Consider the following 65,048-nt stretch of genomic DNA (forward strand, 5'->3'; position numbering starts at 1 on the left):
TTCCAGGTAAATGACATTCCAGAAAGCGCAAAACATAGCACGCTACTTTTAAGTCTCAGCTCTTGGGCACAGTGTGGTAGTACATTCCTGGAATCTTAGCACTTTGAAGGCTGAGGCAAGCAGATTACAAGTTTGAGGATAGCCTTGGGTCCAGAAAGATTAGGTCTTAAAAAAAATCTCAAATATTTACTCATTCGCTCATTGGCTTCTCCACATGCGGCAGACAGGGCTGTGTGGGCATCACAAGCCCACTCTGCAGAGAGGAAAAACTAAGGCTGAGGGATGCTACGAAGCGTGCATTTTGCTTCCTTGATCAATGCACAGAAAAACAGTAGGGGTCAGAACCTTCAACCTCTTCTCAAGGGCAAATAAAACACAAGGAGAATAGACAGCTTGCTTCGCATATTTAAAATGGCAAGTCCAGAATTAAAAGCCATAGCTTAGCACGAGTCCATCAAAGGGTCCTCGTAGTTCCTCCTGCTGTCCTGAGTCTCCATGCAGCCCAGTCCTTGGTTTGGGATGCAAAAGTTTCACAGCCTTTGGCAGTGGGGTGGAAGAATCCTAGATAGTGGGCAGATGTCACCCTGTGTATATTGGGTAACATTCTTCATTTTGACCCCCACTTCCCTCCTGGGTGTCTCCTGCTCCCCCTTCTGCCCTCTTCATTTTTCAGACAGCAGAAATACTCTCCGCCATGGCTTAGGGTGGAATTGCTAGAGCAGAAATGCATGACAAAAGAATACTGACCCTGCTCTTTAGGGGAATCTTAAGCCCCTGAAACGCAAAGGGGATCACTGGAAAGCTTCTGAGACAGCTGAGCATGAACAGTAACAGGGCAGGCCTTGGTGGACTTGAGCATCTGCCTTGGGCAACCATAAAGCCTATATCACTTGATGGTGCCCCATACCAGTGATGCACTGTAGCCTGCTACCTTTGGAGGCAGCAGAGCCCCTCTGGACCCAGAGAAGAAGGCAGTAACTCTGACAGACAGCACAGGTAAGTGTGAACTTTCACCCTTTAGGACACACATGCTAACCATGTCCCCTGCTCCACTGGCCCTGGCTGTCATGAGGGGGAGCAACATGGAAGAACACAACTCCCCGGTCAGTTTGGTAAACCATTCTTAGTTGTGAAAAGTAGGAATGATTCAACAGCAAGCCGGGAGCGGTGTTCAAATAGTGCCTTCCACCTGATGTGGAAGGACTTAAGACAAATCCTTTCACCTCCTCTAAGACAAACGAAACCTCTATGGGTTTCACCAAGATCCATACATCAGGGGCCACAGCCTCTCTTAGAACTTTACACTGCAACAAAGGGACAGCTGGACCCCTCTTTACTTTCAGCCCCATTTCCCCTCTGAAAAAGGTGGAACTGAAGGACTTTTTACTTGATATGCCCCAGGCTGGCAGGTTTTCTGCCTCCACCTCCCAAGTGCAGGAGACTAAAGGCCAATGTCACCGAGCCCAGCAGTAAACAACCTTTATCCTTATAAACCAGTTTCTGGTGACTCTGAAAGCAATATTAAATGTTCACACTTCACAACTAACAGCCAGAAATCTGAGACAGAGAACGAAGACATCACTGGGAAAATGGGGGAGGGGAGGTGGCGAGAGCCCAGCACATTGGAAGCAAAGAAGGCAACTTGAAGAAGACTTTTGAAGGTGCAGCCATGTTGGAGTCATCTAATATCCCATTGCTTTCGATGTCAATCCACTTTCCATCACTGCGACAAAATGTCTGAGGAAATCAACTTAAAGGTTTAGTTTGGCTTATGAATTAGTACACAGTTTCTTGGCCTGTAATTTTCGAGCCTACAGTAAGATGGTACATCTAGCAGGAACTCGTGGTAGAGGGAGACTGGGGAGCAGAGGAGGAAAGAAAAGACCAGTCGCTCACGGTGACCTCACTTGCTGCCATCAATCCCTGCCTCTGTATAGGAGCCCAGACTGAGGACAAGCCATTGACCGAAGCTTTCTGTGTGATCCATACGCAAACCAATGCTTTCCCTCAAGATTTCCCACGAGGTCCACATTGTCCACAGAAATGGGGAGGAGGCTTTTGCTTTCAGGGTTTATGAAGAAACAGCAAGTAGTGGTATAGCTGATCAAAATATGGAAGAAAAAAAAACGGAGTAAAGCAAGTTAATACGAATGTTACAGAAAACTCTATGGAGAGACCTCAAAAATGACAATAGAAGTGACATAATCTCAAAGTCCCCCCACTACATCCTCACCCAAGGAAATGAGAGGACCAGGACAAAGAGCCCGCATTGCCTGTATTTATTGCAGGAGCACTGCTCACAGTAGCCACAATAGGGACCTAAGTGCCTGTGAACACATGGATGTTAAATACAATAGACAGTTGTAGGAACATGGTGGGTGAAGAGACTAACTTTTCTGGAAAATTTGACAGGCTTTTCACAAGGTGAAATGGTCATTTGGAAAGGAGAGAAGAGAAGACATACTCTCCCCCTGTGGCTAACAGAAACCATTCCCAAAGAGTCATGGATGCTATGAGCCACAGAGCAGATGAGGGCACAGTGAGTTCTAGAGAAACACGTTAGCTGAAGCAAGAAAACACAAGCAATACACAAAAGAAGTGTGTGTGTTTGTATGTGTGTGTGTATGTGTGTATCAAAAAATACAGCACAAGCTTGTTATTGTGGGGTGAGTTATCAAAGGAAGAAATGCTTGGGGCATAGCTTAATGGCAAAGTGCTTATCTGGCATGACTGAGGCTCAAGGTTTGATACCTAGCGCAGAAAAAAGTAAAGAGGAAGAGGAAATACACTAAGAAAAGAGGTACTCTCTGGTCATGATGTCATGAAGATCTGACCACCACAAACATGCACGTGCCAAACAGCATATTCTCAAAATACTGACAAAGTAAAAAGAAACGTTAGACTGGATGCAAGGGCAGAAACAGATTCATTTTCTCAGGCATGAAAGATTATGTTGATAAACCTAAGGAAGCAAAGTGCATAAATAACACAGCTAACAGAGTTAGGCTTATGAAGACGAGACCAGTCCAAAGGCATGTGTGGAGCCCATCCTTGTTCTCAAGATGCTGAATGGCTGTTCAGATCACTGTCTCACAGTGTGAGAAAAACATACATCCCTGTATTTGCACAACTCAGAGCACAAAAAGGCAGAGGCGTGGTTGCAGGCTGACATGATGCCGGCTGGCTTCCCACTGTAAAGCTTCTGTGTTTCCTCCTAGGAGATGCTCTGAGACCATGTAAATGTTCTGTTTGTTATATATTTACTTACTGACTTTAACATCCATTTAAGATTCTTGCCTGAAACAATTGTTACTATGGTGACTACCAAGTGTTGATTTTCTAATTCCTTGGTGGCTTCTGGATTTACTAATCGAGATTCTACTGTTAGCAAAGTGTTTCCTTTCTCCCATTTGTTTATTTTATCCGTGTATTTACTTAAATCTATATGAATTTGTGGGTTACGTTAGTCTCTAGACTATAATCCAATGCTAACATTTATTTTAGTACTATATAGTCCTAGATTTGGCTGTGGGTGTTGAAATGACTTCTGGATCATTTTGATATAGCCCATCACTTGAGAACTTTCCCTTCTTCCAAGGACAGGGCACTTCAGGCTCAAACTGCCTTTCCCCACCCTTCTTTGAGAGTCAGGCATTCCCCTCCCCCAGAAGCCCTGGCTCCCTTTGTTAGGAGATAAGTAGGCGCCAAGAGGTACAAGGTGTGCTCAGGGTTATGGGAATGCTCCATGATTTTTTACATTGATGTAGCAGAACATGGTTTTACAGGCTGTCCTTCACAGCACACAGTGGAAAAGTTCACATCATGGGAGGTCAGAGAGCAGAGGAAGGAAAGGTCAGCACTCTGTCGGCTTTATCCTTTTACTCCATTCAAGCTCTTGGGTCATGAAATGTTACGGTCCAAATTCGGGACATACCCCACCCCCACTTCAACTGGTCTTTTCTGGAAATACTCCCACAGACCCATCGGGGAAGCCAGTGGTTCTTCTTATACCAGGCTATAAAATATGCTATGAATACTCTTCAGGATTATTTGCATTTTCAGTGTTGGGGGTGCAAGCCAGTCCTAGTGCACGTCAATCAAGTGTTCTCTTACCAAGTGATAACCACAACTCTCCAGTTATTCCTAAGAGAAAAGTCATGCTTACTTTAAAACATTTTTCTATATTTCCTATTTTCTTATGGTGTGGGTTTACTCTGTTATCTACATCTTAATAATGTCATTTCCCAAATATCTAGTGATGCCTATTAGGAAAAAAAATCTTGGAGACTGGGGAGATGACTCGACTGGTTATGAGCACTGACTGCTCTTCCAGAGGACCTGAGCTCGATCCCCAGCACCCACGTGGCAGTTAACAACTATCTGTAACTCCAAGATCTGACACCTTCACACACACATACACGCAGGCAAAATACCAATACACATAAAATAAAAATAAATAAATTATAAAAAATAAAAGTAAAAATCCTACAAAAGGAAAACCTAAGGCTGGGAAGGTAAGTAAATGGTAAAGCACTTGACCTGCAAGTGCAAGAACCTGAGTTTGATCCCCAGAATCAACACAGAAAAAGAAGAAAGGTCATATGAAATTCCAGAACCAAACAGAAAAAAATTAAAAAACTCTACAGGAAATCCAGGCTCCAAACAAGCACATAACCAGTCACAGAATGGATGGTTTTGAACAACTAATGGATTCTGAGGCAAGAAATCCTCTTCAAACTGATTCTCTGAAACATTTACCATCAGGCATGAGGGTTATCAACATAGATTTAATTTTCTACAGACATAACCATATTACTTAACTATGCAATGAAAGACATTTGTATTAACATAATATTTTATGTAATATATGTTCATATTCCATTTCTATTTTAAGCCTATTAACAAAATGTAAATGTTATAAACCTTCAATGTCTGTACATCAAGAGCCAAGATGAAACAGGAAAATGAAGGGGAAAAAATAGGAATAGTAATTTCCAAATTTCCACATTTGAAAATATTGTTCCAAGAGATTTCTGCCTATAGGTCACAGAATAAGAAATACGTATTTAAAGGCCTACTTAATATGAGAGACTCGTGATGGAGAACTACAAATGGCAGGCTGGCCAGCTCAGTCTGGGGACAGGATGTCAAGTAAGACGATTTGTTGACTGATGTTCTGTCCCACCAGGTCCCACATTTGTTGACTGAGGTTTCTGTCCCACCCAATCCTGCAGTCATTCAGTCCCAGAGAAACACACAGAGGCCTACATTAATCATAAACTGGTTGGCCTAGTAGCTCAGGCTTCTTATTAATTAATTCTTACATCTTTCATTAACCCATTATTCTTGTCTGTGTTAGCCATGTGGCTTGGTACCTTTTTCCGTGAGGCAGTCACATCTTGCTTGCTCTGTGTCTGACTTCCTCTGTGTCTGGGCGACAACTGCAGACTGAAACTTCCCTCTTCCCAGATTCTCATTGCCCCACCTCTACTTTCTGCCCGGTCAACCCGCCTATACTTCCTGCCTGGCTACTGGCCAATCAGCGTTTATTTAAATTACAAGTGACAGGGTCCAGACCATTGTCCCACAGCAACTATTCTGGAACTTCAAAATCCAACATCTGCAAAGATAAGTGTAGATGAGAAATTACTAAGCTGGGGTTTAGAAATGCTGTTTACTTAAGTTGTGGAAGTAACCAGTCACAAGAGAAATGGTTAAGACGTGGTTGTTCTGGAGAACGAAGAAGGAAAAGGAGGATCCAGCCTTTCTATACTACTTAGCTTTTGCATATTTGTGTTCTAATTTCGTAATGATTTTTTAATGTGTTAAAATATTAGAGCAGCCACTGAAGAATAGAATAGGATCTATAACTTCCAAAACCCAATACAGGAAAAAATGAACCAAAGAAATGCAATCAGTGCAACAATGTGCGGGAGGATGAGAAAGAGGCAGGCTGAAGCAAGGGAGTGTGGGAAGTAAGAGAAAACAGATGCTATAATGGCATATATATATTCCTGACTGGGAAGTCAGCTAATATACTGAGGACAAGAAACAGATTAAGAAACATTTACAAAGGATTTGGTAAAGGGCTTAGATATACTGTGTGTGTTCATGGTAACAGGAATAAAATTAAATTGTGAAATTAGGGAGGACTTTAGAATAAAGAGATGTCGGAAGAAAGAGTGGTGAATATTCTAGGGTATCAGGGTGTGCTGAGCCAAAACCATAGCAGACCATAGCCTGCTACCATAGGGAGTCTAGCTGTGATCATTCCATTAGAGGATCCTGCAGGCTTAACTGTCCCCTTAAAATTCTCATGTTAATGTTCTAAGCCCTGGCAATTCAGAATGTGCCTGTGTTTGCAGATAAGGTCTTTGAAGGGGAAAATTAAAACGGGGTCATTAGGGTTGACCCCCCCCCCACGAGCATGACTGGTTTCCTAAGAATACAAAATCTGGACAGAGGTGTTTATTGAAAGAAGACATGTTAGAGAACTTTCTATCGTTGTGACGGGATGCCTGAGACATTCACCTTAGATGAAGCGTGTTTGCTGACAGTTTCACGATCACTTGGCATCTTTGCTGCAGAACTGTAGTGAGGGAGGCAGAAATCATGGAGGGGAGCCTGCTTCAGAGCTGCTCATCTCTAATGCTCCATAGGGAAGCAGAGAGGGGGCGGGAGAGCAGCCAGGATAACAGTATCTCCTTCATGGGCATGCCACTAATGACCAAACTTCCGATCACTAGGCAATACTTTGCTGAGGCTTCACCCTCTCCTAATACCATTGCAGTTTGTCATCCAAAGTTTCAGCCTATGGCCCTTTGGGAAATACTAAAAGCCTAACCTATGATTAGGCCATACAAGGAGCTTACATACACCTGCAAGTCAACAAGAGCAGCCTCGGTGGAAGCCAAGCCCACAAACACCCTGATCTTGGGCTTTTAACATCCAACAACTTCATCTTGGACTTGAGCCTTGTGCTGTGTAAGCCTGCCATCTCTTACAGCAGCCCCAGCAGACTAATACAGAAGTTCTTGGTAAAGGAAGTGTGTGCTCTCACCAGATCTACCCTGGCAGTGTGTGCTCTCACCAGATCTACCCTGGCAGTGTGTGGTCTCACCAGATCTACCCTGGCAGTGTGTGGTCTCACCAGATCTACCCTGGCAGTGTGTGGTCTCACCAGATCTTCTCCAGAAGTGTTTGCTCTCACCAGATCTACCCTGGGAGAGGGTGTTCTCACCAGATCTTCCCCGAAGTGGGTGCTCTCAACAGATCTTTCTTGGCAAGGTTGGAGCAGGAGCTTTTAAACCATGGATGGTGAGAGTAGGCAATGGGTTTGGGAATAAATTCAAGGCACTGGGCTAAATAGAAGCTTAGGGAACACTTTACCTCTATGGCCCTATTTTACCTTTTACTGGCACAGCCATAACTTGGGTAGAAGTAGTGATTAAATGTCTGTTGCTTTATTATCTAGCTGTGGCCACTGATCAGTGCAAGGGAAGCACACATGAGCAGGGTGGATTCTTCTGATGCCTTGGGAATTGTCTTCTTAGCAGTCAGACAGCTCGCTGCCTTGTTTGCTTTCCTCCTCCCTTGCTGCTGCTGAAAAAGAATGCTCCTGTTTAAGGAAATTGGGATATATAGAAAGAGTCAACAAAAGATATTGATAATCTCCAGCTGAATGACAGACTCCAAGGATGGGCAAATAGATCAAGAGAACAGACTGGGGATAAGGATTCAATCCTGTACACTTTGCTATTCGTCTGTTTTCAACAAAGGTGTCAAGTCAGTGCTGTGCAGAAAGAGAAGACATTTTAACAAATGATGTGGAAACCATTCAATATCTACAGAAAAAATCTAAAAGAATCTCTACCTCACGAAGCATAGCTACATATACCACAGAGCTAGTACTTGGAAAACTAAAGCAGGAAATTCATGACTTCAAGGTCAGCCTGAGCTACAAAACAAGACTAAAAGATAAAAGAAAAAAAATCCCACCTCTATCTTAACATACCCAGAAAACAACTTAAAATTAGCCATAGACCAAAAATAAATAAATAAAAGGCACTAAGCCACACTTTTTGAATTTATATGTTTTAGAATTTTATACATAAGTACTGTGTTTACATAATTTCTACCCTTTCTCTCCCCACACCAGCTCTTCCTCTGCCCTTCACTCCTTCTCAAACTCAAGACCTCTTCATTATTGTTATATGCCGATGCACATATGTGTGCATATATAAATATACCTGCTGGATCTGCTTAGTGTTGCTTGTAAGTATACATGTTTAAGGCTGACCACTTGTACCTGGATAACCCATCAGGAGACTCATCTCTGGAGAAGACTGATTCTCTCATGCACTCCCATAAGTCATTAATTGCAATTGCCTATAGCTAGGTGTAGGACCTTGTGACACTTTCCCCGTTGATAGTGACATATCAATTGGTGTTGGCACGGTACAGATCTTTTTAGGTTACCATATGCTTGAGGTTTTATGGGTGGCGTTTCCCTGCCATATATTGCCCTAGTTAGAGTTGCTATTGCTATGATAAAACACTTGTGGACAAAAGCAAGTTGGGAAGAAAAGAGTTTACCCAACTTACACTTTCCATCACAATCCATAATTGAAGAAAGTCAGGGCAGGAACTCAAGCAGGGCAGAAATCTGGAGGCAGGAGCTGATGCAGAGGCCATGAAGGATGTTGCTTACTGGCTTGCTCATCATGGCTTGCTCAGCCTACTTTCTTATAGAACCCAGGACCACCAGCCCACAATGGATTGGGCCCTCTCACATCAATCACTAATTATGAAAATGCTGTACAGGTTTGCCCACACCTGATCTTATAAGACCTTTTCTCAACTAAGTCCCTCCTCACAGATGACTGTAGCTTGTATCAAGTTAATATAAAACTAGCCAGCACATATATAAGACACTATCTCACAGAAGATGCCTCAGTCCAGTGTTGCTTCCAACTTTTCTGCCCTGTCTTCCATGTCCTCTGAGTATCAGGTGTAGGGGCTATCAATATCTTCAGTTGAATGATAAATGTATCAATTGTTGTACATATACCAAATGGGGTTGGGCATCCGTGGCCAGCTGTTCTCTGAATTTTGACTAGTTGTGGATTTCTTTAATGGACTCTGTCTATGCCCAAAAAAGGGAGAAAGGGCTTCTTTGAGGAGAGGTAAGAGCTACAGTTACTTACTTGTGGGTAAAAGAGTAATATCTGGAATATAGAGATTATACTGGTTTAGTACAGTGGCATAGCAAGTTCTCTAGGTTTTATGACCTCACCAACCATGAGTTTCCAGTACTGGGGCTTAAGTCCAATTAGACATTTGCTGGTTGCCACTAAGATATGAACACCACGATTGCACCATTGGAGATATCTTGCCATGCTGGGCATTGCTGTGATTTGTGAGAACTTTATAGACAGGACTATTACTTGCTCTTCTCTCTTAGCAGTGTGCATAGAACCTTTAGACCCTATGCCCTCAGGAAGGAGATTTCAAACTCAACAGTAGCCCAATTGCTCCACAACTTTTTAAAAGGACAGAAAACTTGAAAAAAAAACTTTATTTACTTATTGCAATGTTGTAAGTAATTGAGTAAATGCAAGCAGCAGATTTGTTCTTTGCATGTTTCTATGTGTGCATTTATGTGTGATGTGTGCACATTTGTGAGGGAGTGCATATGTGGGAGACAGAGGTCAGAATCATGTGTCTTCCTCTAGTACTCTCCACTTTGTCTGAGGGCACTAATATCTTTCCCACTTTTATTATAAGTTATAAGAGCTAATACAAAGCCTGAGCTAATGGGCCAATCAGTTTATCATTAATATAGACTTCTGTGTAATTTCTTTGGGACCTAATGATTTTGGGAACCGGGCAGGACAGAAACTTTAACTAGCAGGCCCACATGCTATGCACTTTATTTTAATATACTATTTGTCTTAATTCTCTGAGAATTTCATACAATGTATTTGATCATATTCATCCCCATTCTTCCTCCCAGCTCCTCCCAGATCCACTTCCCACTCCCTAACTCCCCCAACTTTGTGTCCTCTTTTTTGTTGTTGTTGTTTTGCTTTTTAATAACCCACTGAGATCAATTCATGATTCGAATATACTCAATACTGTTGGGCCATACATTGATGGGTGATAGACCTAACAGGAGTCATACTTTTAAAGGAAACTGGCTCTTCTCCTAAAAGCTGTCAACTGTCGGTAGCCACCCAGACAGGAAGAAAGGCTCATAAGCTCTTGCCCCCTCCATGCTGGAATGTTAACTGCTTACATCTCGTGCAAGTCTTATCATAACTTCCAGGAGTTTATAAGTAAGACAGATACTGTTTCTCTCCAATCCTTACTGACTTCTGCCTCTTATAATCTTTCCATACCCTCTTCTTCAGCAGTCCCCAAGCCTTTGGGGATTGGGTACGATACACATGTCCCGTTTGTGACTAAGCACGCCATTTATTCTCTGTGCCTTGGTCAGCTGTTGGTTGCTCTTTAACAAACACCCACTGCACAAGGAAGCTTTTTCTGAAGTCTGAAAGCTGCACCAATCTATGGGATATGAATCTAGAGGGCAGTTTGATACTTTGTTTAGCAAAATAATCGTAGGCTCATCCCTGGAGTCTATGAGCTCCCAACCATAAGTTTTTGGCAGATATAATTGTGCCAGTCACCATAGCAGGCCTTCAGTCCACTCAGAAAGCAGCTGGTTGTCCCCATAGCCTTCGTGCCACTATTGCACCTCTCAGCGTATTTGCCACCCCAGCCTTCAGCGTAGCTCACAGCATTCACAGCTGTATAAGACTGCTAAAGTCTCTTCTCCCCCAATAGCCTACATAGCACTTTTCAGTACTATGAAAGCTAGACTGTAAGAAAGATACTTCCTAGCTGGTATCAACTTGATCTCCTCATGTCCTGTTACTAAAGTGTCTTTCCACTTTGTTTTTGAAAGAGGGTCTCTCTTGAAACTGCACTTAGTTGATGTGTTTACCTAAGTTATTCTAATAGCAATAAAAACCCAGGAGTCAGATATTGGGGGGGGGGAGAAACTGGTAGATCCAAAGAACAGGTGGAGAAGTGATTAGTTGACCGATCCTTACTCTCCACACTTCCTAGATCAAAAAGATCACAAATCTCTCTAAGGCCATACCTATCTCTTCCTGAGCCCCCTATTGGGTCCTCCAAAAATCTCTCTGACTAATTCCAGTCAGCCAATTACTGACTCCACCCTCTGATTTAAAGTAAACTTTATTAGCAGTCTCGGATTTCACAACACTTAGCTTCAGCAAGAGTGGCTGTCTAGGACACCCCCAGAATCTGCCTGTCTCCACCCACACTACAGCTGATATGACAGACATGTCCTGTCATGCTTAATTTTTACATAGGTGCCGAAAATCAGAACTCAGCCACTGAGCCCTCTCCCCAACTTCCTCATTTGGATGGGCTATAAATACATACCCAAAACAAAAACTATTCCCAGAAAGCATAAGAAAAATTTTTAAGCTGAAAAAACAAGCGGTTTCATTCACTATTGTTTAAACGTGAAAATGAGCACAGATTTTTTTTTCTGAAGGTCAATGTTGTTAGAATTTATTCTTTTACATGTAATAATGTCTGGTCCAGAGATAGAAATCATAGGAATAACCTAAAGAAAAACTTATCCATGTCCATAGGGGTGGACATACAAAAGCATTCCTTGTAGGTTTGCTCGGAAGACTGAAAACTTGGGACCTTTCTAAATGCTGGCTGGTAAATGGAGTGGTTAGTGCTGAGGTCTCCACATTGTTTGTGAAACAGATGCAGTTATTCAGACCACAAGGTAGATGTGTACTTACTGACATGAAGAGCTACTGTTAGGCCAAATGGGAGGAGATCACAGAACAGTGTAAATTACCCTACTCATATGATTAGACACTTACAATGTAAAAGGAGACAAGGTACATCTCTGGAGGGACTCACAAAGAAGCTTAGCAGTGTTTCTCCGAGTCCAAGAGCTGGACATGTTTGCTATTGCTTTTTACTTGATTTCTGTGCTGCTTGAATTGTTGGTCACAAGGATGAATTCACTTGTTACCTCTGTAATCAAGAGAAAGTCAAAATGTGTAAAAGGCCACACCCACAGTCTGAGATAGGCACCCAAAAACTGGGAACTGAAGCTTAGAAAATAAGTTATGCTAAAAATAAAATCTGATGATCGGGCCTCCCCCAAAACCTCTGGGATCAGAACCTCTGAGGGTGTTTTCCAACTACATGTATTTGTAAAATATTCCGTGTGTGTGCAATATGTAGCCATGGCTGAGTTTTCAGCAGATCTTCCTATGAGGTCACTCTGATAGCAAATAGTAGATCAGGGGCTGGAATTCAGATCCATGTTGCCACTTCAGGCATAGAAGAGAAGAGGAAATAGATTCATATTTGACTTTTATATGTGGCTCCTTGGTTGCTATAATAAAGTATTTGGTCATTTATGAAGTACAGGAGTTTACTTAGTGCAGTTCCGGAGACTTGGAAGGTGTGGGGCACAGCACTAGCAGCTGCTCAACAACTGGCCAGGGCCTTGCGCTACATCACAGCGTTGAAGTGAGATTTCATGGTGAAACCATATTAGTTACTTTTCTATTGATGTGTTAAGACACATGACCGAGACATATAGAAGAAGGAGTTTATTTGGGCTTGCTGCTCCAGAGGGTTAGTGTATGCAATGGTGAGCAGAGGTGACAAGCAGCAGGTAAGGTGGTTGGAGCAGCCATTGGGAACACACATGTTAAATAGCAAGCACAAAGCAAGTAAGTGACCTAGAAATAGCACTGTTATGGGGGTAATGGCAGTTGTTGAGGGGATTGCCAAATTCATTCTCTGGCATTAATAAGGAATTAAAGGACCACGAAAGACTGAGACAAAGCCTCAGAGAAAAGAAAAGTAACAACTTTATACATTCAGGACATGAGAAGCCTAAGACTTAAAATCTGTTAAGAGATGCTAGCTTGGGTATTTTATAGGGCCCCTAGTTCCTTCTCTTTCCTCTATTGATCCTGTCTAGACACCCATCCCTGTGCCTTCCTGCCATTTCTCCTCACAGAGTCTTCTGGGAACATGAAGTCACCATCTCAGCGAGCCTGCCTTGGCTTTCCCTACCCATGTTCCTCTAAGAAGATGTAAGCACAAGTCTAAATTCTCAAAGCCTGACTCTAGAGCACATTTCTTGCAATAAGGCCGTACCTCTATGCTTCCCAGAGCTGTCGATTGCAAACCAAGAGTTCAGATGCCACAAAGACAGAGTGAGACAGCTCTGGTTTTTCTTTTGTATAAAACCACTTGATGCCATCAGGAGGGCTCAGTCTCATGAGCCCAGGAAATACTAATAGCTTCTCAAAGTCTCCTCCTCCAAACACATTAGCAGATTTAGGATTTAAGCTTCAAACACAAAACATTTGAGATGTACATTCAAACCATACCAATATAGACTTAAATAAATGGATGCAAATTTAAACACATACATACCTACTATGTGTTGACAAGTCTTTCAAATATTGATGAAGAACACATCAAATATAAAATAAGCCATGCACAGAGCTTCTTCCTGCTTGGGTTGTGCCCATCTTTGTGTCCCTGCCTTCTACAGAGACTGCTCCAAGGATGCTACTGAAGATATTTAACATACGGACTAATCAGACAGCAAAAGCATTTGGCCAATCAGCATAGATCCTGAAATTAGCATAAGAGCAAAGCTGAGGCTGTGACAGTTGAGCCACTGGGTCCTGAAAAGGAAAGGTTGCCAGTCAGGATGGCTATAGGGTGACCCTCAGGATGCTCAAAGTAACAGCTGTTTAGCAGCTGGTATGAAAATCATTCAGAAGCTTAAGGACTGGTACACTGGTCCCACTGCTTACCTGTGTCCAGAGAAAAGTCTGAGTGCTTTTAAAGGCTGCTCTAACAAAGTCAAGCAACAATCTCACATTTCCATCATAGACTGCTTCCTGAGTGTTGTGAGGAAAGGGAGACCCACAAGTCATCTGTGATGCACACCAAGCAGAACCCACCAACTGCTGTGCGCTCAGCAGCCCCCGGTCACATTCATCTCTATGAGAGCTTGTCACTTTGCTGCTTCTTAACATATTCCTACCCTAAGTGGCAGCTCCAGTTGTTCCCCAGAAAATCTCCAAGGCGATAATTGCCACCTGTGGGTTTCCTGTGAACATGATGCTTTACACATGTGATTAATCAGAGAAGCAGAGGACTGTGAGCTGTTTTGAGGAGCGTGTGTGTGTGTGTGTGTGTGTGTGTGTGTGTGTGTGTAAGATTTAGACTATAGGCAGTGTTTGCTTACAAAATCGCATTAGCAAAATGGCAAGGAAAACAAAACTATGAAATCCCACAAACTGCAAGCTCACACACTATAAACAGCTCTAGTCTACCTGACAGTTCACTAATTCTGACACCCAACAGCATCTCCAAGAGGCCTTGAACCACAAGCGCTGGTGTTTCTTGGTAATCAAGCTGCAGCTATTTCTATAATTGTTAGGAAGGAATGTTCATCTTTTGCTTTCTAGTGAAACTTCATGTCTGGTCCTAGCTTCTTCCTTGCCTACCTATGAAGATCATAGACTAACCTATGCTACCAACCCCTGATCTATGAAGCAAGGTGTTTTTAAGCCACAAGAGACAATCTGAAACATTTGCTAAGCATATTTGTCAGAACTAGTTGGGTGACAAGTGACAGAAATTCTCTAAAGTGACTTAAGCAAAACAAGGGGACTTGCTGACTCAACAAAACAAATCTAAAAGACTGGGTATGGTGCATGTCTTTAATCCCAGCACTTGGGCGGCAGAGGCAAGTGGATCTCTGTGAGTTCAAGTCCAGCCTGGTCTATGGAGTAAGTTCCAGGACAGCCAGGACTGTTATATAGAGAAACCTTGCCTTGGGAAAACAAAACAAAACAAAAAGACCAGTGTCTGAGTCTCAGCTAGATGGATCAAGGGGCTCAAGTGACTCTATGCCTCTTCTGTCCTCTATTTGGTCTCATTCTCAGGCAGACTCTCCTAATGGCAAGCCAGGAGGCCACCCAACAGTGTAAAAAGTAAGTTTACAATCTCAGCAACCACAATGCACTGTGTGAACCCCACTTTGAGTAACACCCCTAGCTCCTTCTCATGGAGACCTACTCAGACTCCAGCATATGCTTGTAAACATCCACATACACAGCTGGACCTCTGACCCCCAAGGTAAACAAGGCAGGGTGACTCTGCCTAACTTCCCGAAAAATAGAAGCTTGGGCATTCCAACAGTGGGATCTGAATTCTAGATTTGATCATCAGTCTCTCATATGAATCAATGTGCCAAGTGGACTAAAGAAAAAGAGGGCTACTGGTTAGCCCTACACATGGTTATGTCAATCCTGGGCCAGTGGTGGACAGTGGGGAATCCCACAGCCTCAAACTCAAGAATATCTTGCCAAGATAATCTGTTTCTGAAAGTCAGGTGTGGTAATACATGCCTGTAATCTTAGCACTGAAAAGCTGAAGCAAGAGTTTCCAGTCTAAACTGGGATACACAATAAGATCCAGGCCATCCTGTGCTACACAGTGAGCTACTGTGTCAGTAAGCAAGAGGGGGTGGAGGGGGATGAACACTGTGTAGCTACTTTCTTGGACTCAAAACATTCCCTCCCAGTGGACGGAAAGAAGCTCATGAGACTCAGGAAGTTTATAAAATAATTAGACTCTGGAAACTGAGAAAACTGCAAGACTCATAAGATATACCACCTCCTGAGGTTATATAAGCAGTAAGCATTTGCTGGGGAGGGGACTCTACAGCGGAGCTGCTTACAAGTTGGACAGGGAGATCCAGAGATGCAACTTTCAAGAGTCCTCTTCCATGCTGATGCGGGCTTTCTGGTGATGCTGCTGTCCTAGAGTCACCCACTGAACACAGTTTGTCATACCAGAATCATTTCTTTGATGTCTTACCTGGAGTGAACAGCTGCTTGTCCACATCTTCCCCAGGAAAAAAGGGTGGTGTGCATTCAGGGAGACGATGAATTAGAACAAAAATAATACGTGTGAATATGTAAAATGAAACTTACTCATAGTATCAACTACACACCCATTAGCCTGGCTTGCAGGATCTCCCTTGCAGCCTGTCTATTGCCTGTCTCATAATATACTCTGGTTCCACTTATCTTCTTGCTCTTTATTCTCCAGCCATAATGTTCTTTATTTTGCACAAGGGTTCACAATGTTTCCCATATCAAGGATTTTATGTACACTTGTTTTATTTCCAAGAATGTTCTTCCACAAAGTCTGCATACATCATGGTCTCCTGGCTAAATTGGGGGGGGAGGTTGCCTGCATAATGCCCTTCAGTGAACTAAGCCATATTGCTGAGGGGTGAGGGTAGGGAGGAACATCTTGCCAGTGGCATTCCTTGGCAGACAGATGCATTCCTCCCAGGGGTGTAAACAAAACTCTATGGGTGTTATAGGAAGCTGCGGGCTGTGTTCCTGCTGCCCCAGCTCCTGGTCGCCTGGCTAGCTTATACCCCGAAATAACAACACACAAACTATATTCATTTAAACACTGCTTGGCCCATTAGTTCCAGCCTCTTATTGGCTAGCTCTTACATATTGATCTAACCCATTTCTAATATTCTGTGTAGCACCACTAGGTGCGCTTACCGGGAAAGATTCAGCATGTCTGACCTGGCGGCTTGCTTCATTGTGTCTGGCTCAGAGAGGGGAAGCATAGCGTCTGAGCTCACTTCCTCTTCCTCCCAGCATTCTGTTCTGTTTACTCCTCCCACCTATGTTTTAACCTATGAGGGCCAAGCAGTTTCCTTATTATAATTAACCAATGACCTTCCTCCATCATATGGAGGCAGGGGTTACTCGGGAAAATAGTGTTGGAAAGTCTATTATATGCAGGCTACAGTTCCCCTCCAGACTTGACAGTCAGACTGTACTGCTAAAGATATAAGATATTTGAGTTATAAGACATGGAGAAATCAAGCTGGTACCAAATTAGAAACCTTGTCCTTGCAGCTTTCACGGTATTAGAAGTTTGTATGCACACTTTCTCTGCATTCTACAATAACAACTGGCCTGACAAGGTATGCCCACCACTGCAATGGTGGCATGAATGTTATAGAAGTAACTGAATTGTTTCTGGTTCAATTTAAAACCTGCTCCATAAGATGGAATTTGTGCCTACTACTGTTAACTGTTTAGGTTTCCCCCATGGGGGACATAGTAACAAACTTCCCCCTAAGTTCTTCTTTCCATATCCACAAATTAGTGCATCTCTCAACCCTCATCAGAGAAGCTTATTTTTTGCAATAGATGGCAGTTAATACAGAGATCTACAATGGGTCAATGTGTAGAGAAGAAGGGAATGTGTAATACTCAACTCTTAATTTGACATCTTTATCGTACCCCCTCCCTCCAAGACTCAGATATTTCATGGAAGATGGGTCAGACAAATTTCTGAATGAAAAAAAAAAAAGAAAGAAAAAGAAAAGAACATGGCTGGTCCCAGGTTTTAGCAACAGATGAATGAAAAAAAAGAAATAAAAAAGGAATATATATGACTGCTCCTAGATATTGCGGAAGAGAAGGTTTATTATAGATAAGATGGAGAGTATAGACAGAGGCAGGAACATCTGGTAGAGTCCAGAGTAGACATGATTGTGAACCATGTGAGGAAAGTGGGCGGGAATGGGGGGAGGGGAACCAGGTGCATCAGCCAGGAGGTCCAAAGAGAATAGATGGAAAAGACCAGGTAACCAAAATGGTTGGATTATATAGGAAAGGGCTTCTGGGGAAAGAGCAGCCCAGACCCTGGGATGGAGAAGTTTAGGATAGGGAATAGGGTATGCAAGCCAAAAGGGTCCTGAAACAGGTAGAGAATGAAGGATGCAGGGAGAACATGGAGGCCAGTGTCTGCTTTGGTATGTTAAATAGGCACCTCAGTCATTTGTCCCAGGGTTTGAAATCTAACAATCTTAAGAGTCAGAAATAGTGGGTGTCTACAGTAAAATATTTGTTGAACATGGCAGGGTCACTGCACACATGGACAAGATCCACACAAGATCAGGTCAGCCCAACTCCTAACGTGAATAGCTAGCTCCTCCCTAGCTGAGGAGCTATCGGCACCTAAGGGTTCCTGGGGGAGGAAGAGCCAGTTCTCTTTAGGAACAGAGCTCCTGAGAAGCTGTCCATTCTCCAGTAGATGAACCTACCATTTGCACAGAAGGCAGCACTCAATGGGGTCTTTTTATTAAGTAGAGCAGGGGCTGGAGAGTTGCCTCAGCAGTAAAGAACACTTATTTCTTTCAAAGGACTCAGGTTCAGTTCCCAGTACCCATGTGGCAGCTCAAAACTCTCCATAATTCCAGTTACAGGGAATCTGACCTCCTCAGGTACCAGGCACACTGTGTCTCACATACATACATTCAGACAAAACACTCATATACATAAAATTTTAAAACCTAAAAATTAAAAGAACACATGAGATTGAGAAAGAAGAGGACTGGTGACGCAGAATTGGAAGGAGAAGTGGGGTGGATTTGATCAAAACACATTACATACATGTATGGAATTCTCAAACAATGAGTTTTTTAACTAAAGAAAAAAACTGAAATGGCACATGCTTGCAATATCAGCACTAAAAAGACAGAAACAGAAAGACGCCTGGGGGCTCCTGTCTAGTCAGGCAAGCCTCATCAGTGAGCTCTGGACCCCCAAAACCAAGATGACCATCTCTTAAGGAAAAATATCTAAGGTTGACCTCCAGGCTCCATACACACAAACACACATGCACACATATACATGGGGAGGCACAGCTGAGACACCTACACGGGCTGTTGCTCTGTAATATGGCCACTCTACATACCTCAATCGCATTTATTCTAATAAATACTAATTCTGACTTTCTCCATTTTAGTATTAATTGTTAATGCTTTGAGTAAAAGACTTAAGTCATGTTGTCTATCTGTCCTAATAGTGTCTAGCATGGTGCCCCATAAAAAACATATGCATTAAATTTTGTTAAATGTATTTTATTCATGCGCATGAGTGCTTTGTCTGCATGTATGCCTGTGTACCGCATGCAATGCCTAGTGTTCAAGAAGGTCAAAAAAGGGAGATGGATCCCCTGGAACTGGAATTAAAGGTGGCTATAAGACACTGGGTGGTGTTGGGAACTGAACTTGGGTCTTCTGGAAGAGAAACCAGTGCTCTTGACCACAGAGCCATTGTTCCAGCCCACATCAAAAAAAAAAATGAGAACTACATGAATATATCAAGAAATAGCTGAGAGCTCAGAGTATGACACAGTGGTAGAAAAGGTGACTGGCACACAAAATTTTAATCCTCTGGCTGTCTCTGCCTGTCTGTCTGCAGTGAAGGGGAAAATGGCTGAACATTCCTTGCTATTGTCTTGCTCAACAGTCTAAGAACTGGGGTATTTTACATTATTCTGACAATTACTATTATTAGCCAGTAAGAAGGCAATTTTTAATTTATAAAATGAACAATTAATTACCTTTGATTAAAAAATAATACTTGAAATACATTTCTGAGATAGACACACAAGTACACATGCTGTATTTGTCTAAGTCTGGCTATTTCTCTTATGAGGGCATAAAAGAAATGAAAGTTAGCCAGTATTACCGGGATGCTTTCCAGCTTGGAATGTGGGGTTAGTTTTTACTTGGCACATGTATAAACAGCACTTCTTGCAGCTGTTTAATGCATATTTAATGATCACTTTTACAGTAATCCTACATTAAATCATATTAACCAAACTAAGTTTCAGTTCTTCAGATGGCTGGCCAAAGGGCTACTGGGTCAGCACCATGGACAGGGGAGCCGTGCCAAAACAGCTAGGAAGGCTTATGAAATGACAGCCCATGGTGAGATGGTCTACCAAAGAAGCAGTTGGGTTAACTGCTTTTTGGGGGATCGCAGAGGAAGAAGTCTCTAATATACTCAGAGGACTGAGGTCTTAGGGAAATAACTACTCTTCAGTGTCTCAAGCTTGCATTTATTGACCTGTGTGTGGATGCACTTCTCTGTTGACAAATGTGCTCTTCTGCTCTCAAGACACAAACACTCATGCTGAAGTCAGAATAATGGTTAATTAGCAAACATGGGGACAATGGTTGTCCTTTAAAAGCCTCTATTCAAAAGAACTGTTGATATGCCTGGGGTGGGCTTATGAGGTTACTGAACTTGCTTCAAATCAGAGCCCTTGGCTTTCAGCAATACATTCTGATGCCTACACAGAATACACAGAATGCTCAGAATTTGCTTCAAAAACACTTCTGAATCAGGAGACTGGATGGAGGTACAGAGTAGAGAGATTAGCCATGAGCTGCTAACAGTTACAGCTGAATGGCAAGAACATGAGCTAATTCTACTTTTGTATACCTCTAAAATTTTCCTCTGAGATATGGGTATGTACTTCTGAAAGACCAGAAAGTATAATAATCTCCACACCTAAGAGATAATGAAGGTGAGTCCAAATGTCTTCTACTCAAGGTAGAACTTTTACAGAAGACAGGTTGCAACTTCAAAAGACAGGCTTGAAATGTTGCCTAACTTAAGCCAAGGTAACAGAGAAACAAAATTATCTTTTTTTTCTGAAGCAAGACCTAAGGAAAGCAATTTCTTAACCAAAAACAAATGAAAAATTTCCATGCACCTCCCTTGACAAGCACCTGCACAAATCCAGAGGCCGAGGGAGGCACACTTCCATTCAGGCATGGTGGTGAGTGCCTGGAATCCCAGCGCTCCAGAAGTAGAAGCAGAAAGACGACACACAAGACAAAGCCACCTGGGCAACACAGCAAGATTTTCTCAAAAAAAAAAAATATTTTACATCCTATTTCATAAAACTATCATCCTAATAGAAACAATGGGTATGCTTCTCAGTCATTCAAAAGTGTGATTATTCCATTGCTAACCAACTGCTTTTAATTAACCTGGCCTGGCAAGTCTTGACCCCTTTTCCAGTCTAGTAGCAAAGGTTAGATCTAATAGCTACTCCTAAAAAAGAAAATGTAACCTATTCAGTCCCCACCATTCCCTAATGTCCCCCACCTAATTCATAAGACAGGGCTTCATGTGGCCCAGGCTAGCCTCAATCTTGCTTTAAGGCCATGAACTCTTGATCCTGCTGCCTCCACCACCTCCCAAGTTCTGGGATTCCAAGCAAGCACCACTTCAGCTAGCTCCCTCGTGTCTTATACTCTGCTCCATTCAGCTCAAGCTAACATCTCCCTGAGTGCGGCAAACCTTCGTGGTTTTGAGATGCTCAGATACACACCTGGCTTAATACCATAAATGAGCCACAAAAATGAAGGGCCCTCTTCTTGTCCGAGTCTGAACCTCGGCTTCCACATGCATCCATCACCTTCGGCACTTGCATCGCTCTACTGAGGTCTGAGCGCCCTAAACTATAAACGGAGGCACCCCCATCCTCTGGACGGGATTTTTGTCAAGACAAGGCTTGCTCGATCCGTAATTAGTCTGTCCTTTGGATCTCATCCCGAGAAAGGCTTCTTCCAAGAAATTTACCCAGGCCTCTTACCTAGACCAAATCTCAAATGTGTTTCTTTTCTTGGAAGAAATCACCACAACTACAGAGAACATTATTTGTGACTTGTTGATGTTTTCCATGTCCAGCAGATTGAAAATTCAAAAATGGTAAGAGGATCCTGATTTTTTTTCACCCCCTTCACCATGTCTGCTAGGAAGCCAGTACACAATATATATTATTTTTTAAATGCAGTTAAGACAAGCTGTGTGCTGGCTCTGATCTATGCCCTGGCAGACACTAGGTGAACCCACGGACTGACTATCTCTGGCCTTCCTTCAAGTTATGCCTTGTATACATATGATGTTTTATGCCTCTGGGATGCCAGAATTGGTCAAATTATGAAAAAACCTCTGATTAATAAGTCATTGGCCTGTTTTCTAATGAGCTACCGGCTCTGAGAATAAGATTTGTGTTGCCCACTAATGAATGTCAAGAGCCTAAAGTACTGTCACATATAGGCAGGCACTCCATAAATACTGGATACGTATTCATGAACTGGTAGGTTCTGGGACATCGAGCTATGGAGTTTCACAGCAGTAGAGAAATCCAGGTCTGGTTTATTAGGTACCAGGTAGCCCTTTTAAACATGCTTGGCCACTCAGACCCGGAGCCTTGCACAATTAAGAGATTCCCAAAAAGAAAAATGAGGCTTCTCCTGACCATACATTTGAACAGAGTCTATCACAGGGCCTTCCTCAGAAGGAGTGCTGGCTCTAAGGACCCCAGACAGCAAGCACTCTAAATATGTATGGCCAAACCGTGGCTGTAACCCTTCCGCCAAACAAAGGAGTCCCTCCCCCCTCCCACTCCCCACGCCGACACACACACACACACACACACACACACACACACACACACACACACACTCGCATCCCCTTTCACTAAGAAAACCACTCCACGGGGCCGTCTCCAGGGCCTGCGGCAGGACGCTCACTGCCGCTTCGCGCCGTGCTTCACAGCCTCTGGAGAAACGGGATCCGACCTCAACGTGTCCCTCCGCCCCGACCTCATCCCTCGCACCCTCACCCCTAAAGTCTCTCGGCGGCCAGTCACGGTACCGCGCGCTCTCGCGAGACTCCTCCACGCAGCCCCCCTCGCCTGCAAGGAAGCCTCACGCGGACCCCCGCCCCCCCTGTCGCGAGCGGCGCATGCGTGGCCCCGCGCCTCCCAGTGCCCCCCGCGCTCCCCGCTGGGCGAGCTGACGAGGCTGCGCGCCAGCTCCTCGCCCCGCGAGGCCTTACCTCGTCCCGCTGCTTCTTCTCCTCCCCACCCCCAACCCTGGCCTAGGCCCTCGGCAGCCTCGTGTGGAGGAGTCCGGAGTGCCGCGGGCGCTGCTGGGAGCCGCCAAGAGCCCGGTCCCGGCTTCGGACACTCCTGCCCCGGCTGGACACCTGCAGCGGCCTGGACCCGAACCGAGAGCCCTGGGCCGGCCGCGCCTCCGGTGCCTCGCGGACACACCCCCTCCCGCTCCCCGCCTTAGCCCAGCCCGACCTCAGTCCCTGTGTTCCCTCCTAGCCCAGAGTCCGGTTCTCTTCCCGACCTTGGCCCCTAGAGAACGAACCTCAAGGGAGGGGGCACAGCTTGATTGGAGAAGAGGGCGGGTTTGCAGACTTTTGGGGTGGATGCACATTCACCTTGTCAAGATTCTAATAAAAATTTGATTAATCAGCCCTGGAGTTCCTTGTTCCGGCTGACGCGCTATCTTTTATCTCCCTCCCGAACCGTATTTCCAAGGGCATTTAAGTAGGGGGCACTCGGAAGCTCCTCTGGGCCCTTCCTTGGAGCTAGACCTGTTGGCCCTGGTTGGGTCATGGCTACAGTCCTGGACTCTCAGGTCGACGTGGAAGTTGAGGAGTGCATCATCATGAAAGTGGAAAAGGACTCGGAGTGGGCATCAGAGCCCATTCGGGCGAGATCAGGAAGCACCGAATGTGAGTCCTTTCGTAAATGCTTCCGGCAGTTCTCCTACGAGGACGTGACGGGACCCCACGAAGCTTTCAGTAAACTCTGGGAACTCTGCTGCCGGTGGTTGAAGCCAGAAATGCGGTCCAAGGAGCAGATCCTCGAGCAGCTAGTAATAGAACAGTTTCTCACCATTCTCCCGGAGAAGATTCAGGCTTGGGCACAGAAGCAGTGCCCAGAAAGTGGAGAGGAGGCCGTGGCCCTGGTAGCGCATTTGGAGAAAGAGACCAGAAGACTGAGAAAGAAGGTGAGAGAGGATTTTGAATGAAGGGGATGGGAAAGGCAGGCGGGCAGGGCTACCGTGCTGGAAGCAGAGCTCATTATAGAAATAAATGGTACCAAAAAAAAAATCCATACGCTGAATCCTCCCCAAAAGCAGTTTTTCATATTAAATGGAGGAGAGAATATGGCCTGTTTGTTCTAATCCTTGGTATAATGTTTCCACCAAAACTATCTAGACAGTATTAAATAGTTAATGCATCACAGGGTTTGTGTTTGGTGGGAGGGGGAGATGTCATGGGTACCTGAGCATCCTCTCTAATCCTTTACTCTTCCAGACATTGTCTTGTGAAGTGCACTTAGTGCCATGGTCCTTGGCATTCATCCAGTTTAACTGCTAGACCGTCATTTTTCAGCATCCTTGCATGCTGGTATAGTCATTTTCAACACCCTTTTGTCAACTCATGAAATCCTGCAGTGTTTGCCAGGTTTGTGGTTTCACCTTGCACAGGAGGTGTTTAGGAGTTGGTTTTATAAGTTTTCAGTTAACTAGTGTTCAGATTAGTTTGTGTGCACTTGATAGATACAGGGTCTTTGTAGTAATGACCACCACCCCACCCCACCCCACGTGCACAAAAAAAAAATGCAATTAAAAAGTGCTCTCCTGTCCCTGAACTCCTATGAGTCCATTTCAGTCCGGAGAGACATGATTCCTTCTCAGTTCTGCTGCCCTTTAGTGCCCTGGTTTGCAGGTCTTTTCCTCTACTTTCCATTATGATATTGACTTTGCTTTGCAGGTCAGTGGACCCCTACACTCAGAGAAGCAAGCCCCACCTGGAACTGTGTGGGAAGTAGCTGACTTTGAGCCAGAGCAACTGGAGACCCAGCACAGGGTTGTTCCTCAGGAAGAAGCTGGAAGCCTCCACTCAGGATACCAGGAACAGCTGAGCCAACAAAGAGAGTATAGGCCTTTACCCAAAAATGGTAAGAAGAATTCAGAGTACACCCAGATCAGAGACCATGTAGCCCTACATAGTATCCCAAAGACTATGGCTTGCTCAGTATAAGTACCTTTGATATCCATTTGAAAAATAAATTGAATACTTGTAAAGAAATTTTTCATCTGTTTAAAGAGTCAGGAATATGTGCTTACCAAAGTAAATTAGGATCATAAAGATGGAAATTAGGGAAACTTAGATTGCCCAGGGCAGCTCTGAATCTGGTCAGTTGTTTTAAAAATCTCCGCTCAACATTCACTTTATTCATGTGTGCTCTCAGCTGACCACAAGCAACTTGAAAAACTGTTGAGAAATGGAAACAAAATATTTTTATTCCAAAACTTGACTCACAAGATAAAGCATCCCAGAATGCTGTATGAAAGGGAGAAATGGTAAGATTTCCTAAACAAGGGATACCACACCTAACTGGTGTTCAAACAAGGGCAGCATCTAGCTGCCCTCCATGTGGATACAAGAAGTCAGATAGAAGGGAGAGAGCTGTCTCCCCAGCCCAGTTACCTTTCCATCTCCCAAAATGTGTCTTCACTTCACTTCACTTCACTTCACTTCATAGGCTAGCAGAGAGATCTGGAAAGAGCCTGTCTAAAGACTTCATTTAGTTCTTGTTTCCCCCCACACTGTGATCTTGGGCTGAAAGAGGCAAGCAGACCTGAGTTCATAACCCAGCTCTCCTATGTTTTATTTTTGTGGACTTAGGTTCTTTCTCAAACTTTCTATCCTCTCATCTGTAAAAGAAAAATAGCAAGGTCCTTAATGGGCCATGAAAAATAGCCAGTGCATGCATAATAGTGTTCAATAAATACTAATTTATTTTCTCTCATAATGGAAAAAAATATTTTTAAACTTCAGCTATGAGTCGAAACAGCTTTCACTGAAAGAAAAGATTCACAGTGGCTCTCTGCCGTAGCCAACCCTATATAAAAGAATGTTGTTGCAAATATTAGTGGACTCTGAATTGCCCCGTATTTCTTTGTATCAGAGCTCCCTTTATCATATGAGTTAGGTGGCTCCAGTAACTTTAAGTGAGAAACTTGGTGTGATAACAAATACCTATTCATAATGTTTCTGGACATTGCCATCTATGGTGATAATTTCAAAAGGATAAAAAAAAAAAGTCTGTTGAAGACTGAGGAAGGAGGACAGAAATTTGAGGGCTGGATAGCTCAGAAAGATAATTAACTATGAAGGAATGTGATAAACTTTTCAAAGACCATGATGTTTCCAAGAAAATTATTTGGGGACTGGTAAGATGACTTAGTGGATAAAAACACTTCCTGCCAAGCCTGATGACCTGAATTCAATCCCTATGGTGGAAAGAGAGAACCAATTCCTGAAAGTTTTTGTCCCCAACCTCCACATACAGACCATGGCACCCACATGCAGACAGACAGAAACACACACAAATACACATAATTTTAAGTGATTTTTTTTTACTTCTATAGAAAGGCGTAGCAAGGTTCTGAGCTCTGCTCACATGTAAATTACTCTTGAAGGTGAGCTCAAAGAAGGAGATAGACCATTGAGATTGCTGTATAAAAAGTTCTCTTTTCTCCTGCACTGAGAAGGTTATTTAAGAGCTCGTTATACCCATTGCTGTACAGTTTGCTGTGTTGGCAGGACTTAGCTGAGAACTAAATTCTCAGTTCTTAAACTATTAGTTTATGCTAGGAATGACAAACCGGTAACTTGTACATTAAGTAGGACTTGTATATTTTACCTACAAAGCATTTTTGTTTAGGATTTGGAGTTTTTGTTTTTGCTCTTTGTTCTAAAAATTTGATATCTCACAAAAGTCCCAGGTTTCTGGTGTCATATTTAGGGTTTCTGTTGCTGTGATGAAAACACCATGACAGAAGCAACTCAGGGAGGAAAGGGTTTATTTCACTTCCACTCCCACATCAAAGGAAGTCAGGACAGGAACTCAAACAGGACAGGAACCTGGAGGCAGGAGCTGATGCAAAGGCTATGGAAGGTGCTGCTTACAGGCTTGCTCAGCCTACTTTCTTATACCATCTATACCCACCTGTCCAGGGGTAACACTATCCACAGTGGGCTGGACCCTCCAGATCAGTAATCAATCAAGAAAACACCCCATGGGCTTGTCACAGGCCAGTGGGGGCAGACAGAATTTTCTCAATATACAGGTTCCCTCTTCCCAAATGACTCTAGCTTGTCAGGTTTAGATAAAAATGAGCCAGCACATCTGGCTTCTCTTGGAAACATCAGAAATGCTGAGTCTTCAAGTGTTACAGTCTCATGCTGAAGCACCATCTAGAGCCAAGCATAGGCTGTGCTCTTCAGTGGAGCATGCTCTCTCCCAGTCTTCTCCTCGTGCACTGGATTACCTGCTTGCTCCGGAAGCATTGAAGTTGTGAGCCCAGCATTAGGATAAGGTAGATTTGGGCATTGCTCTAAACTCATTGAAAAAATCATCCATTCCTATCTGTAGATTTTGATATGCTCTCACTTCTTTCTTTCTTTCTTTCTTTCTTTTTTTCTTTCTTTCTTTTCTCCCTTCCTTTCTTCCTTTCTTTTTTTCTTTCTTTTTTTGTTTGGAAACAGTGTTTCTCTGTTAGTGTTTTTTTGTGTAACAGACTGTCCTGGAACTCATTTTGTAAACCAGGCTGATCTCAAACTCATGGAGATCCACCTGCCTCTGCCTCCCAAGTGCTGGAATGAAAGGTGTGTACCACCACTGCCCAGCTGTGCTCTTGTTTATTAAAAGGAGAAGCAGCATGAATTAAAGCACCACAATTCAGACTACTGTATACCATAATTGTTTCTTCTCTTTTTCTAGCTCACTCTTCTCTCTGGGTTCCTGTCCCTCGTGATGAATGGAACACTGTAGATCAGGAGGTGACAACCCAGGTAATTTACTCCCAGGTTAATTGTAATTGTCCTCCTCCCTGGCCTTCCTTCTAGGGAATTCAGTCACATTTATTTCCCATGCTTTTACTAGCCTGCATTGTTTACACTTCTTCCAAAGAGATTTCTCTCTTCATTTCTTTTCCAGAAGAGGTTAGACTCAGTCTTCTCAGTAATGAACTCCTTGCTGGACCAGCTCTCTTACATTATCGCATCCTCATTATTTACCGTATCTTGCACTTACCTCGACACATGACACACATATTTCCTCTACTCAGTTCTTTAGGGCCCTCCTCTGCTTCATCCGTGGCTGTTCCTGATTTAAAGCCTTTGCAGTTGTCTTGGTAGTCACTGGTGTCAGTGTTGTTACAGGAACCAGTGAAAGATGTCCACACAATGAGAAGCTTGTCCTACAGAAAGAGTGTACATCAGAGTCCCACTCACAGGGATCTCCACCACGAAATCAGGAAGGAAAGTGCAGGGAGCATGGTTTCCCTGGGTAAGCATTCTTATATTTTAATTCCTACTGGTGATAAACAGTTGTAAATGTTAGTGCTTAAAGCAGTAGGTCTCAACCTGTGGGTCATGGCCCCTTTGGCAAACTTTTGTCTCTAGGTATTTGCACTATGACTCATAACAGTAGCAAAATTACAGTTATAAAATAGCCACAAAAATAATTTTATGGTTGGGGGTCACCACAACATGAGAAACTATATTAAAGGGTCACAACACCAGGAAAGTTGAAAACACTGGCTTAAAGAATCTCCACGGATCGTCTGCTGTAGTTACTTATCTCTTCCCTTTCCTTATTCATGTACTCTTTCCAAAAAGAACATTATAATAGTAGTTACAACACTGAACAGGAGTTGTATATGAATACCATATTTATAGTACAGGAAATACAAACTTACATCCACCAGCCTAAAGGTCTGTGAAGTCACCAGGTATTACTACAGTTTGTTTTTATTTAACAATAATGACCTCAACAGCTAACGTAGAGCTGCCTAACGGGTGGATCGAAATCTTAAATATTGAATAAAAAGTGATTTAAATCTAGTAACCTTGGTGAATTATTTAAGTAGACAAGTGTGAAGGCTTACATGACCACTATAGTGTCACTCTCCAGGCAAGTTTCCAGAGGACTGTCTCCATCTACTTCACAGGGGAGAGAAATAGTATTCATTCATGTGTGAGTTTTAATTCAAATGGCAAAGACTAATGAGTAATATCACAACCAGAACGGGGCGGGGGGGCAGCTCAGTCAGGAAAGTGCTTGGAAGCATGAAGACACAAATTTGACCCTTAAAGTCCACATTTGAAAAAGTGAGCGGTGGTAGAATGTACTTGTAAACCCATGATGGGGAGGCAGAGACAAGCAGATCCCAAGAGCTCACTAACCAGTCAGCGTAGCCTACCCAGCCTGACAGTGGTATACTTGATCCCCTAAAATATGAAAAAGGTGAACAAGGTAGGGGGATTGCTCAGTTGGTAAAGTGCTTGCTTAAGAACCTGAATTCAATCCTCAGTACCCGTGTGAGAGAGAGAGGGACGGAGAGAGAACTAAATGTAGTAGTACATTCATATAATCCTGGTCCTGGGAGTGAGGCAGACACAAGTGGATTCCTAGAATTTGTTGGCAAGCTAACCTAGCCTACTAGGTTAGTTACAAGTCAGTGAGAGAACTTCTCTAAAAATATAAAATAGAAAGCCAGGTGAAATGGCATAGTTTCTAAAACCCAGCTCTCAGAGGCAAAAGCAGCCAGATCTCTGAGTTAAGTTACAGGCCAGCCAGAGCTGCACAGTGAGACCCTGTCTCAAAAAAAGAAAAGAAAATGACAGTACTTAAGGAATGCCACCTGAGGTTTGCCTCTGACCTCTACACATATATACACACAGGTGCTCCTGCACACACATATACAAGGTTGGACTGTACCTGAAGAACAACACCTGGGGTTATGCTCAGACACACACACACATATACACACAGGTTGTTGATGCAAATGTGTACTGATACCAATTTTATAACCAATGGATATAGAGCATACATTATAAACACTATAATTCTGTACCGCCTGGTGAGTAACTGCTAGCCATACATATGTTTCAATTTTCAGTTTGTGGCTGGAGAGATGGCCTACCAGTTAAAGGCGCTTGCTGCTCTTCAGATGTGTTTGTTACCTAGCACCTACATGGTAGCTCACAGCCATATGTAACTCCAGTTCTAAGAAGGGACTACACATACATACATCTAGGTGTGCATGTGCACACACACATAAGATTTAAAAAATGAGTCTTTTAAAAAATTTTAAACAAGTGTTAAGTTTATTGCGTTAATTAAAATTTGGTGCAACTAAATTCCTTTGTAGCCATATTTAAGATATTCAGTTGCCATATAGAATGGCACAATTAATACTACACTCATCATCACAGAAAGTTCTACTAGACAATACTAAATATAATCGTTGAAGTTCAGAAATTAGGACCAGTGAGAAAACTCAGTGAGCAAAGGTATTTGTTGCTGAGATAAGCAATGGGAGTTCCATCCCAAAACCCACATGGTAGAAAAAGAGAACCAACTTCCAGAAGGTGTCCTCTGACTTCCATATCCATACTATCGTTCACAGACACTCACATACACACATACATTAATTAATTGAGTCATAAAATAATAAAAAATATAAGTACTGAGATTATAAAATAAACAATATAATAAATGGATAAAGGCAAATCAATAATTATCTTTTATTAAAAAAACAAATTTTTAAAAAATTACCAGTATAAAATATCACAGCATTGCCAGGCAGTGATGGAACACACCTTTAACCCCAGCACTCAGGAGGCAGAGGCAGGCAGATCTCTATGAGTTCAGGGCCATCCTGGTCTAAAGAGTGAGTTCCAGGACAGCCAGGGCTACACAGAGAAACCCTTTCTAAAAAAAACGCTATGTATCACAAAATTAACAAGGTGGTCCTCAAAAATTATCAGGCACCCTATTGTCTGCTTTGAGTCACTCATGAAATATGCCATTAGTGAAGAGGGACTATACTTTGAGAATTCCAGTTCAGCCTGTCTCCTTTATTATACAATTTCATATGAAACAACCCAGGCCCAGAGACACCTGCCCCAATCTTTTGTTGTAGATTGTAGATTAATTCGTTATGGACTAAATATGGCCTGTAGATATTTTGGTCTACATGATATTTTAGTTAAAGTTAGTGTAGAAAAATTTACATTTTTTTCTTAGAAATGAGACTTTAGAAACAGTCAACCCATCCTCCTGCATGGCAGTACTTGACCAAAACTATGCCAAAGGCTCAACTGCCATGGTTCCTGCTCTGGCCGCTCATTCCCTGCTTTGCCTTCCTAGAACTTCTGAGTACTTGAGCCTATGTGCCTCCTCTTTTACTTCTCTCACATAAGAAGTAAAGAACAAGTCTCCATCCCCAGTGCTTCTCAGAAAGGGTGTGATTTGATGGGCTTCTCTAGGAAAATCCTGCAAACTTTCTGTGTGTGCTATGTGGAGAAGAAAGCTAAAGTCCATTGCATACATACTGGATACTGTGTGGAAAACTGCACTAGTCTTTGAACAGATGGTGTTATTCCTCAGGATACAGTGAGGTTAAAAAACTTGCCCTCCAGCCTGGTGGTGGTGGTGCACACCTTTAATCCCAATACTCAGAAGGCAGACGCAAGCAGATCTCTGTGAGTTGGAGGCCAGCCTGGTCTACAGAGCTAGTTCTGGGACAGCCAGGGCTACACAAAGAAATCCTGTCTCAAAAAAAAAAAAAAAAAAAAGAAAGGAAACTTCCCCCCCACACACACCAAAAAGTGAAACAAGCTTTGAGTCAGCAGTGTGACTGAGATTCCCATTGGAGACACTTGCTCTTCTCAGGACTTAGAGCAGCAGGTACAATTTGTTTCATGTTCTTACTGTTTTTATTACATTGATAGGATGGGCTTGTTTGGAGTTTTGGTGTAGGAGGTCCTTCTGTTTATGTGTTGCTTTCACTGGTAAATCAATAAAGAAACTGCTTGGCCTGATAGAGCAGAACTTAGGTAGGCGGAGAAGACAGAACTGAATTCTGGGAGGAAGAAAGCAGAGTCAGAGAGCCGCCATGGAGCTGCCAGGTCAGACATGCTGAATCTTTCCCAGTAAGCCATGACCTCGTGGTGACATACAGATTAATAGAAATGGGTTAAATCAAGATGTGAGAGTTAGCCAATAAGAGGCTAGAGATAATGGGCCAGGCAGTAATTTAATTAATATAATTTCTGTGTGATTATTGTGGATGTAAGCTAGCCGGGCAACCAGGACAAAAAGCAGGCCCTCTTTCCATCAACAGAGTTTTTTAGTTAATGAAATGATTTATTTATTTTCAGTATTCACTAAACATATATCTGTACCAATTAAAAGTGAACTCTCAGTCATGTGATGGTGGCACACACCTTTAATCATAGCACTTGAGAGGCAGAGGCAGGTAGATCTCTGTGAGTTCGATGTCAGCCTGGTCTACAGAACAAACTCCAGGACAGTCGGGGCTTTGGGGGGGGGGGTGAACTCATTGATTATTTTTCCACTTCATGAAAAAGAAAGTAGATTGTAGTTTCTTTTGGATAGAGAAAGGCGTTTGATATGACTCAGACCCTGAAGCTAAATTATAAGGTTTATCTTCCCTCCTCTTAATCTCTTTAAGCAAAACGGTTTCACATTGTTTATTTGATATATCTACACCAAAGTTTTTGTTTGAATATTTGTTTCTTCTGCCAAATTTTTCCAAACTTTTATTGTATAATTGGCAAATAAAACTTTATAAAATTAAGATGTGAAATTTTATTATTTTATATACATTATGCAGTGATGACCTCAATTAACACACCATACCTTACATAGTTAACAGGAAGGATACTTAAAATCTACTCTCAGCTAGTGACAAATCTGAAGTACACTATTGTAAGCTATGGGCATCACTAGATCCCAGAATGTATCCTGTATATAGCTACAATTCGTTCTTTATATGTACCTGTATTGCCTACCTCAAACCGTGCAGAAACCAGTAGAAACCACTATTGTATTCCTGTATATATTGGGTTTTTTTTTTAAGATTCTACTTAAAGCTCAGATAGTATGATAATTGTCTTTCACTATCTGGCTTATTTCACATGATGTAATACACTCTGAGTCCAGGATATCTAAAAATTTTAGATATAGAACTCATTCTTTCTATAGTTCTCTTTTCTTTTTTCCATTTTACAGATTTTCACATATACTTTATTATTACTTTTGTGTGTATGAGTATTTTGCCTACGTGTATGCCTATGCATCACCTGTGTGTCTAGTGCTCACTCAGGGAGGATAGAAGAGAGCATCAGATACCCTGGAACTGTAATTATAGGCAGTTGTGAGCTACCTTGTAGGTGCTAAGAATCAAATCCAGGTCCTCTGGAAGAGTAGCCAATGCTCTTAACCACTGAGCCATTTTCAAATACTCTTTATTCATCCATTGATAAAAAATTTTTGTTTATGCCATAATTTTCCTTAGGTTTGTAAATTATGTTCCAGTGAATTCCAGAGTGCTGGTGCCTCAGATGTAATTTGGTTTCCTTTACAAATATATACAGAAGTGAGAGAGCTGGGGTGCATGACAGTTGTCCCAAGTAATTTTTCAAGTTCATTTTTCAAGTTACATCCATACTGTTTTCCACAATGGCTGGATGAGTATACATTCCCACCAACAGTACATAGGGTTCATTTTCTATACATCCTTACCAGCACTTACTATCTTATCTTCTTGATGCTAACCATTCTAACAGATGTGAGGTCATACTCATTATGATTTTGTTCTTTTCTGTTAATGATGTTGAGTGCCTTCTCGTGCACTTGTTGGTCATTTGCACATCAGATTCTTTGCCCATTTTTATCAGCTGTTTTTCTATGAATTATATGGTTCCTTGTACATTTTAAATTTCAACCTTTTACAACATATATGGTTATAAGTATTTTCCCTAGACTGAAGGCTGTTTCTTTACTTTGTTGATTATTTTTCTTGCTATGCTAAAGCTTTTATTGCCTCTTTCGTTGTTATAGCCAAAAAAAAATTTTTCCAAGACTAGGGTCAATTACCTTTTTCCCTATGCTTTCTTTCTTCTAGGACTTTATGGTTGCAGGTCCTATGTTTAGGTCTCATGTATATACATGCATGTGGGGGAGTACAGGGTGTTTGTGTACATATAAAGGCCAGTGGCCAGTGTCTGGTATCTTCTTCTGTTGTCTTCCTCCATACTTTTTGAGGCATGGTCTCTCACTTGCCTGTTGCCGTGTTCCTTGCAATGGTGGTCATGGACTCTAACCCTCTGGGTTGGTGTCCATGGTGCTGGAGCAGTAGCTGAGAGTTTATATCCTGGAGATCCTTCTGCTGGGATTGCAAGCACATATCACCAAGCCTGCCTTTTTCATGGATGCTGGGGATCAAACTCAGGTCCTTATGATTATATAGCAAACACTTTACCAACTGAGCATCCTCTCCAGCCCCACATGCATTTAATGCATTTCAAGTTAACTCTTGAAAGTAGTATAAGATAGTAGTCCAATTTCACTCTTGTACATGTAGATACTCAGTTTTCTTAGCACCATTCATTGAACATACTTTCCTCTTCCCTTATCAAAGATTAGTTGACCATATGTGGATGGATTTATTTTAGGGCTGTCTATTCAAGTTTACTTTCTTTGTTTTATGGAAATACCAGACTTTGTGATTAATATAGCTTAATACAAATTCTTTACTTCACTAATAGCCCCAGTTGTGTATTGTGTGCATGCATGCATGGGTGTGTGCATGTGTGTATGTGTTGGGGCACATATATAAGTAAAATGAACAAATACTAAGTTAGCTGTGGTGACTCTGGGACTACACCCTAGCACTCGGGAGACTGAGGCAGAAGGATTGTTATGAATTTGAAGCCATCAGTGAGTTTCAGGCTAGCCTAATCTACAGTGTGATATAGTGTCATCCAAAAGAAAGAGTCAAACCTAGAGAAATATGTCTTACTGTTGAGAGTATTCCTGAAAGAATTAACTAGATAAAAGCAGTATATACATGAGAGTAAGATAGCATTTCTAAATTTCTGTGCTTAAAGACATCATGTAAATAACTACTGTGTGCACGGTCCTGGCTGAGGAATGCTGAGCTGTAAGCAAAGAGTCCAGGAGAGCTTGCTTCAACAGGAGATTGGGGTGTGTAGTAATGACAACTGTGCCTACTGTGAAACATGTTTCTCTTACTGTAGGAGGCACTGTGTCTACATCTAACAAGATAGCCCAGTTGGAACAGAGAAAGGAACCGTGGGCTGTAGGTCTCCATTCCTCAAATAAGAAAAATAGTGTTCTGACAAGCAACTACATCAAAGAGAAATCAGTGCATGCTGTTCAAGTCCCGGCAAGGAATTCAGGGAAAGTGTGGCGAGAACAGCAACAGTGGGGTTTAGAAGATGAAAAAATTGCAGGTGTACACTGGAGCTATGAGGAAACCAAGACTTTTCTTGCAATTCTCAAGGAATCTCGCTTTTATGAAACACTCCAGGCTTGTCCCCGAAATAGCCAGGTATATGGTGCTGTGGCTGAATGGTTGCGAGAATGTGGCTTCCTTCGAACACCAGAGCAGTGCCGGACCAAGTTCAAAAGTCTTCAGAAAAGTTATCGAAAAGTGAGAAATGGCCACATGCTAGAACCCTGTGCCTTCTTTGAGGACATGGATGCCTTGTTAAACCCTGCAGCCCATACTTCATCTACTGATAAGACAAAGGCCGTGATCTCTCTCCCCAGACTAAAGAGCATTGGCATTGGTGCTAAAGAACAGGTCAGTTTGGTGGAGGAGGAGGAAGAAGGCGCTGAAGACTCCGATGGTGATGAAGTGGGTATTGAGTTTACACGCAAGTCTGAAATTCGTTCTGCCCCTGTCTTATTTCAAAACCTAAGTGGTAAGAATTATGCTGGTTTTTTTTTTCTTGGTGTGAAGATAGAAGTGTTTCCTGTGGAGAGTGTCGTAGATTAGACTAATCCTGGGGAGGGTTATCGCACTCGATGCTGCTTTCACTATGATATTGCCCCACAACTAAAAGGGCACGTAGGTGTTTGTTGCTGTCCCTAGCACAGCCTGAGTAACAACTCTGAGAAGCCTGCAAGCTCTTATTCAAGTTAGAGCTAAACATGCATTTAAATATTCAGTGGTCAGGGTATAGAGATGACTCAGTGGATAAGAGCACAGGCTTCTCTTACAGAGGATCCACGTCCAGCTTCCAGCATTCACATGGTAACTCATAACCATTTGTAACTCCAGTTCCAGTGAACCCAACACCCTCTTCTGGCCTTTGGGCACCAGACACACAGATGCAGACTTTCATATATATACATGTCATAAATCATATTTATTATATACCTTCCTATGGAAGGGATATCATAAATCATATTTATTATACCTTCCTGTGGAAGGAAGGTAAGTGGAGCTAAAGAGTTCAAGTGTCTAATATTATTTGAGGATTAGTATAACCAGTTGTATTAGTTTGTAATAGATGAAGGATATCTTATTAGTCCATACAGTATGGCCAGTTACAAAACAGTGTAAAGGAGAAGAGGAAATGAAATACAAACTTTATTCTGTCCAATTTAAAAGGCAAGAAAGAAGAATAAACAGAACACAAAACAGTGAGTCACATAAAAGTAATAGGAAGAGCCAGGCCTGGTGGCACACCAGCTATAACCCCAGAACATGGGAAACAGAAACAGCAAGAGTTTGAGGCCAGCCTGAACCATATAGCAAAGCCCCTTCTCTAAATAAATAAATACAGAAACATATGTCTTGGTTACTTTTCTGTTAATCTAAAGAGTTTGTTGGGGCTCACAGTTCCAGAGGATTAGAGTCCATGACCAGCATGGCAGGGAACATGGCAGCAGGCAAGCAGTCTCGGTGCTGGAGTAGTAGCTGTGATCTTACATTTTTATCAGCAAGTAGAAAGGGGGGGAGAGACAGAGACAGAGAGAGAACTCTAAACGGGAAAGGTGTGAACTTCTGGAATCTCAAAGCTTTCCCCCAATGATATGCCTTCTCTAACAAAGCCATACCTCCTAACCTTCCCAAACAGTTCCACTAACCATGGGGGCATTCTTATTCAAACTGCCATATCCTGGCCCCCATAGGCTTGTTGCCATATAATAAAATGCATTTAGTCCCCATAATCTTTCAGTCTCAAAAGTATTTAAAAGTCCAGAGTCTCTTCTGAGAGTCAAGGCAGTCTCTTAATTGGAACCAACTGCAAAAAAAAAAAAGCATGTTACATACTTCCAACATAGAATACCACAGAATATATATTACCATTCTTAAAGGACGAATGGGAGCGTAGTGAGGAAATACTGGACCAACACAAGACCAAAACCCAGCAGAGCAAACCCCTAGTCTTGTAGTTCTGTGTCCAATGCTAAAAGCCTTTCATGACTTTTCCCTTCCAGCTTTGCTAACTGGAAACATTTCTCTTTTTTTGAGCTGGTATCATTCCCCATATGCAGCTCTCCCTGGCAGACATCCCATGACATTGGTACCTCCAACATCCTGGGGTCTCTAACACAATCCAGTCTTCACTTTCACAGCTTCACAAAGTGACTTTTCTGCACCTACGTGCAAGGACTCCCCTGCCATATGCCTGTCCCTAATGGCTTTCCTTAACTGGGGAGGAAGATTCACAGCCCCTTTACTACTATATCTTTCATGACTCAAAAGATAGAATCCTGTGGCTGAAGTTGCCAAATACTACTGCAAACTTGGGGTGGAATCTGGACCTCCTTAAATTACATTTGCATAAGTTTTGATTTATTGCTTTCATTTGTTCATAAGCTTTCCTTTGTTTCAGAAGCAGAAAAATCCTTGGCATTTCCTTTTTACAAGCTGGAAGCTTAGCTGAATGGGGTGTTGTCCTGTGGACACTATTCTTTATTCCATTTCACATCAGGCCTGTCTTTAAAGTTCTCATCTCTTAGAATGCAAGATTTGGCTCCAGCATTAAATTTCCTGTTGCTTTTCTTCTCCTCAGATTGTACAGTTTGTATTTCTTTTTGCTCTGCTTGCTCCTTTTCATCATAGACCCTCATAAAAGTGATTACTAGTAATCACATGATACAGTAAGTATTAGGCTACCCTGAAATCTCTGCCAATACATACTCCAAAACTCTTCAGTTAGCCTTACACAGATTCTTAAGACAAGGGCAAAAAGCAGCCACATTCTTTGCAAAAATATCATAATTATGGTTTCTAGCTCAATGGTCTCTAGCTAATAATTGTTCCCCTCTAAAACCTCCTGAGTATACAAGCCTCCATGGTATACATAGCTGTCAACACACAACTCTTCCATATTCTTACTAGGATAGCCCATTAAACCTCACTTACAGCATTCAACCACTTCTCTAGTCCAAAGTTTTCCACATTTCTTCAAAAAACTACACAGTCAGACCTGTCACATCAATACCCTGTTCCGAGACTAATCTGGCTTAGTTCCATCAACTGGGATCCAGGCATTCTCTGTGGGAGTCTATGGGAGCCATTCTCATTCTGATAGAAATAAATGTAAATATATCACTAATTACAAATTCACTGAACCAAGATTAACACATTACCAAAAAAAAAAAAAAAACTACACACCCCTCATCATAGGAGATGAACCGTCTATAGAAGACAGGTATTAAAGTAAAAGAAGATTAGGCCTGCTGCTGCTAACCTATAATCCCAGCACTCAGGACCTGGCAGGATTGTAAGTTTGATACCAACTTGAACTACACAGTGAGATCTTGTTCAGAAATAAAGAAAGAAAGAAAGGAAAGAAAGAAAGAAAGAAAGAAAGAAAGAAAGAAAGAAAGAAAGAAAGAAAGGAAAAGAAAAGATGCACCATACGAACCTACTGTTGAATATTTGGAGACCAAAACACACAGAATTAAACAACCAGTTAATAACTCTTTGACAGTAGCTGCATCATGTAACAATACTGGGTTTCAATTTTCCCCGGTGGAATATATGAGTAGGAACTCACAGGGCTGTTACTGGTGTTCAGCAAGACATAACAGGTAAAGGTACTCTTAAAAGGCTAAAATGCATCACTCTTATTACTGATGTCTTTCCTAGTTCATTGTAATCAAGGTGATAAGTTCATCAATAAAATGGAAAACTAAATCAGGCTAGGAAAACCGGAAGTGTGTTCATGAGGATGTGTGCCTAAAATAAGCAGATCTGCTGACAAATGGGAGGATCGTCATGCCTACACAGGTGTTTACAAATCTGAAAACAGGAGGATAAGGCTCTTGGGTATGGTCTCAAGTGTAGGAGTTCATTGATGGAACTGGAAGTATCCAGTAAATATTGAGGCTAGCAACTACTTTTTCCAAAACAGAAAGCATGTTTAACAAACTACTAAGAAAAGTTGTATTCTGCTGTCTGTGCCATACAGACTATACTCTGTCTCGAATTAGAAGATTAGATGAGTTATCAGACTTAGAACTACTTGGACATGACTCTGATTTTCAAGGAAAACTAGTAAAAGAATTAGTAGGAGATTTCAGGCTGTTCTTTGGGGGTTGTAATCCAGTGTTCTGAATGAACTACATGGAAAAGACACTCTAGGTGGCTAAGTGCTTCAGTTAGTCTCCATAGCAGTGGCAGTGTGGAAGACCACTTCCTCTTCCAATTAAACTGCTGCTTTTGGGATTTGCCTATTCATTTGAAATCAATATCTGTGCAACTTGAGTCTTTGTAACTAGAAACATGGCATCTCACTTTTTCTAGTTAATCTTTGAATAAAGAATTACAGATTTTTTTAAACATAGACTTTACTGTGTTTTACAAAGTTTGTTTCTGTATATTCCATATTTCCTGTTGCTATCGTGAGTAAGACTTTAATTATAATTTTCTTTGTCCTTGAGAAGTTCATACATATATGCAATGAAATATAATCATATCCACCTCCATTTCCTTCCAACCCCCCCCCAACTCACCATCCAAACTTCATGTATTTCTTAACTACCCATCATTTATTTATGAACACACTAAATCCAGTAGGTGTTCCCCATGCGTATGTGGGTATGGGGCCATCCCATGAAGCATGGGTAACATACCAGTGGGAACACTCAAAAAAGAATAGTTCTTCCTCCAGAAGTTGTCAAGTGCTACATACATACACACACACACACACACACACACACACACACAAATGCATACACACACACACAACCCTATGCTAGAGTTTTGGATGGCTGTGTAGAGTTTCTGTAGCCATACCTGCTATGAGTTTGTGAGTACACTATCATGTCCAAATGATGGTGTTTCACAGTTTTTCTCCCAGAATAGGGCTTTTCTATCATTTATAGTGTGTGTAATAGAGAAGCTCCAGCCTCTTTATATCTTTAAACTTTGTCCTTGAATGGCAGGTGTGCACTGGGGCTATGAAGAAACTAAAACTTTTCTTGATATCCTTCGTGAGACTCGGTTTTATGAAGCACTTCAAGCCTGTCACCGGAAGAGCAAATTGTATGGAGTTGTGGCTGAACAGCTTCGCGAGTGTGGCTTTCTCCGGACCCCAGAACAATGCCGGACCAAGTTCAAAAGCCTTCAGAAGAGTTACCGCAAAGTGAAGAATGGCCATGTACTGGAGTCCTGTGCATTTTACAAGGAGATGGATGCCCTCGTTAACTGCCGAACGTCTGCCCTTTCCACCAACACCTCAGAAGAAATCCCACCACTCTCAAGGCAAGAAAGAGGACACATTGAGGTTGAACCCCAGGAGCCTACAATCTGGGAACCTGAAGAGACCTCCCAGGAAGCAGTGTTAGAAGATTCTAGCAGTGAGAGAATGAGTGAGGAGGAAATTATAGAAGAGCCAGAGTTCCAAGAACCTACAGACTTACCTCAAAGCCTCACAGGTAAGGGTCAAAGTCGGGGAGAAAATGTGACTTCTTGAAAAACCAGCACACCTGGCACATGGCTCATGCGTGTTGATTCACTCAGATATTTGGATGCCGTTTGCTGTTAGAGAAACAGGAAGTAGAACTGAGTAAAGTGGGTCCTGTTCTTGTGGTCCTTTCCTTCCACCCTACTTACATTCTGTTGACTCAGGTTTGGGGACTTTAGCATTAGTTTCTGTCTTGGTGGTCAGGCAGTGTTTCTAGAAATACTTTAAAGAAGAATGTGAGATTCTACCCTTAAAAAAAAAAAACTTGGAGGAGGAAGGTCAGTAAGCTCAAATCAGAAGCATTTCACTGCTGTGTAGTGTGCTTGAGGAAAAGGATGGGCAGGGACAAGATGAGAAGATTTGTCCTGGTCCTGAGCTCAGCAGCCTGCTCTTGCCCATTGGCTGTCCTCACTGGCATCTAACTGCCAGCTCAAGCATTAAATGTAGTAAACCCCACAAGTGCCCTTTAAAGCTCATTTTCCAGCCTCCTCACTCAGCATTTACATCCAGGCAGATGACATTACTTGCCAAGTAGACTGTTAATTCTGCCTACCCCTGCTTTCATTGTCATAGATAGCCATTATTCTATTCCATCTTTCTCTGTTTCTTGCCTAGACTATAAAAGTCTCAAACCCTAATTTTCTCAACCATACTTTTTAAGCGGGGAGGGCCCCAAGAGAAAGGTCCCAACTGTAGCCTAAACTGGTCTGGAACTTATGATCTTCTTGCCTCTAATTCTTGATTTCTGGGATTGCAGGCATGCGCCATCCTGCCCTGCTTATCACTTACGTTTTGATTGAGTCATCTTTAATCTGGGCTCATCCTATCATTCACGGCATATGTGCTAGTATTTTCTCTCTCTATGCTTTCCTGAAATAAAACTTCTTGCTGTGTTCTACATGCTCCGTAAGCTTTCTCATATCTAAGTCACGGTTCATGATCTCTCCCGAACCACCCACACCTTGAACATATTCAGATCTACACATCTGTGTATCCAAATTCTTTCAACTCCCACACTTTATCTTATGGTACCAAACACTTTGATGTCCTAAAACCAACCTCCCAGGCAGCAGCACACTCCTGAAGGATGGGAACTCTGTCTCTGTAGCCACAGGATATGTCAGAATGTGAAGCATTTCACACTGACTTGTTCAAGCCAATGTTTCTGCTTTGCCTGAATTAGTTGTAGAGGCCCATTAAGAGGAGCTAATGTCCAGCCAGTTACAGCAGAGCAAGGACTTCATACATATGCTGTCTGGTGATATTTATATGAGAAATCATAAAGAGTAAATCTAACCAGGTTTGTTGGCACACACTTTTAATACCAGTACTTGGGAGGCTGAAACAGGCAGATCTCTTGAGTTTGAGACCAGTCTAGTCTACAGAATGAGTTCCAGAACAACCAATGCTACACAGAGAAACCCTGTCTCAAACAAGAATAGTAAGTCCAATATAACTTCTTTCTTTAAATGTTATTTATTTATTTTTATTTTGGGTTTTTTTTCCCCTCATGTACCACATGTACATGCCTGGTAACCACAGAAGCTGGAAGAGGGTGTCAGACCCCTGGAACTAGAGTTACAGATAGTTGTGAACCATAAACCCTATTCATCTGGAAAAGCAACCCAAGTCCTTAACTACTGCATCATATCCCAAGTTCCAACTTCTTTTTTAATAACTGTGAAAAGAATACCGGTGAATATTATTTTAGGTGACTTTCAGAATGTAATAAAATTACCAGTTACTGTCTGAGTCAACTAATAGGTTATAACTTCTCTAAATCCCAGAACAATATTGAATCCAATAATAAAACCTCAAAAGGAGTACTAATGAAAAGTAACATTACTGTAGCTTCTTATATAAGTTAATGAACTGACTGTTGACTGCCTTCTCTTCCTCACCCATGCCAAAGCTAGTCCTCTAACCAGCAATTTCACTTGAATATGTGGAAGGGAAGTCAGTTGATACCTACAAGTAAGAACAAGATGTTATAGTATGTACTTAATCACAAAGATTTGGGGGATCAAAGCTAGATTTAGCCCAAGATAGTCAGCTTGTGAGATATTTATGAAAGACAATAATATGTATTTTATAATTTGCATCAAAGTGTCTGGATAGAGACCAGGAAATGTATGGGAATAGAGATGACACTGGACTAGCCATAAATAATAAATCATTGCTAAAGGTAAGTAAATAGTTCATGGGAGTTCTTTATACAAATTACACTGTTAATTCTTCTGTGTGTGTGAATTTCCCATAATTAAAAGTTAATAACAAAAACGCAGTTAACTAGTGACCAGGATGTTGCTAGAACCAAACTATGTCATTACAAAGCTTCTGGCTCTTCACTATGTCATGCTTTCCATAAAATCCACAGAGAAGTGGAATCTAAGATGTACTTTATAGTGAATGGGGTGTAATGAAAATTTAGCTTTGGAAGTATTATAAAGGAGTATTTGTATTATTGTGGTCCATGAGGTAACCAGAAAAACCAGCTACAAGATCATATGGGGAAAATAGTACCCTAGGCTAGAATCTGACTAGCTATTGAAGAATTAGAAATATCTTGAGGAATTTGGAGTTGTCCATTAGAAAATATTCAAATAAGGTATAGTGTAATATTTTAGTGTAGGTGTGAAAGAAGGAAAATAGAATGGTTTACAACTTCAGAGAGATAGACCAAGTTGTTGCTGAGTTAATAAGGATAAGATGAGGAAAGGTACCTTGGATAGCAATTCAGTTCAAAACAGTTCTGAGAACCAACATGGTAGCAAATGTCATTGGCCTTTTTATAGAACTGAAAGAGGCTAAAGCATGGTATATCAGTAAGTCACAGTGTGTAGCCATAAACATTAGAGGATCATAACCATTGTAGGCATGATTAATTATTAAATTATTTTTGTTAATGTCTGAGTTTTGTGAAATTTTACTGTTTTTTCCTTTTCCAGATTTTGAAACTGGAAGTAGTATTAAGGAGGATCCAACACAGGTAATATTTAAGAACAAAGAGCCCCACGGGGCATTAATAGAAAAGTCTAAAGGATTTGTTTTAAATACCAACCCCAGTAGATATTGTAAAAGGGAATACATCTCAGGAAGACAATGGGAAAACCTCCAAGGAATTAGACAGGGAAAACTGATGTCTCAACCTAGAGACATAGGGAAGGCTACTGTGCAGCAGAGGCCTTTTGTGGGAAGGAGACCATACAGACTTCTCAAATATGGAGAGAATTTTGGAAGGGGTGCTCGTCTTCTGTGCAGGATGACCCACCAGAAGGAAAACCCTCATAAGTGTGGTGTCTGTGGGAAGTGCTTTGGTAGAAGCAGGAGCCTAATCAGACACCAAAGAATCCACACAGGAGATAGGCCTTTCAAATGTCTTGACTGTGGGAAAAGCTTTAATGACTCCTCAAATTTTGGAGCCCACCAGAGAATCCACACTGGAGAGAAGCCGTACAGATGCGGGGAGTGTGGGAAAAGCTTCAGTCAGAGCTCAAGTCTTCTCATCCATCAGAGAATGCACACTGGAGAGAAGCCCTATCAGTGTGGAGAGTGTGGGAAGAGCTTCACCAACAGTTCTCACTTCAGTGCCCACCGCAGAGTCCATGCTGGAGAGAATCCCTACAAATGTGGGGACTGTGAGAAGAGCTTCAATAACTGCACACGATTCCGAGAACACCGGAGAATCCATGCTGGAGAGAAGCCTTATACATGTGCCCAGTGTGGCAAACATTTCAGTAAAGGCTCTTTCCTCACCAAACACCGGGAAGTCCACATGAGAGAAAAACTACTGCCATACTCTCCCTCTGGGTACTCACCAGAGAACCTGCTGAGGGGGAAGAGTGATGAATTCAGGAAGACCTTTTGACAATGAGCTCCTTTTTCCACACGCCCCTTTAGCCATCTTACCCTACTCCTCCCATTCTTTGAAGCAGTCTTTAGTTAGCTATAAATTGCAGTTCCCAAGACAGGCCTGAGAATATAAGTAAGCTAAATTATTTCCTCTACCCTCACCTCATGTCCTAACATGCTCAGATTTATTGCCTCTCTCCTATGAATCTTGACTTTCAGTAAGGTGAGAGAATAAGTTTTGGGTTTTGTTGGTTTTTTTTTTCTTTTGAGTTGAGAATAAAATTCCCAAAAGAATGTTGAGGCTAATGCTATTGTCCAGCAACTTTCAAAACTCTTGCACGTGGGTGAGAGTTCTTTTCAAATATATGAATGGTGAAACATTTTATAGTGTTATCACCCATATGAGATCTTAGCAGCAACTTGACAATGGATTTTTATGTCTGGGTAGAACTTTTAGGAGTTTGATTAAAACTATATCAGATCAATATTGGTTTTGAGGGTATAAAACAAGAGTGAAAGTTTTATAGCATCCTTCAGAAGTCTGCATTAGAAAGTTGATCCTAATTCCCTATGTTGCTGCTGAAGTCATGTTGCTAATACCTTGTCCCCCACCAAGAGAAGCACTTACTCACCCTTCATCTCCCTCTCTGTTCCTGAAGACTTAACTCCAGTGGCTGCTGCTTCTCCATGGACCAGTAGTCGTTCATTGTTCATCACAAGTCTATACTTACCTCTTAATTGTTCTAGGTGCTCTAGCCTGACCTTTTTAGACTACCTTGACCCATTCAAATGGGAGGGGATGCATGGTAGTGCTGTCTCATTAAGAGAAAATCAGACTTCAGAGTCTAGTTCTACCCTATCAGTTCTCTGACTCTTAACCTATAAGAAGACCTATTGATACGCTAGCATATTTTAAACTGCCTAGCTCTACATTTCAATGTCATATAATAGTATTTCTGAAAGTTTAAGATTGTAAGGAAGAAGGATGTGAGACCTGAAATATTTAATGGACTATTTAGGCCTGCTTTAAATCAAAGAGCTACTACCTCAGTCCAGACTATATTTCCAGGGTTGACATCACATGTACTAGCCTCTGGTTCTGAAGCTTCTAGTTCCTGTTATTAGGATCATAAACCTGACTAGAGAGTCCTAAATCATTCCACATCTCTGTGGTTCACTCAGTGAAGGTAGAGCTGGTTATAAAGTTCCACTCCAGAGAATCACCTTATTTTCCCCATTTCTCTCCTCACCTGGGGGAAATGTCTTTGATAACCCCTGGCATTAATCAGCTAAATATTGCCCGAAACTTTCTGGTGGGTAAATAGTTAACTCATAGAATTACAGATGAAATTCAAGAATTTGATCTTCCCAAACCAGTTACTTGAAGATGAGGCCTGTGGCATTCATACCTTTAATACATAGGTAACCCAGTGTAGCTTTGCTTTGGGGAGGAAGAAGTCCCAAGTATAGTAGAAGGAGAACCATAGTCAGGGCTCTTGCTAGGTTGTGCTCATGTCAGATGCTCTCTTGTTTGATAACATCTAGAGATGATATTTGTGTGAGTATATTTGAATCTTTTGAAACCCATTCAGCAAAGTATCAAAGAGGGTAGACACTAGAAAGAAAAGCACTTTATGGTGCCAACATAGGATGTAGCCTGTTGGAAGGCAAGTGACTCAGGTAAATGCTGATAACTGTTTGTGATGTGTGTTTGTTGGAAATGTTATAATTGTTGACACCTCAGTAGCTTATTTCCTGTGTATTGTCTGAATTAGAGACTTCTAATGGTACATGCAGCTTCATGTTGGTGCTCTGCCTAGACCAGTAAGATTGTGTGGTGCCAGTAGGCTTGTGCTTATAATTGTGTAGATGTTCTGGAATTCCAGCTCTAGAAAAGATGCACATTAGTATAAATTGCCACTTAGTAACATGTACACAGGATTGATACTTATGTGGAAGCATGATTCAAAAAGTAGATGGCTTGTTCACCAATACTTATATACTGTTATATAGAAGACCATGTTGTAACCTCAGAGAGGCATACAAAATGATGGGGACCATGTGGCTGTCCTCCAGCAAGGAAGTATTCCAGCAAAAAATAATCTAGTTAAGTCCTTGGTGATGTGGATGGTCAGTCACCTCATCTGGATTTTTGGTAAATTACAAATAGAAAACCAGTTTGAGCACCACTTTTTGATACATTTTCCCAGCAACAGGAAAGATCCAGGGCCTATTCTGTCTCCACCATGACAAAGTGATTGTCTCCTGTGTCTAAGATACAGCTAGGTAGGTTTGTGTTCTCCTACCTGTAATCCTAATCTTAAACAATCTGTTAGGATGTGTGTTAATCTTGTGGTCCTTTTCTCAGTTCTTAAGAAACAGATCTTTCTACCATCTTAGACCAAGGTGCTTGTGTGTTTCTCTTTTGTCAACCAATGCATGAAAGTTAGGATGAGTGATCACATCCTGAGTAATACATCTTTATCACAACTCTGTAATGATCCATAGATTTCAATACCAAGGACTTCAAGGAAGAAAACAGGTCTTTTTTTTTAAATCTTAGAAACACTGTGATTTTTATAACTTGCTGCTTCGTTGCTCTGGATGCTGGAAATCTCGACAGAACAGTTCACCTCAGCCAACTACCTACACCTATTTATTTTACTCTGTCATATTTTTTGGGAGCTTGTCTCAAGTCCTATTTTTGAACAATGGTATATGTATAAACAGATTCTTTATTTTCTGGCATTCTGGCAAAGACATTTTAGAAACTGTGTTTGTATTTCCTGCCTAGGCTTTCATTAATTTCCACAAATACCTTGCTAATTCTTACTGATGATTATGCTACATTTTCAGCCTAATTCTTTCACCTGGAAAGAAACATGTTTTTGTAAAGATGAAAACTCATGCATTAAATAGATCAGGGCTTCCTGCCACCAAGGAATGTGTATTAGATCAGAAGCCAAAAGAAGTTTGGTATTGTTACTACTTCCTGAATTTCGTTGGATAAATCACAACTTCTCTTTCTGAGTAGTTAATTGCCAAAATTTCAGGAGTGCACATGTTCATGAAGCCATGGAACATCATAGAAATGAAATGAAAGAAATAGAAAGGCCAGATTCTTACCCACTGTATGCCACCTCTGGGCCACATTGAGTCCATCTCCTGGTTTAAGAAGATGATAGCAATGCCAGCCCAGCTTGCTTAGTAAGGAGGAAGGACAAGCCACTTGTGTTCAGTAACAGGAAAACTTCCCTCTCCCTATCACCCTGCAAGGCAAAGGTGGATAGGTAGATTGGAGAAAGTACTTTATGAGTTCTGGCGCTCAGTGACAGACAAGATACATGGATTAGGAAAACCCCTGTGGAAGGAGCAGCTCAGTGATTCGTGTGGTCCAAAGCCTCCATCTCCACCTGAATGCATTCGAGGAGCAAGTGTAAATGGACATCTGTCTTCGTTCTGTATTAATGTTCGCTTAGATGTCTTCTTGAGAGCTTGTATGTGGAATGTCTAAAATAAATGACTATCTTTGATTTGCTACAATGTGAAGGATGTCTTTATTTATAAAAATGAATATTTAAGAAGTTCAAGGCCAATCCTTAACTAGTAAAAAGAACTTGAGTTCCATGCCAGCTCACAGCTGCCCTCCATAACCAGCAGGAAGAGACATGTGAATTCATATATAGCAGTCCTCCAACTGCCATTGCTGTTATCCCAAACAATAGTTTGCTTTAATTCCATGGTAAAACTGATGTTGGACAGACATACTACATGTGCATCTACAAGAGTCGCATGCCAGATTAACTGGAAGAGATCCTAGCTGTTTCCCTAAAGCTACAGTTGTAGAAAATGAAGACTTATTCTCTTAGTGTCTCCTGCTGGGCCTGAGGGGTAGAATGTAAAACAGATGGCAGAAGAGCAACAGTATGTGGGAGGGTCTTCCAGATAAAGGCCCCAAAAAGTAACAAAGCCTGAGTGCTTGTCTACCACCCAGAAGAAACAGGGTACTGATTCAGCAACATCACTAGGCTGGGAGAGCCACAGGGAGACACATGGTTTTGACAAGATCTGTGTAGAAATCTCTCAGCCCCAATTCTTCATCTCTCATCTTGGTGAGGGGAGCATCCTTTGCATAGGTAAATCTTTCACTCCTCTTCTGGAAGAATTGTCAGAACACTCCCCTTTGCACTAGCTGTTTCCCACGTGCTTTTAGCCCAAAACATCCTATGCAAAAAAGGATGCTTTTCTTTTTTGGTGGAAAATTCTGTCATTCTTTATAGTATTGCACTTTTTTAATTTGGAGGATGGAAGACAAGGTCTATGTAGCCCAGGTTTGCCTCAAACTCTTAATTCTCCCTCCTCAGCCTAGTGTTGGAACTACGGGTGAATGCTACCAAACCTTTCACAGTCTTGCTCTTGACCACTGCTTTGATAGAAGAGTTTTGTGGTTTCCATTAGCCTTTCTCACCATAACAATCATGATCAATGTAGAAGGTCAGCTGCTTTGTGCATGTATATTCTCAGTTATACAACCAGAAACCATAGGAAGAATGGCACAGTAAGCTGGCTCAGTCCAACCACTAAATACAGAGTAGATTCAAAGTGAAGGGTTTCTATCACTCATCACATGGATTTTTTTTTTTGAGACAGGATTTCTTTGCATAGCCCTGGCTGTCCTGGAACTCGCTCTCTAGACCATGTTGGCCTCAAATTCGCTGAGATCCAGCTGCCTCTGCCTCCCAAGTGCTGGGATTAAAGGCGTGTACTGCCACTACCACCCGACTCACATGGATTTTATAACCTGCTGCTTTGTGCTACAAACTTCAATACTATCCAAAGACTTCAAGACTTTTGATTGCTGGGTCACTACAGAGTGACAGTGTCTAGATGTGTCTCTGTAGTAAGTGGCCAAAAAGTGTAGCTCAGTATGGCAGTTCTTCTGACCTTCCCTTTCGTTACAGAGTTAAGTCTGTGGTGGCTTCAGTATAGCAACTGAATACAAGATTTCAAGTGTCTAAGAGTGGTGCATTCTGAGACCCTTCTATAGAGAAAACACTAAACCACATAATGTGAAATTAAAAAGATGAATTCATATCCATGCTGGGATTATAGTTGAGAAAACGAAATGGAAACTGGATTGTGAAACTCAACTGTAAACTTAAAGTGCGAAGTTATAATATATGTCTTTCTGTTCCCATTTTAATGGAGGACAAATGGACAAGATCCAAGGCAGAAGACATAATAGTCCCTTACTCTGAAACAGAAATTAGACCCTGAAGTCAACCACAGTTCATCTTAGCAAACTGATTTGTCCACATACTGTGACCTTGAGTAGCTCCAAAGTCCCTTAATGCTGCTGGAAGAGGAGAATAAGAGTGCCTGCCCACATTTGTTTCCTGGGGCTGCTATAAAAAATTTCCACAAACATTGGAACTTAAAACGACAGATTTATTCTTCCACAGTTCTAGAAGCCAAGAGACATAAAGTTGAGGTATCCGCAAGGATGTGTCCCCTCCAAAGGCTCCACAGGAAAGATTTCCTGCCTCCTCCCTCTTGTGCTTGTTTCACATGTTGTTGACTTGTGACCGTCTCCCCGTTTTCCTATGTGCTCAGTAACTGCATTCCATGTGACATGTGTCATTTTCTGTGTCTTACAGGAACTCTCTCTGTATTTAGCACCCAATGCCAATATAGCCTCATATTGATAGGTCCCTTACTTGAATCTACAAAGACTATTTCCAAATAAGATCATATTCTGAGGGTCCAGGTAGACAGGAACCCTGCCAGCCTCAGAAGCCCTGTTAATTTCCAGCCCTTTTCCTGAAGATGCTGATGATGGCCACTCAGAATTTTGGTGCTTTAAAGATAGAGAGATAGATACGGACATTTTTGTGCATAAGTGTGGACTTTGTACTCACCAATGTAATGGAGCCTTTCCTCCACTTTTACCCTGGGGGCTTTGTTTAACCTATAGAAATGGGGGGAGTTTTTGTTGTATTTGAAATGGTCTTTCCCTGGAGCTTCTTCATAGTATCAAAATGCTTTTCTTTCATAAATGATCCATGATTTTTAAATTTTTTTTCCTTTTTGTTGAAAACTTTTCAATATATCCTGACCATGCTTTTCCTCCCCCTCAACTCTCTCAGGTCCTCCCCACCCACCCAACTCCATGCCCTTTCTTTCTCTCTTTATTTCCAAAACAAACAAAAACTCACACAGGAAAAAAAAACACTAAATCAGAAACCATAACATATGAGCAAAAGATCAAGAACACAAAAATACACAAACAAAGCAATATGAAACCAAATGTCTACAAAATTACTACTGAGTTAGTTTTGTGTTGGCCATCTAATGCTTGGCATGAAGCCTGCCCTGAAGTATGGTTAAAATACCCAGTGAGATTCCTTTGGAGAAAACTAATTTTAACTTCGCAAGCTAGTGTCAGTTGCAGATAGCAGTTGCAGATAGCTTCTCATTTAGGGATGGGAGGAGCCCATGTCCACTTCCCCACTTTAACACTGGGACCCCATCCAAGCTTGAAACTACAGGCACTATGTATGTGGGGTACAGTCTCCGTGCAGTCATGTGGACATCAGTCCTGTTGTGTCTGGAGGGCACTGTTTCCTTGGAGTCCTCCATCCCCATTGGCTCTTTAAAATGTTGCTAACTCAAACAAATAAAAATAAAATGTTGCTAACTTCTTCTACATAGATTTCTGTGCCCTAAAGTGAGGGGTTTGATGAAGACATGCCATTTAGAACTGAGTTTTCCAAAATCTCTGACTCTGCACACTGTCCAGTTGTAAGTCTCTTTGTTGGTTCCCATCTACATTACAAGAGGAAGCTTCTCTGATGATGAACAAGGCCCTGACCCATGGAGACAGCAAAACATCATTAGAAGTCATGTTATTGCTAAATTCCTTAAGCAAAACAAAATCATTGGTTTTCACCTAGGCCACTGTCCAACCTAGTCTCAGGTTCTTGGCCACCTGAGCAGTGTCAGACATGGCTTCCACCTCATGGATGGGCCTTAAATCCAATCAGAAAGTGGTTGGTTACTCCTACAACACTGTGCCACTAGTGCACCGGCATTCTGTGCAGGCAGGCCACTATTGTACATCTCAGGGTTTACAGCTGGGGCGATGGTTACCTCTCTCCTCTGGTACCTTCTAGTACTATGAACACTAATACTAGAAGTGGGGGTGAAACCTCTAGTTAGACACCAGCTCGACTTCTCTGTGTTCAGTTAGCTATGTAAATGGTAGTTGGAATGAAAATGGCTTTCTTTTTTCCTTTCTTCCTTCCTTCCTTTCTTTCTTTCTTTTTTTAAATCTTTATCCATAGTTCTTTTTTTTATAATTTTTTATTTATTTTTTATGTACACAATATTCTGTCTGTGTATATGCCTACAGGCCAGAAGAGGGCACCAGACCTCATTACAGATGGCTGTGAGCCACCATGTGGTTGCTGGGAATTGAACTCAGGGCCTTTGGAAGAGCAGGCAATGCTCTTAACCTCTGAGCCATCTCTCCAGCCCCCCTTTCTTTCTTTCTTTCTTTCTTTCTTTCTTTCTTTCTTTCGACAGCTTCTCTGTGTAGTCTTGGCTGTCCTGGAACTCCCTACTGGTCTCAAACTCACAGAGATCCTCCTGCCTCTGCCTCCCAAGTGCTGGGATTAAAGGTGTGTGCCACTACTCCTGGCTTATTCATCATTTCTTAAAGTGTCTCTCAGCCATTTGTGTTTCATCTTCTGAGAACTCTCTGCTTAGTCCTGTACCCCATTTTTTATTTGTTTTCTTGATGTCCAGTCTTTGTAATTCTATATATACTTAAGATACCAACTGTCTACTGGGTGTGTAATTGGTAAAGCTCTTTCCCATTCTGTGGCCTGCTACTTTGTCCAAATCAAGGTGTCTTTTGCCGCACAGAAGCTTTTCAGTTTCATAAGATCCTTTTTATTGATTGTTGTTCTCAATGCCTGTGCTGTCCTTTCCTGTGTCACTGAGCTCAGAGTTATTCCCCACTTTCTCTTCTGTCAGATTAAAGTAGCTGGTTTTATGTTCAGGTCTTTGGTCTATCTGGACTTGAGTTTTGTAGAATGATAAGTGTGGACCTACATGATTCTTCTACTTGCAGCCATCCAGTTTGACCACCATTTGTTGAAGATGCTGTCTTTGCTTCAGTGTGTATTTTTAGCTTCTTTGCCAAAATTCAGGTGTTCATAGGTATGTGACCTGCGTCTGGATTTTCAGTTTGATTTCAAGCTTTGCCCCATCCCCTCATCACCCCAGTGGAGGGCAATGGGTGTGGGTTGGTCCATATCCAGACAGCACTGGGCATTCATCAAGGCCCTGGGCTCTACATTCGGTTTCAGCAGGGTCTTCTGGCTAGAGTCTAAGAAAACAAACATGGTGCTCCAGGCTGAGTGTACAGTGGGTTGGCCTGAGCGCAGATAGGCTCTGAGTGGGACCACACTTAAGTACCTACATTGGCTCTGGAAAACAGCCTCCATTAGGCTTAGCCAGACTCTGTGCAGCTCCACCAGGGTTTTATTTCCTCCCAATCCATATCCATGTCTTCAATGAAAGAGTTGTCAACAAGACCGTGGGAAGGAAACACTTTTAATTTAATACGAAGTCACATTGGCCGCTGGGGAAGCCAGGAGGTCTTTGGGCTCCTGAAATCCCCTCTGTAACAGTGGGATCAAGGGGAAAGAAGGTAGGAAGAGCAGGAGGTTCAGTAGCAAAGTGCTCACCTAGTATGCATAAGACCTTGGGTTCCAAACCCAACATATATATATATATATGGGGGGAGGAGAGAAGGGAGAGAGAGAGAGAGAGAGAGAGAGAGAGAGAGAGAGAGAGAGAGAGAGAGAGCAGTTTGCTTTAGCAAACACTTTCTCCACATGCTCATCTCTCCTGTGACCTGCCCTCTGAAGCAAAACTCTTTTTCTGTGTGGTCTCCACCTGTCTTTAGGCCTTGCTGGCCATACATTCCCAGCTGCAATCCATGGACACAAAGGAAATCCAAGTTCTGGGAGCATGCGCAAGACATAGCAGCATCCTGTCTGCCTGAGAAGCCAGGCCAAGGTCAGCTGCTGCCCCAGTAGCTCTTCTGAGCTCAGCCCTGCAGGAAACGATCCCGATTGTCCTGTCCTCGGCTCAGGACAGGCAGCTGAGGACACCAGGCAGTGAGGAGGACACCAGGCAGTGAGGATGCCACCAGCAGCGCTTCACCTTGCCTTTAGGATTAGGCGGGTTTTCTCATCTCCAATGAAGAGCCTAGAAATAAATTGTCCTGTAAGGTCTCCATTCCCCTGGAAGAAAGACCCAGCCCCCATTACCAATCCCCGGGCCCAGAACTCTGTAGACAGGTGGCTCCCTGAGCTCAGCCCCCTCAGGCAGAAGGACGCTTGTGGTGGCCATTCAGAAATCAGCAACAGAGTGATTAGTGGTGTCTTACAGCAGGCCCTGGGCATGGCCTGAGGCCACTGCACTACAGTGTGTCGTGGTACAAGAAGGCCACACAGCCAGCCCAGATCCAGCCCTCTTAGACACAGCCAAGGGAAATGGGGAGGACCTGCCTCGAGGGGTAAAAAGTATATTCTAAATATATTGTACAAAAAAGAAAGAAAGAAAGAAAAAAATTAAAACTGTCTAAATGTGAAGCCCACCCATGGGAAAGGAAAATCTATGAGATATTCCAAGTCCCCAGAAATATGTCTCAGCACTACTTGGAGCCAGAGCCACTCATGAACATCTGACTCCTAACTCCAAGAGTCAGTCCCCTTATAAAGAGAATTTCTGTCACTTGGAGCCAATGGCCGAGACAGGGCCAGTTTAGCGAGGGTCAGTCTACCAGCTGGAGACTCCCTGTCGCCCTCCTACCTGATGAGCAGTCCTACAAGGAGGCCAGCCAGGAGGGGGCCCAGCCAGTAGACCCAGTGGAAGTCCCAGTAGCCAGCCATCACGGCGGGTCCGAAGGCGCGAGCAGGATTCATGCAGGCTCCGGAGATTCCACCCCTGCAGACACAGATACACCAGCATCTCAGAAGGGCCTACCTCAAATCCACATCCTTAACAGATCTACAGTCCACCCCACCCAGGCACCCCCTCTAAACTCCCAGGGGCTCCTGGGTGGATCTCAAAGACTGTAAAAGGCAAAGGGTGATTCCTACGTGACCTTCATACAGGCCACTCCCCACACATTCTAGAACAATATCCAGAAAAAAAAAAAAAAAAACACCTGCTTAGTCATGACAGGAGTTAATAATGGAAACATCCCTTTCCAAAGTCTATAAAGCAAAGTTCGAGGAACATCCCTCACTTTGGAATCCAGTTGACCTACATTCAAAGTCCAGTCCAGGCAATTCTACTCTGTAACCTTTGTCTAACCTCTCTGCGTGAAATGAAAGTGCCCAGCCCATAGGCTATAGCTAGGAATAGATGACAAAATGTGCGTGTCTTGAGGATCACTGTAGCGTGACGGACCCATTGAGGTCCTCATGCCACAGATCTGTGCCCTCCTCCTCCAGAAGGGGGCATGTACCCCAGGCTCATCAGTGGAGGCTTGATTACAAGGTGTGCCTCTAACTCTGGGCTCTGTCTGCAGACCCCATGCCTTCAGGCTGGGCCCTGCAGCCTTCACTGGGTTCTGTACCCGAAGCCTGTCCGAGTGGTAGAGCACACTTGTAAGTAACGCAAGTGCCACTAGAGGGCAGAAAAGCACCGCTACTACTGATCTGCATTCCCAGCGCACCCGCGGTAGCAAAGAGGCCTGAACACCGAGAAAGGTTTGGTTCTGTCTCCAAAAGGAAGCAAGGATCTGAACTTTTGGAAGTGACCTCTTACACACGTCATCAGATTGTGGGTGACTGTCCCAGGTCTGTCACGTTATTTAGACTCTCAGTGACCCTACGTCATTTCTTGCCTTTCTGAACCTGTTTGGCTACCTGAGCAATGGGAAAAATGATTCCTTACCCAACTTTGTCTCCTTAATGCCTCCCAGAACAAGAGGCTCAAAATAAAATAGGTGGGTAGAGGAAATTTTTGGTAAGACTGATGTCCTGAGGAAATGTTTTATTTCTACTGCAGAAATTAGGAACTTTTATAAAAATCCAGGTCTCTGACTTAGCCCTAACTGGAGGAGAAGGGTCACCACATTCCCACACAGCCAAAATTCACCTAACACTGTCTGATGCCACATACCCCACCACTGCCCGTCACCTGCTCCAAACCAGCCCACTGTCTCCGTTTGCCACGCTTCCCTGGCCCCTGTTGGCAACTGAAGCTGTAGTCTTCAGCCCTGATGTGGGCCCACATCTGGGCATGGCCATCACACTGCTGAGGGACACTTACCCTGCCAGTATATCCACAGTGACAGATAAGCCAATAGAGAATGGGGCCAGAGGACTCTTCGTCTTCTCGTTGACAGCGCCCATACACACGGCCAATACCAACAGCATCGTCAGAATGATCTCTGCCCCCAGGGCTACTGCCACCTGCCCCTGCTCCTGAACTGCTGCAAAGGCTGCCCCAGTTGCATTCCAGAACCTCTCCTCGGGACTCACCGCCTGTGGAGAAAAACCACTCAGTCTAGGACGGAGAGACGCTGGGAGCTGGGCACAGGGGTCTACCAAGCAGACCTGTGTTCCAACCCAACTGCAATCGGACATATCCACACCAACACCCAGTTCCTCTCATTTGTATGTGTGACTTCGGGAGCTACAAGACCTCTCTGAACCTTGCTTTGCTCATCTGAAAATTGAGGGTAACAGGTGTTGTGTCCTAAAGCCTCTGCTGCTTTATATAACCCCCTTTGAGGAAAAGAGCACAAAACTAGCCTGCCTCACGAGCTCTGGAAGCCGAAGATGTGGCAGGCAGGACCTGCAGGCTTTGAGGAAGGCTGAGTGAGGGATTGAAAGGGTCAGCCTCAGGGGAACAGGCACTGCTGGGTCAGAAGAGGGGGAGAAGGGAAGAATGGAAAGGAGGAGGGAGCACCAAGGGGGGGAGGGAGGGAGGGAGGGAGGGAGGGAGGGAGGGGGGGGAGGAAGGAGGGAGAAGTAGGAGGGAGGGGGAAGTAGGAGACAGGGAGGAAGAGCAGGCAGAAGAAGCCCGTGGAATTATGTGTAGAGCTTATAAAATCTTCAGCCCAGCCTGGGGATGGCATTCTATGGCAGAGCATTTCTCTGGCATGCCAAAGGCCCTACGTTTCATCGCCAGTGCTGGCGAATGGGGAGCCTGCAGCTAAGAAGAGCTTGCTTTTTTAAAAAACGCTTTTTATTTATCTTTGTGTGTATGAATGTTTTGTGCTCATGTATGTCTGTGTCCCAGATGCATGCCTAGAAACCACAGAGGCCGGAAGAGGATGCGGGACTCCTGGAACTGGAGGTCCAGCTGATTGTGAGCTGCCAGGTGGGTGTTGGGAATCAAACCCACATCCTCTGGAGGAGCATCCAGTGCCCTTAACCATTGGGCCATCTCCTCAGCCCCAGGACTAGCCTTTTTGATTGGTGGAAGGATTTCAAGCATAAATTGAACATCAACCCAAGAGTTGGGGAGGTGAAGGGAATCCCATCGGAGACAAGCCAGCAGACCAGTCCCAACAGGGATCACCAACCTTAGCCAAGGCAGACCCAATCAGTCCCCCAAGCAGCTGGGCGATCCAATAGGGAAGAAGCAGCATGACGTTGAGGCCTCCGATCAGTGTGACTCCCAGCGACACAGCAGGGTTGAAATGTCCACCACTACAACCAAGAAGAGAAGGAAGCCTTGAGGCCAGGTCCAAGGCTCACCACGAGGTGAGACTATGTACGCTAGCCTGTCCCTCAAGCTGGGCCTGCAGGCTGGACCAGCTGAGCCCTGCTGTAAGCAGAAATGTAGCAAATCCCCCGTTTTCCCAAAAGAGCCTTGTGGTGGGATGGAGGCTCAGAGGGAGCTGGGGATGGGTGGCCAGACCCTAGGTGGCCTTGGGGACAAACACATAGGGAGAACATCCATGAATTCCCCCAGACCCCGCAGAGCTTGCTCCAGTGCTCCAGATAAGGGGCCAGGATCCACATCTGCATTCTACATAGTAAACTGCAAAACCAAGACGTTGGTGTGTGTTCAGTGTGAATCTCTGCCTGCTAGTCAGACTCGGGGCTTCACTGAATCCAGCAGTTGCCATCTTCTATGTCTGGCACACAGGCTCGGTGGCTCACCTTTGTCGCCCAGCCAGGAAACCACAAGGCCCACCTAGATGAGTTATGTGCCTTCCATCCCACTCACAGCCTCCCTTGGACATTTAGAGACAGCAGAGTGGTCATTCTTGCTTTCCAGAGAACAGTGCATCACTGTCCTCACTCAGATCTGGTTTCGAGTGAGATTAGACAGAGAGTAGCCCTATCCCAGTTCACCCAGTCAGATGCCCCAAACACGATATCCACTATTACAGTTGGCTTTTTTAGGAAACCCTTCCCTCCAACCCATCCCACTGAGCCAGATAAAAGCCAAACAAGAGAAGGGTCATCTTTCTACCGTTCCCCCCCCCCAAAAAAAAAACCCTCTTGTGGGAGTAGAGCCCCAGTGGCCTTCTGTGTACCACAGTGGATAAACAAAACCTGGCTGGATCTTCTGTGCTGCTATGCTTTTCCTAATCCACTTCCACAGCACCCCACACTCTCCTGAGGCACTCAGCTTTGGGCCTAGAGTCAGACACTTGAACTTGACTCCTGGCTCCGCCCCCTCTAGCATGGACCTCTTACCAATGATGTGGACTTTCTGTTTCGCAAAAACAAAACACTCCCCTGCCCCAAGAAGAACAAACAGAACAGGGGAAATAACACGACCTATTCCGTGGGTTTATGAGAACAGAATAGCATCAGAAGGGTGCTCGGTATAGAGCGGAGGCATAGTTAGTAATAGGTGTGTGTTGGCTTGGAAAAATAACTTTAAAATATAGTTACAGTATTATTTCCATTTAACAGGCTTGGAGGGTGACCTGCCCACAGAAATCACAGGCTGCCGAGCTAGATGACCCCACTCCATATTTGTAAAACCCCCAAATGGGTACCCAAGAGCTCCCCATATTGGCACTAGGCTAACTGCTGGGGGCTGGTCTTACCTGATGTTTCCCAAGGTCGCGATGACGAGTCCCAAGGCCAGCCCATGAGCCAGGGCAGGCTGCAGGACCCCAGTGTCTGGACTGTTCTGAATGACCGAGAGACACCCGATGAAGATGAAGAGGGCAGAGCCCAAAAGTTCCACCATACACGGCTGGACGTATCGCTCATAACAGGACACCCGGCATCTGCCAGCCATGCTGGGCTCCTTCACCTTGCCCCCACCTAGGTCCACCTCACACATCGGCGTCTGCCGTAGGGAAAAAGAGAGGAAACACAGGTGGCAGCGGCCCCCAATCTGAAGTCCCCATCCCCAACCCTGGTACCTTTGCCCAGGCAACAAACTCACCTCCCCAGACATCAGTGCAAGAAGGTCCAAGCCGGAACTACCAGGAGCAGCACACTAGCTACGCTAGAATGTGCGCCCTTATCTCCAGGACAGAGACCGGTCCGCTACAGACAGCAGCTTTTAAAGGATTGGGGACGTTCCCCAAAGGTGTCCAGAAAGCAATAAAGCCTGGATGGGAGGTGCCCTAGAAGGGTAAACTTTTTTTTTTTTCTAATCTCAACAGGTCAAGGGCCACGTGGGATCAATGATTGCTGGGCTTGGTGCCAACAACGGAAAGGTGTGGCCTGCTTGCATCACGTGCTGAGCCTTCTCCATGGCCCCTTCCATGGTGCCTCCTCTCTCCAGGGTCCAAAGGTGGCCAGCGTGTGTGCACAGGCATGAGGAGGGCCCCACCAGGAGAGAACTGCACAGTTAGTAGCAGCCCACCCCTCTACCATTATCGTTCTGTCCTCAAAGGTCCTCTCGCCAACCAGGACCTTTTCCACACTCATCCTCACAACCTGATCCAGCAAGTGTGTGTGTAGATGATGGCTGACTGCCTGGGGCAGTAGACACAATGTGACACTATTGTGTGTGGTAAAGCTGGTGGACTTTGGAAACCCGGTGATGGGTGGGACCTACAGCCTCACATACTGGAAGCCAGGGCACCACCAATGAGATGCCCTCCCCGCCCCTCCCCCACCAACTCAGAGTGCCTGCATGAACCCCCAGCCCAGTATGAAGTCAGGAGCTAGTCATGCAACTGAGTGCCACTCAACTCCTTCCCCTTGGGCTGCTCTATCTGCAGATGACAGGGACTGAACCCTGTCACGGCATCCCTACAAGGTTTGGGTGAACAGACATGAGAAGGGCTCAAGGCAGCTCCAGATATATTCCCAAATTAACCCCTCATTGCACAAGTGGCCAAGCCCCCGCCCCTGAGGACCTCCGACCACCAGGCTCTGCCCACAAAATCTCTAACTGCCGTAAAGACCCCAGCCGCTCCAGAGACAGCCAAGGTCGACCCCACAGAATAGAAAGCCCAAGATCAAGATTGGAAATCCCTGTAATGCCACCCTGGGAATCTCCACCCTGGAAATCTCCACCTGGAAATCTCCACCCTGGAAAGCTCTGTTCCCCAAGAAGGCTTATGTAAACTCTGTCTTCTGCTCAGTTCTCACCTCAGCAGAGGCAGTCAGTCATTCTCCCAGTGTCTTGTGTGCGGTTTATGGGGCAGTGGGACTTTGTGGTATTCTTTGGTTCCCAACTGCCAGGATACCTTTCCTCTCAGAGCTGTGACACTTGCAGTGGGGAACCCCACCCCCATCCCCACACACACACACAAACACACACACAAGCAGAGCTTAACACTCTCATTGGAGAAGCCTTCCCTCTCAGAGCTGTAACACTCCCATGGGGAAAGTCTTTCCCCTCAAGACTGTATCACTTCCGTAGGGGAAGCCTTTCTCCTCAGAGCTGTAACACCGATCATAAAAACCATATAAAGCAGTGCACACACAATAATGTCCATCAACTTGAGAATACATACTTGGGTGTTACGGCGCACACTTGTACGTGCCAGGAACTGGCTGACAGCCTTGTACGGATTGTCTCGCGTTCACCTGGTGTAGGTACTATCTGTATGGCATGCCACAGAAGAGAAAGAGCTTTTTAGGGATGCCATAGCCTATCATTATAAAAACAGCGAGATGTCACAAAAGGACAGTGTAATTCCTCTCATATGATGCACCCAGACAGACACATGTATAAATACAGAAAGAAAGAAGAATGGGGCCGGGATAGGACTCGACTAAGCACTTGTCTAGCACACAGGAAGCCCTGGGTTGGGCCCTCTCCTTATCACCACACTGACCCAGACATGCTAATACACGCATGTAATACCAGGATGTGGGAGGTGGGCACAGGAGAGCACAAGGTCATCCTAGGCTACAGAGGAAGTCTGAGGCCAGCCTGCCTATATGAGATCTTGTCATAAAAAAAGAAAAAAAGTAGGGTGGAGGGGCAGCAAGATGGCCTAGTGGGTAAAGTCGTTTTTTTTCCTAACTTGATAACTGAGTTTGACCTACAAAGTGGAGGGAGGAAACCAACTCTTGCAAGTTGTCTTCTGACCTCTGGACAAATACTATCTATCTGTCTGTCTTTCTGTTTGTCTGTCTATCTATCTATCTATAAATGTTCTTTTTTTTAAAAAGCCAATATTTTCCAAAGCCTGGAGTAGAGTGGGTTATTGTTCAATGGGAACTTGGGTTTTTGTTGTGGGATTGAAAATATTCTAGATATGAGTGGCAGAGATGGATGAAACAGTCGGGGATACTCAATGCCACTAAACTGCACACTTGTGATAGTTAGAGGTACACTTTATGTCACACACACGTTGCCACTATTGGAAGGAAAGACTGTAAGCTCAGCTTTGAAGAAAAGTAGATGGTCAGATGGACTAACAGAGTACGGAAGAGCCTGAGGGAGAAAGGGAAAGGGGGAGGGAAAGAAGAAGTACAGGTGCTTCCTTCTTAGATTGTCTCACAGATATTTAAAGAGCTACTGTGACCCCATCTCACCGTCCTAACCGCTGAGTTTCGGGATTCTGCTGGGCTGAGAGCTCTGATCTGAGTGTCTGTGCACCGAGACAGAAGACCAATATTAAAGGCTGGGGAGTCTAAAGGCTATTTCTACCCCTTGCCAAGAGCGCACTACACGTGACTGGCACACTGAGTCTTATCACAGCAGACCTGAGATAAGTCTTGTTACTCATTGTCCGTACTTTTTGATGATTGAAGGAGGCACAAAGAGATTAAAGAACTTGAACACAGTGGTACAGATTACAAGTATCCACTCCAGGATAGAAGTGGATACACCCAGACAAAGACTGAGCAGTGTGTCGGCTGCCTTGCAAGCCAGAGCCCGACAGGCCCCCCACTGAGCATCTTTGCGTAGCCAAAGGTTTGGCCTTACCTTCATGCCAACCAATTATCTTCCATTCTGTGACCTGCCTCCTCCTCCCCCAGCATCACACTGGAAGGCTTCTTCGGCCTTCCTTCTGCGTTCCTGTGAGCAGCAAGATAAGATAGTCACCACGCGTTTTCCCCATGCAGCTCCCACAGCAATTCTCTCCTGCTTCCTCCCAGACCAGCGCCACTGCTTGTTCTAAAAATTCTAACTAGAAATGGGCAGATGACACAGCAACTAAAGGCCTTGCTGGGTAAGCGTGAAACTTGAGTCTGAATCTCCAGAAATCACATAAAACCTGAAGTGGTCCAGCAAGTTTCTAATTCCCGAGTTCCTACAGCACAGAGAGGCAGAGACAGGACAGCAGGCAGAGGCAAGAGAATCCCCAGACATTAGTGAGCTGGCAAGCCTGGTACACACAGCATCCAATAAGAAAGGACCCTGTCTCCAAAGAGCAAAGTGGAAGATGCAGAACAACGCACAAGGCTGTCCACATGTAATCTGTCACACACATAGAGAGACAGAAAGATAGATGGATGGACAGACAGACAGACCGTAGTAACTCCTCACCCAGACCCCATGCCTACCTAGTTTTCATCCATCCCTTTACCACTGGGAGCCAGTACAGCACAGTTTGGTACTTGGGTCTGTATTTAGGGAGCAGAATACTCTATTCTTCACCCGCTGCCAGCGTGGCTCCAATTCCCCCTTCTAGTATATGGGAGGGACCCACTCCCATAGGCTTGTTGTACAAATACATTGAGATAGGGCCCAAGAAATAGTAGCCTTTATAGCTTCTGTGAGAGTACATAAGTGCCATTACAAACATATCCCCCCCAACACTTCAATGCCTTAACATAATAATGGGCTCATTGCTGACAGAACTGTTACACAGTTTTCCACTAAGTGGTCACTGGATACCAGGATACTTCCAGCTTTGAGCTCCCCGTGTTGCCGCCCTGGAGTGTCCTCCAGTAAATGTAGAAAGAGGTTGCTATGGGCTCTTCCAAGTATACCTATGGGCTAGAACTTGGTTACCTGACTTCACCTGGCTGGAGAAGGATCTGAGAAACAGCCCAGCTATGGGTCCGGGAAGACAAAGAAAGACATTTTTGAGCACCAGAATGGTTGCTCCCTGCCCAGTCAGTCCAGTGACTGTCTCCAACAAGGAAGCGCCTATCTTAGCTTACAATTTAGGAAGGAACACCATCTGTGGTAGTGGAGAAGGCACTGTACAGATTGCTAGTGGCTGGTCACATTGCATCTGCCACCAGGAAGCAGAGAACAGGCCCCGAAAGTGGGCCAAAGGCTCAGTGTCAAGATGCTACCTACCTTCGAAAGGTTTCACAGCCTTCCAAAACAGCCCCACCAGCTGGGGACCAAGAGCTCAAACACAGGAGAGCCCAGGAGGCTTTTCACATTCAAATGGCAGCCCTTGGCCAGCAACACAACCCTTCCACCCTATGCCCTGATTCACCTCACCCCACAGGGCCCACACAGTTGAGCAGACGCATGCTCTCATGCCTGGCCCTGCTGTTCTCCTTCGACTCTTCTGACCCACTTCAGCTCCCTCAAACATCAGACTATATCCTCTCTCACTCCTGCCCGGGGCCAACCAGCTTTTAGTTCTCTAAACATGCCCCACTCCCACTCAAGGCCAGCCTGGATCCCACAACTCCAAAGCAAGTGGCTGGCGAGTCTCTAGTTAACCAGCATGTTTTCACCCTGAGAACTGCCAAGTGTCTGGGTGACTCCATGCACAGTGTGGTCTCTCAGACCACAAAGATCCCAGTAGGCTAGGGTGATCAGATTTTCCCAGTGACTTCACAGCTGGATGATATAGAACCAAGGCCTCTATTTTACTCTTATTTGGTACATTTACTACCTTAAAATGTTTCTGTAGCCCACCACCAGGCGCAGGTGGAGCTCAAAGGCAGTTAGCATTTGAGGGGACATTGTCCCCCTCTTTTCTTGCATGGCCAGCTAGTCTGCTCTTGCAAGAATGTGGTCAGATCTGTGATGACATCATGACCACGACACCAGATCAAACCCTGGACTATCCACTCCAGATCTAGTCGACTACCCTGCAGTCGGCAGACTGTGTGCCGGGGCATGACCGGGAGCTCTTGCAAGTTCACAGAAAGGCTGCGAACATTCTAGAGAAAACACAGTGATCCTCTTCAGTGTCTCTCAGACGCCACTTTGAGACCAGCTCAAGACAACTCCATCCAGCTCAACAGTCTGGCTGTCCTCACCTGCCTTTTAATGGCGGTGGATCTTCTCTCTTCATGAAGTTGATTTTATAGCAGTCACCATGATAAAAATCCAAATGTCTGGGGATGGTGATATGGCTCAGTGGTTTAGAGCATTGGCTGCTCTTCCAGAGGACCTGAGTTCAAGTCCCAGCACTCAGTCAGGTGGTTCACATCTGCCTGTAATCCAGCCGGAGGCCAGGGCGGGGACCCCACTCCCTCTTCTGGCATCCACCCCTACATATACACTATATACACTCATAAGACACATACAGATGTCCAAGTAAATAAAAAAAAATAAGAGCTAAAAATTATTTTTAAAAAAAATTCCCATGAAAAGTAACGAAGAAGAAATGAGAAAAGCCATGCCCAGTCTGATTACAAAGTCTGAGAAACTGCCTGGGTGGTGGTGAAAACCTTTAACCTCAGCACTTGGGAAGCAGAGGCAGGAGGGTCTCTGTGAGTTTGAGGCCAGCCTGGTCTATAGCCTGGTCTACAAACAGAGTTCTGGAACAGCCAGGGATACATAGTGAGACCCTGTCTCACAAAAGACAAGGAAGGATGAATGGTAGGGACTGTGGAGATGGCTCAGTGGAGTAAGCGTTTCCATGCAATCCAGTCGGGACTTGAGGTAAAAACTCAGTGGTTGAAGGCTTGGGCAAGATTCAATGGTCAGCACAAATGGAGGAGAAAGGAAATAAAAGGAACGAGAGACCAAAGGGTCAATAAACATAAAAAGGCAGTATTTTCATGGGAAAAAATAAAATAACCTTCTCAATGTTAAATTGGTAGACTTTAAAGCAATCACCAACCAATGCTGTACAATGGGGGGAAAGGCACAGGCAGACATTGAAACACAGCCTTGCAGTATTTACTAACTATGTGGATATATATA

General features: G+C 43.5%; 3 protein-coding genes across 3 annotated transcripts; 2 read left to right on the top strand and 1 right to left on the bottom strand.

Annotated features, from left to right (window-relative positions):
- The first annotated feature begins 22,132 nt into the window (after nucleotides 1-22,132).
- On the top strand, nucleotides 22,133-23,280 carry LOC126502273 (uncharacterized). The gene is made up of 3 exons (XM_050143142.1): nucleotides 22,133-22,162; nucleotides 22,526-22,712; nucleotides 22,831-23,280. Exons 1-3 carry the CDS (start codon nucleotides 22,133-22,135, stop codon nucleotides 23,271-23,273), a joined length of 660 nt encoding a protein of 219 aa, XP_049999099.1. The 3' UTR covers nucleotides 23,274-23,280.
- A 17-nt stretch (nucleotides 23,281-23,297) lies between these two features.
- Nucleotides 23,298-48,033, top strand: Zkscan2 (zinc finger with KRAB and SCAN domains 2). The gene is made up of 7 exons (XM_050143362.1): nucleotides 23,298-23,821; nucleotides 24,591-24,777; nucleotides 27,610-27,680; nucleotides 28,050-28,176; nucleotides 34,962-35,651; nucleotides 40,135-40,626; nucleotides 43,604-48,033. Exons 1-7 carry the CDS (start codon nucleotides 23,423-23,425, stop codon nucleotides 44,521-44,523), a joined length of 2,886 nt encoding a protein of 961 aa, XP_049999319.1. The 5' UTR covers nucleotides 23,298-23,422; the 3' UTR covers nucleotides 44,524-48,033.
- Nucleotides 48,034-53,107: 5,074 nt separating this feature from the next.
- On the bottom strand, nucleotides 53,108-59,120 carry Aqp8 (aquaporin 8). Its single transcript, XM_050143315.1, has 6 exons — nucleotides 58,956-59,120; nucleotides 58,609-58,856; nucleotides 57,124-57,250; nucleotides 55,863-56,077; nucleotides 54,393-54,527; nucleotides 53,108-53,786 (listed from the first exon to the last, which is right to left on the bottom strand). The coding sequence occupies exons 1-6, from the start codon at nucleotides 58,965-58,967 to the stop codon at nucleotides 53,738-53,740; spliced, it is 786 nt and encodes a 261-aa protein (XP_049999272.1). The 5' UTR covers nucleotides 58,968-59,120; the 3' UTR covers nucleotides 53,108-53,737.
- Between the last annotated feature and the right edge of the window lie 5,928 nt (nucleotides 59,121-65,048).

Source organism: Alexandromys fortis, unplaced genomic scaffold (assembly GCF_014885135.2).
Source record: "Alexandromys fortis isolate MF-2015 unplaced genomic scaffold, M_Fortis_MF-2015_v1.1 scaffold_45, whole genome shotgun sequence".
Taxonomy (NCBI): Eukaryota; Metazoa; Chordata; class Mammalia; order Rodentia; family Cricetidae; genus Alexandromys; species Alexandromys fortis.

Coding starts and splice junctions, on each gene's coding strand:
- LOC126502273 (XM_050143142.1), top strand. CDS start 22,133: ATGGAGTTTCACAGCAGTAGAGAAATCCAG. Junction 22,163..22,525: donor ACAGCAGTAGAGAAATCCAG/GTCTGGTTTATT, acceptor GGCCGTCTCCAG/GGCCTGCGGCAGGACGCTCA. Junction 22,713..22,830: donor CCACGCAGCCCCCCTCGCCT/GCAAGGAAGCCT, acceptor GCTGCGCGCCAG/CTCCTCGCCCCGCGAGGCCT.
- Zkscan2 (XM_050143362.1), top strand. CDS start 23,423: ATGGCTACAGTCCTGGACTCTCAGGTCGACGTGGAAGTTGAGGAGTGC. Junction 23,822..24,590: donor CCAGAAGACTGAGAAAGAAG/GTGAGAGAGGAT, acceptor TTTGCTTTGCAG/GTCAGTGGACCCCTACACTC. Junction 27,681..28,049: donor ATCAGGAGGTGACAACCCAG/GTAATTTACTCC, acceptor GTGTTGTTACAG/GAACCAGTGAAAGATGTCCA.
- Aqp8 (XM_050143315.1), bottom strand. Junction 56,078..57,123: donor TTGGGTCTGCCTTGGCTAAG/GTTGGTGATCCC, acceptor TTTTCTCCACAG/GCGGTGAGTCCCGAGGAGAG. Junction 53,787..54,392: donor CTTGTAGGACTGCTCATCAG/GTAGGAGGGCGA, acceptor ATTTATTTCTAG/GCTCTTCATTGGAGATGAGA.